The sequence below is a fragment of the Schistocerca piceifrons genome, chromosome 4, assembly GCF_021461385.2.
Source record: "Schistocerca piceifrons isolate TAMUIC-IGC-003096 chromosome 4, iqSchPice1.1, whole genome shotgun sequence".
NCBI classification, from domain to species: domain Eukaryota; kingdom Metazoa; phylum Arthropoda; class Insecta; order Orthoptera; family Acrididae; genus Schistocerca; species Schistocerca piceifrons.
The window spans coordinates 102,518,952-102,591,040 of NC_060141.1; positions in this window are offsets into that span (position 1 = coordinate 102,518,952).

Here is a 72,089-nt window from a genome sequence, read left to right on the forward strand (position 1 = left end):
GGGGAAGCAATATATTCGATACCTCATCCAGAAACGCACCCTCTCGAAACCTGGCGAGCAAGCTACACCGCGATGCAGAGCGCCTCTCTTGCAGAGTCTGCCACTTGAGTTTATTAAACATCTCCGTAACGCTATCACGGTTACCAAATAACCCAGTGACGAAACGCGCCGCTCTTCTTTGGATCTTCTCTATCTCCTCCGTCAACCCGACCTGGTACGGATCCCACACTGATGAGCAACACTCAAGTATAGGTCGAACGAGTGTTTTGTAAGCCACCTCCTTTGTTGATGGACTACATTTTCTAAGCACTCTCCCAATGAATCTCAACCTGGTACCCGCCTTACCAACAATTAGTTTTATATGATCATTCCACTTCAAATCGTTCCGTACGCATACTCCCAGATATTTTACAGAAGTAACTGCTACCAGTGTTTGTTCCGCTATCATATAATCATACAATAAAGGATCCTTCTTTCTATGTATTCGCAATATATTACATTTGTCTATGTTAAGGGTCAGTTGCCACTCCCTGCACCAAGTGCCTATCCGCTGCAGATCTTCCTGTATTTCGCTACAATTTTCTAATGCAGCAACTTCTCTGTATACTACAGCATCATCCGCGAAAAGCCGCATGGAACTTCCGACACTATCTACTAAGTCATTTATATATATTGTGAAAAGCAATGGTCCCATAACACTCCCCTGTGGCACGCCAGAGGTTACTTTAACGTCTGTAGACGTCTCTCCATTGATAACAACATGCTGTGTTCTGTTTGCTAAAAACTCTTCAATCCAGCCACACAGCTGGTCTGATATTCCGTAGGCTCTTACTTTGTTTATCAGGCGACAGTGCGGAACTGTATCGAACGCCTTCCGGAAGTCAAGAAAAATAGCATCTACCTGGGAGCCTGTATCTAATATTTTCTGGGTCTCATGAACAAATAAGGCGAGTTGGGTCTCACACGATCGCTGTTTCCGGAATCCATGTTGATTCCTACATAGTAGATTCTGGGTTTCCAGAAATGACATGATACGCGAGCAAAAAACATGTTCTAAAATTCTACAAGAGATCGACGTAAGAGATATAGGTCTATAGTTTTGCGCATCTGCTCGACGACCCTTCTTGAAGACTGGGACTATCTGTGCTCTTTTCCAATCATTTGGAACCCTCCGTTCCTCTAGAGACTTGCGGTACACGGCTGTTAGAAGGGGGGCAAGTTCTTTCGCGTACTCTGTGTAGAATCGAATTGGTATCCCGTCAGGTCCAGTGGACTTTCCTCTATTGAGTGATTCCAGTTGCTTTTCTATTCCTTGGACACTTATTTCGATGTCAGCCATTTTTTCGTTTGTGCGAGGATTTAGAGAAGGAACTGCAGTGCGGTCTTCCTCTGTGAAACAGCTTTGGAAAAAGGTGTTTAGTATTTCAGCTTTACGCGTGTCATCCTCTGTTTCAATGCCATCATCATCCCGTAGTGTCTGGATATGCTGTTTCGAGCCACTTACTGATTTAACGTAAGACCAGAACTTCCTAGGATTTTCTGTCAAGTCGGTACATAGAATTTTACTTTCGAATTCAAAATTGCGAGTGTTAGGACGCGAACCACCGCACCAATAGAGACTTTCTCCCGACAGAGACGCTACTCATTACACTAATCCAACAGTAGTTTATTTCGGAATCTCTGTCAAAAAATGATCTAATGTAGCTGAAATTTTCCCGTATCTCAAGGCCTTTTTTTAAAGTATATATCCTTCTCTTGTGATTCTTGAATTGAGAATTCGCCAGTACTAGCTAAAATTTATAACAGAACTCAATTAGACTTAATCGTGTCTCATTTCTAGTACCAACCCATTTTCTCCCATAACCTTTTATTCTATTCCTTCCCCTACAAATGCATTTCAGTCCCTATGACTATTTGATTTTCATCTCCCTGTACGTACTGCACTACTCTTTCAAAATCCTCATATACTTTCTCTGTCTCTTCATCTTCAGTTTATGACGTTGGCATGCGTACCTGAACTACCGCTGCCATATTACTTTGCTGTCTATTCTGATGAGAACAATCCTGTCACTGAACTGCTCCCAGTAAATCACTCTCTGCTCTACTTTCCTATTCATAACAAATCCAATTCCCGTTACACCATTCTCTGCTGCTGTTGATAGTACTCTATACGGTGGCCCATTGATCGTGACCAGGTCAAATATCTCACGAAATAAGCGTCAAACGAAAAAACTACGAAGAACGAAACTTGTCTAGCTTGAAGGGGGAAAACAAATGGCGATATAGTTGGCCCGCTAGATGGCGCTGCCATAGGTCAAACGGATATCAAATGCGTTTTTTAAATAGGAACCCCCATTTTTATTACATATTCGTGTAGTACGTAAAGAAATATGAATGTCTTAGTTGGACCACTTTTTTCGCTTTGTGACAGACGGCGCTGTAATAGCCCCAAACATACGGCTCACAATTTTAGACGAACAGTTGGTAACAGGTAGGTTTTTTAAATTAAAATACAGAACATAGATACGTTTGAACATTTTATTTCGGTTGCTCCAATGGAAATGGAAATGCCGTGTGGCTAGGGCCTCCCGTCGGGTAGACCGTTCTCCTAGTGCCAGTCTTTCGAGTTGACGCCACTTCGGCGACTTGCGTGTCGATGGGGATGATATGATGGTTATACATGTACCTTTGTGAACTTATCATTTCTGAGAACGCATGCTGTTACAGCTTGATTACCTGAAAATACTTCATTAATGCAATAAATGCTCAAAATGATGTCTGTCAACCTCAATGCATTTGGCAATACGTGTAACGAATTTCCTCTCAATAGCGAGTAGTTCGCCTTCCGTAATGGCCGGCCGTTGTAGCCGAGCGGTTCTAGGCGCTTCAGTCTGGAACCGCGCAACCGCTACGGTCGCAGGTTCGATTCCTGCCTCGGCCATGGATGTGTGTGATGTCCTTAGGTTAGTTAGGTCTAAGTAGTTCTAAGTTCTAGGGGACTGGTGACCTCAGACGTTATGTCCCATAGTGCTCAGAGCCATTTGAACCATTTTCTTCCGTAATGTTCGCACATGCATTGACAATGTGCTGACGCATGTTTTCGGTGGGTCAAGATAGCAAATATCCTTCAGCTTTCCCCACAGAAAGAAATCCGGGGACGTCAGATCCGGTGAACGTGTGGGCCATGGTATGGTGCTTCGGCGACCAATCCACCTGTCGTGAAGTATGCTATTCAATACCGCTTCAACCGCACGTGAGGTATGTGCCGAACATCCATCATGTTGGAAGTACATCGCCAATCTGTCATGCAATGAAACATCTTGCAGTTATCGCTGTTTGTGAATGACGCTCCGTTGCTAAATAGAACGTATGCAAAAAATCTGTCATCGTCCTGTAATTTCTCTAGTGCCGAGTGGCAGAACTGTACACGACGTTCCAAGTCGTCGCCATGCAATTCCTGGTGCATAGAAATATGGTACGGGTGCAGTCGATGTTGATGTAGAATTCTCAACACCAACGTTTTTGAGATTCCCGATTCTCGTGCAATTTGTCTGCTAGTGATGTGCGGATTAGCCACGACAGCAGCTAAAATACCTACTTGGGTATCATCATTTGTTGCTGGTCGTAATTTACGTTCACATGTGGCTGATCACTTCCTGTTTCCTTAAATAACGTAACTATCCGGCGAACGGTCCGGTCACTTGGATGGTGTCGTCCAGGATCCCGAGCAGCATACATAGCACTCGCCCGTTGGGCATTTTGATTACAATAGTCATACATCAACACGATATCGACCTTTCCCGCAGTTGGTAAACGGTCCATTTTAACACGGGTGATGTATCACGAAGCAAATACCGTCCACACTGGCAGAATGTTGCGTGATACCACGTACTTACACATTTGTGACTATTGCAGCACCATCTAACACAAAGCAAAAAAAAAAAAAAAAAAAAAAAAAAACAACGCAGCTGATATTCGTTTGTCCTATGGCAGCGCCATCTAGCGGGCCAACCGTAGCGCCTTCTGGTGTCCACCTTCAAGCTAGACGAGTTTCGTTCTTTGTAGTTTTTTTCGTTTGATGCTTATTTCGTGAGATATTTGGCCCGGTCACTATAAATGGTCCACCCTGTATAGTCATCTGACCAGAGATTCTTATCTCCTTTCCATTCCGCTTCACTGATCCGAACTATATCTAGACTTAGCCTTTGCATTTTCATTTTCAAATGATCTAGCTTCTCTATCACGTTCAGCCTTCTGACATTACACGCCTCGGCTCGTGGAACGTTATCATAGACTACAGTTCATAGCTCTCTAGCGGCAGAGAGCTGTAAATACGTAGACATGACGAATAATGTGATGAATATTAGTAGCATTTGCTTTATTTAAAAAGCTCTAATGGTTTTCACATTAAGAATTTGGGTGCATTTCTTGTCAGCGCACTTCCGTACTTCGGAGATTAGCTCACATCAGCCCAGAAAATTCGTATCGAAGACGAAACGGCTTCCAGACGATCCGTTGTGCACTTTACAAATATTAGTTTAGGCATAAATGAAAACATCTGAGAAGGAAGACACTGAGTGAATGTTTAGATGGATTTGTTACTCTGCAGAAAGATCCAGGAGTAAACTTTAGTGATGAAATTTGTGGCTTAGATCAGATGAATTTTCCTTTTAATATTTTTGCAAACACTTTTTCAGTGAAACTGCAAAGGTATCTTATGAATGCTGTTGAGGCTCGCTGACTTTCATTGCGTTCGTACGGGGTATAGCACTGCAGACATTTCGAAAATCTGTGAGAACCACAAACGTCTATGGGACAGTTTTTTTCAGTAATAAAGTTAATGAAATCAATGCTTATGTGTGGTCTACGTTTATCTGACTGGAGCAATAGTTTGATATCAAACGCCGAGGTGTTAACAAACGTCAATTTAAAATAATTGCTTAATGATATATAATAGAGTTTCTCTCTTTTTCTCACGCACACAGATCGAATAAAAAACTGCAACATCTTCAAGGACGAGGTCATTTTATTGAAATGTGAGGGGATTCTTATTTCGCCATCTTAGGAGTGTAAGGGAAGAAATTCAGACCAAACGAAACATAAATGTCACAGCAAAGAATGACCTGCCAGTCGCAGCTAAACACACTGTACGTCCCTCTGGCGACAAGGAAGGCGTATTTTCTCGCGTGCAAACGACCATAAAGGTGCCAAATGACATCCTGTAACAGACTGTCCCAAATATAATACTATTTTTGTTGCAATTTGTGATGGCAGTCCATGGAGGTGTTCGCACGTGTTCAATTGGCGGATGATCTGGTGACCTTCCTGGCCAGTGCAGTTGTAGTAAAACACAAACAGTACGTTGCGTCGCAGCAACCGTATGCGAAAATGCATTGTCCTGCTATAAAAGTACATCACCTCCCTGTCGAACGAATGGCAGTAGTAGGAAGACAACTGCCTTTGAAATGTAGCAGGCACTGGTAACTGTACCCTGGAAAAACGGGAAATGTGACCGCTTAATGTAACTGACGACCAGCCACACAGTGAAACCTGGAATGGGACCTTTGTGTCATTGTGGAATGTACTCTGGGCTAGCCATCTCACAAGCTGTACGCCATACACACGTACCTCCATCACTCGCGTATGGACAGAACCAACCGTCATCACTGAAGACAACAGAATTCCATTCCAGTATACATCTGTCTCTTGCACGGCACCAGACCAGCCATGTTTGGCGGTGCCGTCATGTCAATGGAAGCATGGCCAGAGGCACAAGTGGTCTTAATCCTGCTACAAGCAGATGGTGCCCAATGGTCCCTGATGACACAACCAGTGCAACATGTATCCGTATTTCGTCCCTGGATTATATACGCTCAGCCACCGTTGCTCGTAGAATGCGTCGATCTTGACGTGTGTCTGTACTGCCCGAAAGTCTTGAAGGTGGTCTACACATACGAGAATCCTCCACAGACCACTGCTGAAGCAGCGGGACACTACCGAAATATTGTGCAACATGTGCAGCAATCCGTAGATTGGTCCATCCAACATCCCGCAAGCCCACAGTGAGAACCCTTTGTTGGGAAGGAGCGTGTACTCATCATTGGAGCATGGTTGTACCCTAGAACAAATGATGCAGTTTTCACCTCCAATCTCAGCACAGTTACTGCCTGCAGACTCGAAACACAGGATGAACAGGCAAATTTACTGAGTGCTGTCTGATCGCCTATGGCCGTTACAAATGAATCACGAAAAATACAGCCCCTCGCTATGCACAGATAATGCACGGGTGCCACAGAACACAATTCCTTCCTTTTTTTCCTGAAGAGCAGTGGGTCTGTTCAGAACTTCACACTTCCGTCTAAGTTAAAATGGCACATGCTTGTGTAACACTCCGATTACAGTGTTCCTGCGTTTTGCTCATGACCATAGAATAAAAATGTATAAAAAGTTTTAAAACCGAGTAAACAAAATGTAAGGGCCGAAATATACTGCCAAACACAATCACTTTTTCAAAACGCCATAAATTCTCTCATATTGCAACGTAAATGTTTGACATTGGCTCAAAGATGCCTACAGCCCTCCCTTGTAACTGGGCAAAGTTGTGGCGGCATGAGATCAAGAAAACATTTATGACACAATGCCGCTCATGATCTACTTGAAAAAGCATTAGGGGGTGACATTATGGGCGTCAATAAAACCACCCATTTCCTTGAGGCGTTGATCACCACAACAGTTCAGTTCAGTGTGATAAGCAAAAGGGCGACGTTGTTGACAACCTCTGACGCTATTGACACTACTCGGTCGATTCTACCCTCATCAGAGGACATCCTGGGGCAGCAGAACCACTGAAACTGATTGCACCCCTTTGGAATTTCCACCAATTTCAGTCTTTCAGTAGTGTTTTCCCCTTGCTCTCCTTCAACATTTCTAGCCGCTTCTTTGTCACCAGCTGTTTTTAAAGCTACAAATGGTTTAAACGTTCGCCTGCCTTTCTTCACTCTCTCTTCTAAGATAAGTTGTCGTGTCAATACTGTCTCGTTTGTTCCTATATTTCTCCAGAACACAAACCATCCTCAAGGTAAGCATCTATTTGTTTATACTTTCTTCTGCAAATAATTCGTGTCAGTATATTGAGATGATTACTCATTAAATTGATAATTCGTAATAATCTGGACTGTCAACAACTTCCTTTTTCGGAATAGGAACCATTACATTCCAGAAGTCTGAGAGTGTTTAGCCTGCCCTATACAACTTGCAGACCAGGTTTCGTAATTTTATCATGTATTACTCTCCCAATTGTCTCATTAATTCTAAGGCATTGTCTTATAACTCAGGGGTTTTGTATTCGAGTACTTCAATTTCACCTCTCAGTATCGTATTTCCAACTCACCTCCGTCTAGTTCATTTCCCTTTAGACGGCACACGGAGCAGTCAAACTTCTGACATGATTGGGCGAGCATCTCTGCTGGTCTAAGCTCATAACCATTTGTATCCTTGCAAACGAACTAGATATACATCTTTTTAAAGACAACGACCGCTGAACAATTTGACAATTTGATACCACATTTTTAATGGTATCAGCTCAATAAACTGAGTATTATCAGTGTAAATACGACCCAATGCCGTTATTTTATAAACCCGATAACGGTTTAACCACAAGTGACATACGAAGGCGAGAGAGAGATGAAGTAGCTAGTCCATATGTATCTGCCATTGTTCCCATTTACGTCAGCAAAATGAAGCTTCGCCGATAAAAATCTTTTTATGAGTATTTAATGAAAACCCTATTTAATCAATCAAACAAGACAGCTATGAATAAAAACAATGTGATGTATAGTAGGATATTGTCTCACAAACTACTTACTGTTTTTATGATATACGATTTGATAGGTTTCTTAATTCTGACCAAAGTTTCGAAATTGAAATTACTTGTTGACAGCAAATTTTAGATGCTATTAATAATTCTGTACGGTTGTGAAAGAGCTCTGATTTTATTTTTAGTAAGAGCGGGTACACTATTATTCGCACAGCTTACTATATCTCATATTAAGCAGACAGAAGTAATGCATCTTGTCAATTAATTACATTTTCGGATATGACTGACAAAATAGAAACTGTAATTTTGTTCTAGGGCAACCTCTGAGCCTAACAGCAGGTATTTACGTGAAGCCCAACCGAAGGATCCACACGGTGATGATAAAGTGTTTTCCTGATAGCAAACATTTATTTCTCTGAATTAGTTGCACAACTGTTCGGTTTGTTACACATGGTAGCTTAACTCTCATAGTTCTTTTCCGGGCACACTTGCACGTACGCTCCGATTGTTGTCCATCAAACGTCTAGGCGATACTCATCTCCGTGCCTTGTGAGCACTTCTTCCACCACTTCCTCTACAGCACATCTTATTCGTACTGTAAGATTTTGCACATCAGGAACTGATGAACTCAACACAAGACAATAAATTGAGAGGGGTTAGTTGCAGTGAAAGTGGTGGCCTGGATATTGAACCATCTGTACGGATCCACCGGTCCAGAAAGTCTTCATCCAGCAGCTAGGGAACCAATAACCCCGCTGTCGTGAAGCACCATCTCGTTTAAACACTACCCATTGCTGACAGTCCAGTATCTAAAAAGCCAGATGCTCTCACGAGGTAAGCTATCGTTTCCAGCAAACATCATAGTAACTGTATTTAGCGCAGTTACTGAGGAACAAAGTTTTGTGATCTGGAAAATGTTTATGCTCAACCTGTATAAGGGCTGGCAAGAAGCTGGAATGTGGAGTCAGCTGCAGAGCATGACAGATGCCGGAAGTGTGTTGATCTGCGTGACAACTCAATTACTTGTTTGCTTTTGTGCGTACATCAGAAGTGAAAAGTTCGGTGCTTAGTCGTAGTTTAGACTCGGAGTTTTTTGGTGGTAGGTAAGACTGCCAATTTTTTGAGAGCAATTCCGTTTTCTTGCTACATTTAGAATTGTGAATGCTGACTGAGTGAATTAGAATGTAAATGTCGTGTGACTAGGGCCTTCCGTCGGGTAGACCGTTCGCCGGTGCGAGTCTTTCGAGTTGACGCCACTTCGGTGACTTGCGCGTCGATGGGGATGAAATGATGATGATTACGACAACACCAAGTTCCTGAGCGGAGAAAATCTTCGACCCACCCAGGAATCACACCCGGGCCATTAGGATTGACGTTCAGTCGCGCTGATCACTCAGCTACCGGGGGCAGACACTGAGTCAATTTATGATGCGTTAACCACAGTCTCGAGTGGTATTTATCAGTGGCTTGATGAGCGTTATGGAGTGTTATTTATTTACAGCTGTTGGAGCAATCGGAATTTTCAAATATTTACGTTACCTACAGTTGAGGTTTAAATGAATTTTGTGATATTGGTAAGTCCACCATGGATGTACTCTAATTATTCATATGCCAAATTAGACTTCTTGTTATTCAAGAATGTCTAAGAGGCTGAAATTCTATCCACTTGGATCTCATAATTCTCCAGAGACTGCACTGCAATCGATTGTGTGATGTGTTCATCTTCAGTATTATTCTTCCGCGCTTAGCAAAGGCTGAGGGTGCCACTAGTGTCCACCTGACACCTTGACACTGCCAACACCGGGCCGTTGCCTCCCATCTAGGTTTCATAAAACCAGCTTAATTTTCGCTCTCAGACCGACAGACCATTATTCAGTACTCTCAGCTGCCGCCCCCTTCTGAAGTATTCTTCCTTTCGAAACTTCCTGATAGATTAAAACGGTGTGCTTGAACGAGAATCGAATTAGGGACCTATGCTTTTCGTAGATAAGTGCTCTACCGTCCTCACTGTGTAGGTCGGTTGTAGAGATGTGTCGTTCACGAACTAACGGGTCCGAAGGAACGGTTCACCAAGATGAACAGTACGAGAGAGGAACGAATTCTACGGAACGGTCTTTCATAGTTCACTTCGGTCGCGGCTTTCTACTTATAGTTCCAGGGAACAGGATAGGGTGGGTCTCTTTCCGGCAACGGCACGACGGCCGGTCTCGTTCCACCCTCGGTCCCGTTCCCGCCTGTCTCGGTCTCGGTCTCACTCGGCCGGACTCGTCCTTCTTCGCGTGGCCACTCGTCGCAGTTCCGCTGCCGACTGCTCATAGTTAGGTCAGTATCGAGTTGTTGTTCGTTTCGTTCGCTTCGCACGCCCATTCTAGATCTCTTTCAAACCTTTTTTGAACTCTGAACTTCTGGTTCTTTTCGTATTCTATTCAGCGTCCACGACTGGTAATTAAAATGTATTTTATGATTATGTAAATTACATTAAATTACATGGTATGTGAAACATACATCTTTTCACGTAAAAAAACGGCGTATCAGCTTACTTCACTATTTCGATAAACAGCAGAACAAATACTTGTAAAACGGCAAGATTGTTTGTTATTACACGTGCAAAGGACGTTAGCACAAACGAGTGGCCACTTTCCGCCTTTTCTTGATCGTAGGTAAAAGAGCATGTTCATTGATATGGAAGGCAGACCGACTTACAACCGAATGATGCCCGAGCTTCACAATCGAGTGTATGGTGTCACATTTTGTAAAGAGAATACGATAACTCCTACAATATTGTATACAGGGGGTGCACGAAAAATCGACCCCGAGTACTAGACTCCTCATTGTAGCTTACGAATATGTTTGTTTCGAAGCCGGCCGGTGTGACCAAGCGGTTCTAGGCACTAAAGTCTGGAACCGCGCGACAGCTACGGTCGCAGGTTCGAATCCTGCCTCGGGCATGGATGTGTGTGACGTCCTTAGGTTAGTTAGGTATAAGTAGTTCTAAGTTCTAGGGTACTGATGACTTCAGAAGTTAAGTCCCATAGTGATCAGAGCCATTAGAACGATTTATTCTGCTCGTAGCGATCAACAAATCGTGCGTAATTGGCGATCAGTCGGTACTCGGTGCCAGTTTTTCGTGCACCACCTTACATTATTTCACTGTGATCAGCCATATAACGCTACATTTGCCTAAACGAGATGCTTTGCAGGATCACGAAAATCACAAGTGTGTGAGAATTCTGTTATGAATAAAAACTCTGTACTCCACGGGGGAGACAAGTGCCCCTCTTGGAGCCTTCCATCTTCAGTCACCTATGCTACTAATTTTCAAGTTTTCATAAGAACCCGTATACCAAGCACAATGAAAGGTGAACGAGTAAAAAATGAACGGTTCCCAAAAAAGAGCGATCACCAGTGAACTAATTCCCAAGGATTAACGACTTTGCGTATCGCTAATCGGTTGGTACAGCAGCTGTCACCATAAGGCAAAGATCCCGATTTCGAGTGTCAGGTTTAATCTTCCAGGAAGTTCCATATTGGCGCACATACCGTTGCTGAGTGAAAATTTTATTCTCTTTACCTTTCCGTTCTCTGGTTCCAACACTTAACTTGCCGGCATGAGTTTTCGCTTCAAGTCTTTGATTTTCAGCAGTAACTAATCGAACATAAAACCAAGGAACTACGCTGTCACAACAATTTCTCACCTCCTTGCAATCACCTGTTTGTATACAACGCAGGAAGACAACTCGGGGAATTCTGGGTACTCATACATACAGGATGTCCAAGAAATGTCTCGGAAAACCTCGAGGACGGAGTAGGGTACTGTGAGGATCCAATCGAGGGTACGAAACTGTGTTGGGAAACGTCATACAAGTTATAGGCTCAGGCGACTGCAACATGACTTTGTACGTCTTTTTCCCTGTTTGCCGGAAACATTGGAGAGTTTGGAAGGTTCCAGGAGAAAAATAAACTGCAGATGTCCGAAATAGTCATCCACAGAGACAACAGAGGTTCGCATTCATAGGAGGCACGGCCTATCTACGCAGCAGCTGCATCTTTTCCACCGGCGACAGTGTCAGTCAGTTGCAATCACTGGATGAAAACTACATAACCAGACGTTTCGCCTACTGTCCGTCAGTCACATTTGCAGCTGAAGGGTTGGTCTAGTGGCCGGCACCGGCTCCTATACATTCGACGCTGCCTAGCGTCGTTGGATTCCGTTTCCAGACACTTGTTCCTATGCTCAAGAATCCCTCTACAATCCTTAAAATTTTGCCTCAACCTCTCTGGGACACCCTGTGTAGCGAAATTATGGTTTTCATTCGAAAAGTAACTACAAAGCACCTCAGTGTTCAAGAAGTTATAATTATAGAATTTTAGTTGCATTTCAGTATAAATCTAGCATAAGCTACCTGCATTGGGATATCTTTTGACCTGTATTACAGTTTGCAGATCTGGTATGTGGTGTCTTCTTGTGGCTGCACCAACAGTATTGTCCTCTGCTCTGTGTTCTACAAATGCATTTTTCTTTCTGCGACAGCGGAACACTATGGATATTCTTGGACGAGCCGGGATTAAGTTTTGGTGTAAGTAAAGAATAGTTTCAAAGTCTTAAACCAATTATATTACCATTATTGTACAGTTTACCAGCCATAAAGGATCCTTATCGGTCGAACGGAATGGCGAAGCGAGCTGTGATTCGTTTTCTACCAACGTCTTTGCTAAAAGCTTGCTATGTAACCCAGCTACGATACCGCAGCCTGTTCTTTCTGAAATCACTTAAAACCGCTCACGACCATAACTGTATCTACGTTCGCCTCTCCTGATGTGAAGACACTTTACCGATGCACTGTAGGTGACCCCCAATTCATCGTTTTACGTTTAACGCTAGTGTCAGTAAAGCTCTGGCCGACGTTTACGGTACCTACTTATATTTAGAGATGTTAGAAGTACATTAGAATTATAACAATAATGCAGCACGTCAGAATGGGAAAAATTTCCATGGGGGGATTAATATTGACAGAGATAACGCAAAAATTCATAGTTTATCGAGAAACGTCTCATTTTTGTTTCATTTCTTTAGTTCAGTTTTGGTATGTGAAATATCCAATGGCGATTATGAGCAGCGTCAATACTCGCAACGACGAAGCCGTAAATTCCCGTTTTAATAGTTTTTCCACACTGGGTAGCTACTGTTGAACTGCTCTACATCTGCCTGTCTTGGTCAGTTAATGAGCTGAGGAAGAGACAGGCTAGTTTCAATGATTTCAGGCTAGTACCTATGTTTTGTTTTCCGTTTCTAAGAGAAGAGCCGAAAAGGATCAGTGGAACTCATGTACGGCCGGTGACAGCTGTTTGCTTTGTTAAGACCAGTCACCCATCCGTCACGGGTCGCAAACGTTTCCCTGAAAACGATGGAAAGTACAACACGAGGATTCATTGACTCTACCTTAAAATGCCAGTATAATGAGCCGTGACGAGAATTCGGACCTATGCCGTACACTGCTTGTTTTCAAAAGCCAACGCTATTCGGGCAGAGCACCGTTCTACCCCTCCTTCCTTCCTAGAAAGCAGAAGAGTGAGACGCCATTTGCAGATAAATGTCTCTGTGTTCCTCGTGGTAATAGTTTAATTCATTTTAGAATCTCCTTCTCCCTTTGAGGAGGCAACGTTCTGTCTGCAACGTTCCGCGACATTTCTTGGACACCCTGTATGTATGAGTACCCAGAATTCCCCGAGTTGTCTTTCTGCGTTGTATACAAACAGGTGATTGCAAGAAGGTGAGAAATTGTTGTGACAGCGTAGTTCCTTGGTTTTATGTGCGATTAGTTACTGCTGAAAATCAAAGACTTGAAGCGAAAACTCATGCCGGCAAGTTAAGTGTTGGAACCAGAGAACGGAAAGGTAAAGAGAATAAAATATTACGGAAGCGACGCAACGGAATATGTGGACTGATGGAGTTTTAGAGGACGTAAATTGCACATCGCGATTTGACAAATGCTCTATGCTGATGATTGATTAAACAATCTCGGACTTCTTCTCTGAATGACTGCAGGATCTGCTAGTAAGATAATCAAAAATGATATCATGTCAGTGGCGCATCTGTGGCACATCGAAGTTTCATTTTCCCCTCGAGAAAAGCTGAAAAATAAATCTTTCAATATAAAAAATATTGGCGTAAACTTGTGAGCTGGTGGATGAATAAAGGGAAAAACACGTTAGTAAGCCAAAATCAGTACCCTATATTTGAAATCTTTTATAGCTACAGCTCATGGCACTTACATTTCACATTTAGAAGAAGAAACACAAATGCAAATAGCCAGGCTTCTCCTAGTTGCTCTATACAAAAATCTGATGTCCGTGCCTTCCTTTGTTCCGCAAGTATTTATTCATGAAATCCGTAACATTTGGATGGATACATGAAACTTTTACACACGCAGAATTTTTTTTTTTTTTTTTTTTTTTTTTTCAGAAAGGAGTTCTCAGAGGAGCATTGCCATTTGCGAAGGGTAGTTTATGTGGACTTCGAGGATTGCAGGTGGGAGGACGCTCTTCAAGGACACTTTGGTTCGATAGTTCTGAGAGTGAACTCGGGACAACCCTGTAAATACACTGAATTTTTACAAGTCTGCGAGAGTGCACTGCTTTCCAGTTCCTTTTCTGACTCTGATGTAGAAGACGGTACCCAGGGGCAGCCGCCTACACTGATCCATCGTGCAGCTTAAACCATGGTGCGAATCTGCAGAACGTGAGACAGGAAAATCCTCTAGAATCCGTCCGAACAGGCCCCGGAAATCCCAACGTTACCGACAAGACCCCGTGTCATCCTCAGCCGACGGCTTCAGTGGGTGCGGATAGAGATACACCACTCTCGCGGTTGCTGCCAGCCTCCGTCACTGAAGCCGCTACTTATCAGTCAAGTAGCTCCTCTATTGGACTGACAAGTCCTGAGTGCACCCCAATTGCGAACAGCCCTCGTTCGACCTGAACGGTCTGCCGTTCTCTGAGACTGGCAGGCTTGGTAGGCTTGTTGTCTGGACTATTTGGATTCCTTGCTTTCAGTACTTTTGATTAGGCGTTCCAGGGCTCATTAATGTCCCAGTCAGTTGCGGTAACTGCAGGTGACAATCTGAGTTTGGGAAAGTTGGAGAAATCATTGTGTGTGCACTGAAATCATTTCATTTTATCAATGCTTCGTAAGATAACGAGTGTTTCCGACTTCTTTATTCCCCATCATTGTTCTGAAGTGAATCAATCATTAGTCTTAAATGCTCATTATCCAGGAAAGTCGGATGCTCCATTTGCTGTGTGTACGATCAGGGTTGGTATCCTACGTCTGAAAATACGTGTTATGTTGTTGATTTTATAATAAATTTGGCTCACTTTTGACTGATATTGTAAGTAGGCTGTTTATGTTTTCTCTATGTAAGTAGGCTGTTTATGTTTTCTCTATGTAAGTAGGCTGTTTATGTTTTCTTATTGGCAACGTTACGTAGCGCTCAATATGAAAATCACTGGCTGTGCTGTGTGCAGTCTGTGGCTGCTTTGCATTGTTGTAATACTCGCCATTGTAGTGTTAGGCAGCTGGATGTGAACAGCGCGTAGCGTTGCGCAGTTGGAGGTGAGCCGCCAGCAGTGGTGGATGTGGAGAGAGAGATGGCGGAGTTTTGAAATTTGTCATGAACTGCCATATTTATATATGATGATATCAAGGTAAATACATTGTTTGTTCTCTATTAATATCTTTCATTTGCTAACTATCCCTATCAGTAGTTAGTGCCTTCCATAGTTTGAATCTTTTATTTAGCTGGCAGTAGTGGCGCTCGCTGTATTGCAGTAGCTTGAGCAGCGAAGATTTTTGTGAGGTAAGTGATTTGTGAAAGGTATAGTTTAATGTTAGTCAGGGCCATTCTTTTGTAGGGAATTTTGAAAGTCAGATTGCGTTGCGCTAACAAAATATTGTGTGTCAGTTTAAGCACAGTCATGTATAATTGTTCAAAGGGGACGTTTCAATATTTTATTTCAGTGGATTGACGAACCTCGTTTAATTTAGCTTATTAACGCCTTTTGAAAGAAGCAACACACAGAACACGTATTAGGTCCACTTTTTTCGTCCAGTTATTGTATTCCGTGACAGGTTTCATTACTTCAGCAGATTCGAACGATGGAGAGCACTGAGACAGCAAAATTGCATCTGGATGTCTTTCCGTATATCCACACGGTGACGTAAACAGTCTGAAAAGCTTGTAAGTGCATTGCAGGTAGATTGAGCTGAGCAGTAATTGTTAAGAAAAGAAAAGTCGATACGTTGCGCCGTTTCCGACTTAATTAGCACTGAAGTTAGCCCACCAGATCGTAGCGTGCTCATATTCATGCGACCGACTCAGAGAGGGTGTCACGAAGCGTGTTCCTCTGTTTCCCGAAGCAGACACAGAGAACGATACAAAAACAGGACATGGGACCTTATTAAGGATCAAACCAGAGATAAATGGTTCAAATGGCTCTGAGCACTATGGGACTTAACTTATGAGGTCATCAGTCCCCTAGAACTTAGAACTACTAAAACCTAACTAACCTAAGGGCATCACACAAATCCACGCCCGAGGCAGGATTCGAACCTGCGACCGTAGCGGTCACGCGGTTCCAGACTGTAGCGCCTAGAACCGCTCGGCCACCCAGACCGGTCAAACCAGAGATAAAGACTGAGGAGTCTCGTACGCTATCATGTACGCTTTGAGAACAATTGATCTAATAGTATCTGGTGGGCCGCTTACAAATGTGTGCGCAGTAGCCTGATTGGCTAGCTTCAAGGCAAAAAACTCGGAAATGGCCCAACGTATTGAGTTTTTATTTCTGGGCACAACCTACCCTCCAATACCGTTACAAGCTTTTCAGACTGTTTCTGGCCATAGCCATTTTCATTAACGTTTAAAAATATCCGAAGCGACGTAGATGAAGTAATTTAAAATGACATGAAGTGATTTAATATGACGCATATGGTCGCATATGTCGGGAGATACTCGAACAGAGGATGACAAATGTTGAACTTGTGACGTCACCACACAATGTACCTCGCCACACGTGCAACAGTTGTGGTTTTCGATACTACTCACTGGTACTGGGCAGTGCTACACATAGCTACGTTCGCTGATAAAACATACAGCCAGAAAGCAAATGTTAATGCACACAATTCATGCCGACATCCCCTGTTTTGAACTGGAGATATTCAATAATTGACAGAAAAATTAGGTTTCTCTAATTGTAATTCAGCCGCTGCACAAAATCAGTTATCCTTATGGCATCAGAGTATCCGTGGACCTGTGGACTAAGGGGTAAGCTTAATGAATTGCTTATTTGTGTTGAAGAATTAGAGTTGAGCAAAACATTTGATATAATCTGCCTCTCCGAACACCATGTGGCCAAGGGTATATTTATGATAAATGTTACTGCATTCAAATTAGCTTCTTACTTCTTTAGAGCAAATATGCAGAAAGCATTAGTTACTTCATTTGTCAGAAACTGTTTTAATTTCTAGAAAACTGATATTAATAAATATTGCGAAGAGCAGAACTTAGAAGCTTGTGCAGCAGAAGTAGTACTTCATAATAAGTCATTCGTAATAGTAAGCATATACGGAGCACTTCCAGGGAACTTAAATGTCTTCATAAAAAGTCTGGATGCTCTGTTGTCCTATCTCACGGTGAAAAACAAGGAAATAGTGGCAGTGATTTAACGCGCATTTGTTGAAAATCTCTGTTAGTGAACGGTTATGGCAGTTAGTAACACTGTAATTCAGTTTAATTCATACTCAAAACTTTGCAACAACGGCATGACAATGCTCTGAGACTGTTATTGATAATGTCTTTGCAACAAGTCTAGGAAAAAAGCCATATCGCAAAACCAATAGTAAATGGGTTATCTGATCATGACATGCAGCATCTTGCATTAAATAGTGAAACTTGTCACGATACGATCTATTAAATCTGAGTACTGGAGGATAATAAGTCAGTAAAAAACTGAGAATTTTAGGGGATTGCTGAAAGACATGTACTGGATAGACGTTTACAATGATTATGACTGAAATTGAAAATACAAAGCATTCATTAATTATGTTACTTCCTCTTTTGAAAATTGTTTTCTCCTAAAAGCACCTGAAAACAAAGGGAGTCTAAAAATAAACCATGTGTTACACATGGAATAAAGATTTCATGTTGGACAAAACAATGACTGTATGTACTATCTAGGAAGAGCTCTGATGTTAGCACTGTAATTAATTACAAAGAATACTGCAATATATTGAAGCGAATACTCCAGAAATCTAGGCAGTCTTAATATGAGAAAGAGATAATTAGATCGAGGAACAAAATAGAAACTATATAGGATATAATGATCACAGGGACAGGCGGGCTAAAAAAAGGAAGAAGAACAGATAACTCTAAAAATAAATGAGACGTTAGTAACAAGTTCATATAGTGCTGCAAACCTGTTAAACAAGTACTTTGTTTCTGTTGCTGATGGACTGGGGATGTCAGGTACCGTGAACTGCACAGTGGAGTATCTAAGACCAGTCCTTACAAATAACTTCAGTAAACGGAAATGACACGTCTCCCAAAGAAGTAGCAACCATAATAAAATCCTTAAAATCTAAATATTCTGGTGGTTATGATGACAGACCAACAAAGTTAATCAAAGAGTGTGTCCATCCGAGTTGAGAACTATCTTAAGTTTATTGTGTAATCAATGCCTTATCAGTGGAACATATCCAGACTGGCTAAAACATATTGAAGCTAAGCCTCATTACAAGAAGTGGGTGAAAGATATACCGTCGAACTTTAGACAATTTAAATTTTGCCTGCTTTTTCAAAATTGTTTGAAAACGTTGCATTCAAGTATCTCCTTAACCATCTGACTGGAAAATACATATTGTTGAACTCATTGTTCGTGTTCTTTACGCGTTCCGACCTAGAGGAAACTATTTACATATACAGTCAGAATGTACTTAATTCATTAGACTGTTAGAGGCTACTGGCGTTTTCTGTGACTGGTTGAACGGCATTCACTCTGTGTATCACAGCATTCTCTCAAGTAAATTAGCGTTGCGAAATACCTGCACAGTAAGCAGTCAAACTTCATCTGATTGTCGATTAATTACATCTAGTGTACCTCAAGGTTCCATCTTGGATCCGTTGCTTTTTTGTGTAAATTAATGACCTCTCGTCTGTTGCATTGGCAGATGTTAACTATGTTTTGTTTGCAGATGACACAAACATTGCAATAAGTAGCAAGTCAGTTATAGATGTCTGGTAATCAAATTTTTACTGACATTAATATATGGTTTAAAGCAAATTCACTGTCCTTAAACTTTGAAAAGAGCCACTATATGCAGTTCAGAATCTGTAAGAGATTTTCTTCCACCTAAGTGTATAACATATGAAGACATACAGATGGAAGAGTTTGAAAGTGTTAAATTTCTGGGTTACAGCTTGATAATTGCTGAAGCTCTTAATCAAGTTTGTATTTGTAGTTATAATGGTGCCATATGTAAATATAAAAAACTTTCATAGTTTGCTTACTTTTATTACATTATGTCAGATGGGATCATATTCTGGAGTACCGTGAAACCGAGCAAAAGTTTTTAGCGCTCAAAAGCGTATAGTAAGACTTATTTGTCGCCCAAATTCATGAACATCACTTTATAGATTAATATCTTAACAGGGACTGTTAGACCAGCTTAATTAAAAATTTCTGTTAGATTTGACAGCATGGTCACAACAGTTAAGATTAGGCATTTGCTAAATGATAAATTTATTGAAACTGCGTATTGTGTTTCATTCCGGGCGTGTATTAATTCCGTAAATATTAACAGTTCCAGTTTACTGTAATGTATTTGCCTATTTTGACAATATCTAGACAAACGATGAGGATGTTGAGTGTTTTATTCAAAAAGTTTTATGTTTTTATGTTATGCATTTTGACTTGTTGCTCACCTACGAGAATCATCTCAATTTTTGGTCTATGGAACTAAAACTGAATCTAATCTAATCTAGGCTGCTTTGATTTCGTAGATTTGAGTCGATTCATCATAGTCTTGTGTTATCAGTGCCGTGAGCATTAACGTACCACATTGGATAGTGAAAGAACGAAAACAGAGTAACCTAGCAGAGCGATGTCTAGCACCGCCCCATAGAAGCGCGGGTAGGATCGAAACGCCCATCCTTTGCATGTGCGGCGAGGTACATCGTATGATGACGTACGCATATGTCTTCAATTGTATGAATGCATGGTATCTGTTCTTTCTTACATGTCCAAAGGAACAGACACAACGTGAAATCTGCAGCTGTGATAGATATTATGTTAAATGAAGCTGAAGGACAAAGAAAGGAAAGCAAAAGGAAGAAACCTATCATATCACTTGCATTGGAAATTCGTGCGAGATCAGCGGCGACGAATGAAAATGTGTTGCGGGTGGGCCTAAAATAGGGGATCACCTGCTTGCTAGGCGGTTGCGTTCACAACTGTGCCAAGCGGACACAGTGCTTATTGCAGATACGCGAATAACGCGTGGTGTCTGTTTTTTGGGAAGAATAGGCACCGAGCATACGTATCACTGATTCGCCTCCATGGGCAATAAATTCACAATCGCCTCTGCGAATTCACATTTACGTTCGACTTTTCCAGTGAAAATCTAAAATTAGCGGGTATGAAGGACATGGACGGGGACTGTGGATAGGTGGCGCTAGGTAAGAGAGAGTGTCGGCCAAGGAGCGTGCCGAGGTAGTCCGCGAATTCGCCATAAACACTGTGTCCAGGTGGCCCAGTGTTTAACTCAGCTGCGTATCCTGGTTCGGCACACATTTTCATTCGTCGCCGCTGATTCAGTAAAAAGTCACGATGTCGCTGGTATCATTAGTTCCTTCTCATTTCCTTTTCATCGTCACCTTCAGTTTACATATCTGTCATTCACTTTTGCAGCATTTCCCCACATTTCCGGCCCGCGGCCCATGTAATTCACTTTGGGAGTTATTAAACGTTAATAAGAGGAGCAGGTGATTAGTGTTAAGCGGTCTGTCGGCAACGAGGCCATTAGAGACGGAGCACAAGCTCGGATTAGGAAAGCATGGGGAAGGAAATCAGCCGTGCCTTTTCTAAGGAACCATCCTGGCATTTTCCTGAAGCGATTTAGAGAAGACACGATATGCTAAATCAGGATGGCCGGCGCAAGTTTGAACCGTCGTCCTTCCGAATGCGAGTCCAGTGAGCTAACTAGGGTGCTACCTCCCTCGGTCGTTAATAAGAATTTCCCTGTATAATAAACCGGTTGTAACTGATATAAGTGCAGATATTTCTACTGATGACTGAGGGCGATGTACCGAACAACATCACATCATTATTTACGTCATTTACAGACTAATAACTACAGCTATCACAAGTAATACGTTTTAGGTTGTGTAGTAGCCCCACGAACACACAGCACACGCAAGACATTAATGTTTATTTTCCTTTGAGCGGCAGGTCAGATGTCGATGTATGAAGCTATGGACGCAAAACGTTGAGTCTACACCAACAATGGATGCAGAAGATATCAGGTCGTACAGTTTGGGTCATGTTCGACACAGTGAAGAAACAGTCAACACACTGATGTGTGCACATATTAAGATACTACACTATCTGCACTTATACCCATTTTATCCTGTACGTATTAGGGTTATGAATTTTCCGCAAACCCATGTTCTTGTGTTGTAAATCTACGAAAATTTGTTCAAGGGTAGAAGAAAAAAATACTAATTTATTTTAGCTATGAAAAAAGGTCATCCTAACCAGGAAGGACTCAGTTATCGAGGAAGTTGATACTTTGTTATGCCGTACGAATTACAAATAAATACGAAAGTATTACCTTTTTAAGTGCAAATACCATGAATGTAGGCTGATATATGACCCTTTTATCTTTTTGCCTAAAATAAATGTTACATTTCGCACCTCTATCGCCGACCATGAATCCCACAATACCTCCGTCTCTGCCACATATTCCTCGGTGTACCTGTTGAGTTGGAAAGAGTTGACTGCCTCTTCTATTTAAGTACCTATCTAAACATGGAATGTAATGACAGGGTATTTACACACAACTGAGTGCTCTTGTAACCTTTCTCATTGAATAACGATTTCTGCTTGTCTGAGCAAATAGCACTGCAGTCATGAGATAAAGTCGTATTTCGCATACCGTACTACGTACATGTAGCTCTAGTCTGACTCCACTGTGCGAGTACCAGTCGCCTCAGTTCAGGTCGCAATATTACGGTTGTCACTCGTAATTTGGTCTTCCATGTATTTTTAATTACAAAAAAACCAACCTGGCGGTTGATTGCTCAGTTAATTAGCAGTCAGCAGAGTAACAGGAGAGTTGTAAATAAATAAGCAACAGTCACCGAACTTGTCATCATTAACTTTGCGAGCACTGTGTTTGACTGCATAAAAACCAATTCGATCTAACTGCACCATTAATTGAATCTGTGTATACATCGCATCAGTGTCCGATCTCATATGTGTAATGAACAGAGGTCCGAGAAGGCCGTGTCAGACAACTATTGTGCGTGGACACTTGGAAGCTCTAATCGCTCCAAATACGTTTACTCTAAGCACACATTTATTGAGCAAGACATTAACATGGTAGGCAGATAGTCCAGCCATATTTGTCGTATTACAAGTGTTTAAACGTCACTGTATGGGCGACCAACCCGTAGCAAGTAAGACTGGTGATGTACCTGTAGGCTTCAAAGCTCCCTCGTCTTGCAGTGGCATAACAGTTAGTCCGTACCATATATTATGAGTAGATCGGTTGTCACAGCTTCTGGAGCTAGGCTGGGTACGCCCCTCGTGGGGAGCCTGACAATTATGTGGGAAAGAAAAACAAACCCACAGAACGATGTAACGTCAGGTGATCCAAAAGCAGATGAAGAAATATGAGTATGCGCAACTGGGGCAGTGATGCGGAATGTACATACTCATCTTCTGACCGTAAGGGTCTTTTCCAGTATCTGAGCTACGTAGGACGACACGCTACGTTTCCTTCTGGCAAGACCAAGGGTATAAGGGCATTTATTTCATTTAAGAAGACCAGTTGAATATTTAAACACTAGCTTAGCATCCGATGCTTTACTCGTGTTGACTGTGTGGCTATGTGGCTTTTGCTTTAAATTAATGGAATTTATTATGTTTTCCACAAATTGCAATACCTGCTAAGCTTTTCCCGCTAATTAAGGCCATATACTTATGGACTTTTCCGAATGTACTTCTGACCAAAAAGCGATTTGGGTAGTTGGAGTACAAAGTTTTTGTTAATCATGTCTCTTGTGGACAAATTTCGATATCAGTTGTCATCCCCCTCAGAATTATCTCCATATATTTAACTGAGATGTGAAAGACCAATTTTCGTTAATTTAGCTATAAAACTTTTTAATGTAATGAAAAATTTACTAAAAAATTTTCATCCCGTGTTCTACTCGATTAGGGACTGAATTTTCAGAAACACTGACACCCCTTTTTTTCACTTCCAACCCTGAAGTCGAATACCAATTGCCATAGAACTAGCCTTAAAAATCCTTCAGTAGCTCTGTAGTAATTATTTATTTTCAAACAAAGTTTCCCTAGAATGAGATTTTCACTCTGCAGTGGAGTGTGCACTGATATGAAACATCCTGGCAGATTAAAACTGTGTGCTCGACCGAGACTCGAACTCGGGACCTTTGCCTTTCGCGGGCAAGTGCTCTACCATCTGAGCTACCGAAGCACAACTCACGCCCGGTACTCACAGCTTTACTTCTGCCAGTATCTCGTCTCCTACCTTCCAAACTTTACAGAAGCTCTCCTGTGAGTGTGCTGTGAGTACCAGGCATTAGTCGTGCTTCGGTAGCTCAGATGGTAGAGCACTTGCCCGCGAAAGGCAAAGGTCCCGAGTTCGAGTCTCGGTCGGGCACACAGTTTTAATCTGCCAGGAAGTTTCATATCAGCGCACACTCCGCTGCAGAGTGAAAATTTCATTCTGGAAACATCCCCCAGGCTGTGGCTAAGCCATGTCTCCGCTATATCCTTTCCTTCAGGAGTGCTAGTTCGGCAAGGTTCGTAGGAGAGCTTCTGTAAAGTTTGGAAGGTAGGAGACGAGATACTGGCAGAAGTAAAGCTGTGAGTACCGGGCGTGAGTCATTAAAAATCTCATCCGATACTTCAGCTTCTCAGGGGTAACTGGAAAGTGAAGTACCAATGATCACGGTATTAGGTTTAGAAATACTATAGTAGTTCCTTAAGAATGACATTTTCAAAAAAAAAATTTCTCACCCACTATTTCACATATAAGTTTAAATTTCCAAGCATACTGAAACATGTATTTCTTTATTTCTGATTTTTAGAGAACACCATTAACCCCCTTTTTCACACTCTTAGGGTTGGAACTTGGAAAAATCCCTTCCTTAACGACGCCTACAGTGTAAGATCCTCATCTTCTGTAAATTCCCAGTTTCTATCGTTACCGGTTTTGGTCTGGCGATGAAAGGTTGTATACATGGAAGAACCCTGGAGATACTAAAACGTATCAAATAGATTATACTGTATAATGGTAAGACAGAGATTTAGGAACCAGGTTTTAAATTTTAAGACATTTCCAGGGGCGGATGTGGACTCTGACCACAATCTATTGGTTATGAACTGTAGATTAAAACTGAAGAAACTGGAATAAGGTGGGAATTAAAGGAGATGGGACCTGGATAAACTGAAAGAACCAGAGGTTGTACAGAGTTTCAGGGAGAGCATAAGGGAACAATTGACAGGGATGGGGGAAAGAAATACAGTAGAAGACGAATGGGTAGCTTTGAGGGATGAGATACTGAAGGCAGCAGAGGATCAAATAGGTAAAACGACGAGGGCTAGTAGAAACCCTTGGGTAACAGAAGAAATATTGAATTTAATTGATGAAAGGAGAAAATATAAAAATGCAGTAAATGAAGCAGGCAAAAAGGAATACAAACGTCTAAAAAATGATATCGACAGGAAGTGCAAAATGGCTAAGGAGGGATGGCTAGAGGATAAATGTAAGGATGTAGAGGCTTATCTCACTAGGGGTAAGATAGATACTGCCTACAGGAAAATTAAAGAGACCTTTGGAGAAAGGAGAACCACTTGCATGAATATCAAGAGCTTTGATGAAAACCCAATTCTAAGCAAAGAATGGAAAGCAGAAGGGTGGAAGGAGTATACAGGGTGTTACAAAAAGGTACGGCCAAACTTTCAGGAAACATTCCCCACACACAAATAAAGAAAAGATGTTATGTGGACATGTTTCCGGAAACGCATAATTTCCATGTTAGAACTCATTTTAGTTTCGTCAGTATGTACTGTACTTCCTCGATTCACCGCCATGATTTCATACGGGATACTCTACCTGTGCTGCTAGAACATGTGCCTTTACAAGTACGACACAACATGTGGTTCATGCACGATGGTGCTTCTGCACATTTCAGTCGAAGTGCTCGTACGCTTCTCAACAACAGATTCGGTGACCGATGGATTGGTAGAGGCGGACCAATTCCATGGCCTCCACGCTCTCCTGACCTCAACCCTCTTGACTTTCATTTATGGGGGCATTTGAAAGCTCTTGTCTACGCATCCCCGGTACCAAATGTAGAGACTCTTCGTGCTCGTATTGTGGACGGCTGTGATTCAATACACCATTCTCCAGGGCTGCATCAGCGCATCAGGGATTCCATGCGACGGAGGGTGGATGCATGTATCCTCGTTAACGGAGGACATTTTGAACATGCCCTGTAACAAAGTGTTTGAAGTCACGCTGGTACGTTCTGTTGCTGTGTGTTTCCATTCCATGATTAATGTGATTTGAATAGAAGTAATAAAATGACATCTAACATGGAAAGTAAGCGTTTCCGGACACATGTCCACATAACATATTTTCTTTTTTTGTGTGTGAGGAACGTTTCCTGAAAGTTTGGCCGTACCTTTATGTAACACCCTGTATAGAGGGTCTATACAAGGGCGATGTACTTGAGGACAATATTATGGAAATGGAAGAGGATGTAGATAAAGATGAAATGAGAGATATGATATTGCGTGAAGAGTTTGACAGAGCACTGAAAGACCTGAGTCGAAACAAGGCCCCCATAGTAGACAACATTCCATTAGAACTAATGACGGCCATGGGAGAGCCAGTTTTGACAAAACTCCACCATCTGGTGAGCAATATGTATGAGACAGGCGAAATTCCCTCAGACTTCAAGAAGAATATAATAATTCCAATCCCAAAGAAAGCAGGTGTTGACAGATGTGAAAATTACCGAACTATCAGTTTAATAAATCACAGCTGCAAAATACTAACGCGAATTCTTTACAGACGAATGGAAAAACTGATAGAAACCGACCTCGGGGAAGATCAGTTTGGATTACGTAGAAATGTTGGAACACGTGAGGCAATACTGACCCTACGACTTATCTTAGAAGAAAGATTAAGGAAAGGCAAACCTACGTTTCTAGCATTTGTAGACTTAGAGAAAGCTTTTGACAATGTTGATTGGATTACTCTCTTGAAAATTCTGAAGGTAGCAGGGCTAAAATACAGGGAGCGAAAGGCTATTTACAATTTGTACAGAAAGCAGATGGCAGTTACAAGAGTTGAGGGGTATGAAAGGGAATCAGTGGTTGGGAAGGGAGTGAGACAGGGTTGTAGCATATCCCCGATGCTATTCAATCTGTATATTGAGCAAGCAATAAAGGAAACAACAAAAAAGGTTCGGAATAGGTATTAGAATCAATGGAGAAGAAGTAAAAACCTTGAGGTTCGCCGATGACATTGTAATTCTGTCAGAGACAGCGAAGGACTTGCTAGAGCAGATGAACGGAATGGACAGTGTCTTGAAAGAAGGGTATAAGATGCACATCAACAAAAGCTAAACGAGGATAATGGAATGTAGTCGAATTAAGTCGGGTGATGCTAAGGGAATTAGATTAGGAAATGAGACACTTAAAGTAGTAAAGGAGTTGTGCAATTTGGGGAGCAAAATAACTGATGATGGTCGAAGTAGAGAGGATATAAAATGTAGACTGGCAATGGCAAGGAAAGCGTTTCTGAAGAAGAGAAATTTGTTAACATCGAGTATTCATTTAAGTGTCAGGAAGTCGTTTCTGAATGTATTTGTATGGAGTGTAGCCATGTATGGAAGTGAAACGTGGACAATAAATAGTTTAGACAAGAAGAGAATAGAAGCTTTCGAAATGTGGTGCTACAGAAGAATGCTGAAGGTTAGATGGGTAGATCACATAACTAATGAGTTGTTATTGAATATAATTGGGGAGAAGAGGAGCTTGTGGCACAACTTGACTAGAAGAAGGGATCGGTTGGTAGGACATGTTCTGAGACATCGAGGGATCACCAATTTAGTATTGGAGGGCAGCGTGGAGGGTAAAAATCGTAGAGAGAGACCAAGAGATGAATACACTAAGCAGATTCAGAAGGATGTAGGCTGCAGTAGGTACTGGGAGGTAAAGATGCTTGCACAGGATAGAGTAGCATCGAGAGCTGCATCAAACCAGTCTCAGGACTGAAGATCACAACAACAACAACAACAACAAGTTGAACAAGTCAGTAATGTGTAGAAGACTGCATTTAGTATGTTACCCAACTTACGAGGAGTATTACAACTGACCATCAGAAAACCTCGTCACGAAGGCCGTAGAGAATCGTTATGCCAATATTGCCATAATCGCCGTGACCATTGAGGCAATTATCCCACCGACGCACCAGCTTGAAGTTACCCCTTTGGTGAAACACCCGGTCCTGCTTCATGTAGAAGTCCGAAACTACCTGTTCACAGCCTCGTCATACAGGAATCATCGATCCTTCGAGGCTTTCTTCAAAGGACCTAAAGTATGAGAATTGCATAGGGAGAGATCAGACCTGTAGGATGGGTGCTCGAGTATCTCACACTTGCGTTGGCGTAACTTCTCCATTACGACATTTGCAATATAGAACATGCGTTATCATGAAGCAGAAGCACTCCTTAGCACACCATTGTAAAAGGTGGTTTTCAACACACATTTTATCCCAAACACCTACTTCGTTTTCCGATGGGTGTCTAACGGCGTTTGCCTTTCGGCGGCCATATGCAGAATAACAACACGTGGGTCCACTATGCATGCTTTGGTACTAACGTAGTCGTAGTTCACGTTTTTACAGTTACTGCATGCACGTCGAAAAAGACAAGGATGACACACAGACTCGTTGCCTACATATGGGTGTTTATGTACTCGCATAACAGTCGCGGTCTATTGCACAGATGCTGATGTAATGTTAAAGGTTTTTTAAATTTACTACACCAGACACAAACTTTGTTGACTATTGTATTTATTATTTATTTAGCGACGTGTTTGGAGGGAATACCTCATCTTCAGACTAAATGACATTACAAAAACAATTTTAAAATAAGGTCATACTGATGTTATATAGTCTTTTCGTATATGCTGTGGTTATCCATTGGAAGAAGAGAAAACTTAGTAAGAGCCGATGTCACTTTGGAAGCTGGACTGATGTTCACTTGAAAATGTTTTGTAAAGGTCACTCACTTTTTTCTTTTGGCGTGGCAGACTCGTTGTGACGCGCTGAGGTGTTTCCATTTCCGTGGCTCTCTTGGCTTTCTTGGCCACAGTTCACAAATTTTCACTAACGTATCAGTAACATGGAAACACGATCATAAAAACAAATCTGTAGTGCGGTGGACAAGATCTGCACTGTCGCTCAGTAAAGGGAAAGCTCCCGATGCCAAGTGACATTGCATCCTTAACTTTGTTTTGCGTTGCTTTCTTTCTGATCAGGTGGAGAGCTAATTCCCAGAGGGAACCAAGGGTAGTCCAAGTCCCAGTGGATTGGATACCGAGGGTGTGAGACGAGTAGGTAAGGGGTTGACCGAGCGCTGGTCAAGTGTGTGTTCAAGTGTGTGTGAAATCTTGTGGGACTTAACTGCTAGGGTCATCAGCCCCTAACCTTACACACTACTTAACCTAAATTATCCTAAGGACAAACACACACACCCATGCCCGAGGGAGGATCGAACCTCTGCCGGGACCAGCCGCACAGTCCATGGCTGCAACGCCTAAGACCGCTCGGTTAATCCCGCGTGGCGAGCGGTGGTTATATAGGAAGGAATTTCTATGTTTTGTCTCATGTCATGTGCTTAGGAGTACTAGACCACGTCTAAGTTTTCTAATAGTAAGTAAGCATGTCATAAGTGCCAATCCAAACAAGTTTAAGCGTTAGTTAAAGGACGACCTGGGGAACAGTTGGAGCACGAGTTACAGCCAGGTGTGGGCCGGATTGCAATAAGTTACGCATAACAGCAGTTGCGAAGGCAAATAGAGGCCACAGGGGGCTTAGAACTGCCGGAGAGCGTGCAAACAGCGGTTTCCATGGCGCAAGTCACAGGCAGAAGAGGGCCATGGGCAAACCTAAGTGTTACGTATACGTGACGCGAACCGGCTCCCCTGGCAAAACAGAGGCGCACAGCCGAGTAAAAATAGGTGCTGTTTTCTAACGAGATTCATTCAAGTGTGACAGCTCTCTTGGACGGCGGGGTGTGTCACACCATCGGGCTACACACAGCAACAGATGAGGCGACAGCGTCCTAGTCCACGGTGGGTCGTTGGTTCCACCCTCTGAGACAGACGCGGGGTCCACAGCCAGCCAGCGGTGGGCCACTCTTCGGCTCGCTACCACGGGCAGTCATCTTAGCTCCCGACACACGCCGGTCGGAGACTTTCCGAGGCGAGAGTGCACACAGCTGTATGAATTCAGTGACCCTACACATTATCTGGCTCGATTGCAGGTGAACGTTGAAGTGCCTGCAGAATCACTCTTTGGCACACGGAAAAAATTGAAAATAAATACATAAATAAAATTAAAAAATTTAAAAGTGGAAAAAGTAAAAGAGAGAATATTATAGGCAAAAACTGTTACCACATTAGTTACTTGTACAATAACGGAATCACAACTGCAAAACCAAAGTGATTATTACATTCTTGTAAGGAAATGCTTATAAGCGTTAGAGCACTAGCTGGTGGCCTCTGTTGATGTATACAAGCGTCAGATGCAGCGAATGTGGTAGGTGGTCTCCAGCAGCGCCAACAAAATATAAAACTTGGTTAGTACGATAGTTCCAATCACATGTCCTAAGATGTACGAGTAAGTGTCAACAATAACGTAATTTTGTGACATCTGCGTATGTCAAGTAGGTATTCCTTATGCAAGGTCCGCGTGCTTAGCTGAGTGGAGACGTATTTGCCTACCGTGCAGCGAACCCCCCCGTCGGCTAACGACCGGGTTGGAGATTTTTTTCGCCACTCGTGGACTGGGTATTTGCTGTCCTAATTAACATTTCATCATCATCGACGCCCTAGTCGCCCAATGTGGCATCACCTGAAAAAAGACTTGCAACACGGAGGCCGAACTTTAAGCATGTATTCGCATTGAAGGCGGTAGATTCATAGCCCACCGAGGCGTATGAATTGCTTGAAAGCGTGATGTCTGTTCTCTCGGCCATCAATGCCACACGATCATTTCATTTCCTTTTGAAGGTAATTCATCACAGGTTGATCATCGATCTGATGCAACAGGAACGTCGTTGCACGCCAAATCAACAACATTTGAGTCTCCAAGTCTATACTTTTACTTTTATCCAGAGGTTTCCTCCATTTTGTTGACTGCAATTTTGGAGAGAGATATAGATTCTCTTGAAAGTCAAACCACAACACACTGCGAGATTGAATGAGACCTGGTTGCGTTGCAGGCACTGACACGGTGAGGAAAATTCATGAGCGAATTAGAACGAAGCGGAATCATTCCCATATTACACACATCAAAAAATTAGATTTGGATGGAGAATCAGCATTGGCCGTATTTTTTTTTTGTTTTGTTTTATTAACCGCAAAATCGATTTTCGGTCACTTAGTGACCATCCTCAGTGCTGTAATATACAATTAAAATTGGAAGACACTGGTATCAACACGCTTAGAGCGATCAAAAATACGGCCAATGCTGATTCTTCTTCCAATTCTATCCACTATTTGGTCGTGGTGCACAGAACACTCCGTGGAGTCGCCAATCAATAACATCAAAAAATGTTTTCCATCACCTCGGTTCCGAGAGTTCCGCAACCTGTACAGAAAATTGGAATAGAGATCAACATAAACATCATTTCAGCCCTTTTTATTGCTAAAACCACACATTGCACGTTGTACCACCATGCAGCGAGACTTTCAGAGGTGATGGTCCAGATTTCGATACACACCGGTACCTCTAATACCCAGTAGTACGTCTTCTTCCAATGAAGCTTGCCCGTATTCGTCGTAGCATACTATCCATAAGTTCATCAAGGCACTGTTGGTCCAGATTGCACCACTCCTCAACAGCGATTCGGCGTAGATCTCTCAGAGTGGCTGGTGGGTCACGTCGTCCGTAAACAGTCCTTTTCAATCTATCACAGGCATGTGCGGTAGGGTTCATGTCTGGAGAACATGCTGGCCATTCCAGTCGATCGATGTCGATATCCTGAAGGAAGTCTTTCACAAGATGTGCACGATGGGGCGCGAATTGTCCATGAAGACGAATGCCTCGCCAATATGCTGCCGATATGGTTACACTGTCAGTCGGAGGATGGCATCTACGTACCGTACAGCCATTACGGCGCCTTCCATGAACACCAGCGGCGTACGTCGGCCCCACACAATGCCACCCCAAAACAGCAGGGAACCTCCATCTTGCTGCACTCGCTGGACAGTGTGTCTAAGATTTTCGTCGCTGAAGAGAACACGATGCCAATACTGAGTGGTCCATTCGGCATGTTGTTGGGCCCATCTGTACCGCACTCCAAGGTGTCGTGATTGCAAAAATGGACCTCGCCATGGACGTCGGGAGTGAAGTTGCGCATCATGCAGCCAATTCCGCGTAGTTTGAGTCGTAACACAAGATCCTGTGGGTGCACGAAAACCATTATTCAACATGGAGGCGCTGCTGTCAGCGTTCCTCCCAGCCATAATCCGTAGTTAGCGGCCATCCACTGCAGTAGTAGCCCTTGGGCGGCCTGAGCGAGGCATGTTATATATATATAGTTCCCGTCTCTCTGAATCTCCTCCTTGTCCGAAAAACATCGCTTTGGTTCACTCAGAGACGCCTGGACACTTCCCTTGTTGAGAGCCCTTCTTGGCACAAAGTAACAATGCTGACCCGACCGAACCGCGGTTCAAATGGTTCAAATGGCTCTGAGCACTATGGGACTTAACAGCTGTGGTCATCAGTTCCCTAGAACTTAGAACTACTTAAACCTAACTAACCTAAGGACATCACACACATCCATGCCCGAGGCAGGATTCGAACCTGCGACCGTAGCAGTCACACGGTTCCGGACTGCGCGCCTAGAGCCGCGAGACCACCGCGGCCGGCCGAACCGCGGTATTCACGGTCTAGGCATGGTTGAACTACAGACAACACGAGCCGTGTACCTCCTTCCCGGTGCAATGATCGGTTGTCGGACCCACTCCGTCTAATAGGCGGTACTCATGCTTGGTTGTTTCCATTTTTGGCCTGGTTTAGTGACATCTCTGAATAGTGAAAGGGACTGTGTCTGTGATATAATATCCACAGTCAACGTCTACCTTCAGGTGCTCTGGGAACCAGGGGGTTGTAAAACGTTTCTTGATATGTATACAAGTGCAGACACCAGGATTTCGGAGCACATCGTTCAGCATTATTTTTGAACATTACCTCGGCAGTGATCGGCAACTTCGTACTGCAATGTTTATCCAGCGACATATATCAGGGAGAATGGGGTCTTTAGGTCGTGGATTAATGGAAACAGGTAACCTGATGGAATTAATCTCGTTTTTGGCTATATCGCGAGGAAGATTGTGTACGGGAACGCCAACATCAAGGCGAATGGTAGTTTGTGACGAGGGTTACACCACTCCACGGACGCAGGCCGGAGAGGGCAGTTTGGTGGTAAAGGAGACATTCATTTGGGATTCCCCGAGACCTGTGATATAATCGGAGGCGAAATGACAACTGCGGACAATACTGACATTGCTGTGAACCACCTGCATCACTCTGCGGCTGATGTGTTTCCTGTTGGTGATGGCATTTTCCAGCAGGATAACTGTCCATGTCACACGGCCAGATTAGTGCTACCGCGATTCGAGAAGAATGAGAGTGAAATGCTGAAGTCTTTGTCAATAAATTGGTCGCATTCGAACCAGGTGAACCCGTCTGGGGTGCTCTTAGTCACCACCTCAACACCCGAGAACCATCGATCCGTAATTTACGAAAATTGCGTGAGTTGTGCGTAGATATCAGTTGATATACACATCGAGAAATTAATAAAGGAGTGTTAGAATCTTTCCTACGCCAAATCACTGTTGTACTGATTTGCAAAGGTGGACCAACAAGTTACTGAGCGTGAGGTAATTATGTTTCGGCTCATCAGTGTAAGCAGCGACAAGCTGTAACTCCCTCTGAAACATGTTGTTGTTGTGGTCTTCAGTCCTGAGACTGGTCTGATGCACCTCTCCATGCTACTCTATCCTGTGCAAGCCTCTTCATCTCCCAGTACCTACTGCTACCTACACCCTTCTGAATCTGCTTAGTATATTCATCTCTTAGACTCCCTCTACGATTTTTCCCCTTCACGCTGCCCTCCAATGCTAAATTTGTGATCCCTTGATGCCTCAGAACATGTCCTACCAACCGGTCCCTTCTTCTTGTCAAGTTGTGCCACAAACTCCTCTTCTCCCCAATTCTGTTCAATACCTCCTCATTAGTTATGTGATCTACCCATCTAATCTTCAGCATTCCTCTGCAGCACCACATTTCGAAAGCTTCTATTCTCTTCTTGTCCAAACTATTTATCGTCCATGTGTCACTTCCATACATGGCTACACTCCATACAAATACTTTCAGAAACGACTTCCTGACACTTAAATCTATACCCGATGTTAACAAATTTTTCTTCTTCAGAAACGCTTTCCTTGCCATTGCCAGTCTGCATTTTATATCTTCTCAACTTCGACCATCGTCGTTTATTTTGCTCCCCAAATAGAAGAACTCCTTTACTACTTTAAGCGTTCATCTCCTAATCTAATTCCCTCAGCATCACCCGACTTAATTCGACTACATTCCATTATCCTCGTTTTGCTTTCGTTGATGTTCATCTTATATCCTCCTTTCAAGACACTATCCATTCCGTTCAACTGCTCTTCCAAGTCGTTTTCTGTCTCCGACAGAATGTCATCGGCGAACCTCAAAGTTTTTATTTCTTCTCCATTGATCTTAATACTTACTCCGAACTTTTCTTTTGTTTCCTTTACTGCTTGCTCAATATACAGATTGAATAACATCGGGGACAGGCTACAGCCCTGTCTCACTCCCTTCCCAACCACAGCTTCCCCTTCATGTCCCTCGACTCTTATAACTGCCATCTGGTTTCTGTACAAATTGTAAATAGCCTTTCGCTCCCAGTATTTTACCCCTGCCACCTTTAGAATTTGAAAGAGAGTATTCCTGTCAACATTGTCAAAAGCTTTCTCTAAGTCTACAAATGCTAGAAACGTAGGTTTGCCTTTCCTTCATCTTTCTTCTAAGATAAGTCGTAAGGTCAGTATATTCAGCAAAATTATCATCTTCAGCAAGTCAACTCATAAAATACACTGTCCAGTCAAATTTAAGGGGACCACCTGTCCAGTGCAGATCATTACGAGATGTGCGGGAAGCGATTCATTGATGTTTTTGAGGGTACTCAGATAAATCTTGAGCCATGCTGTCTGAAGCGCCATGACCAGCTGTGCTAGGTTTCCCGGTTGAGGACCTATGGTGCGAAGAACCCTATCCGGCTGATCCCACAGATTCTCGATTGGGGGTATATTATGGGCGTGTGGTGACCCGAGGAGGACGTAAACTCATCCCGAGGCACTTCGTTTCATACACGTACACTGAACAGGAAATGTCCTCTGGCTTGGACCCATCCGGCAGGGTGTTTGCTTTCTGATGCGTCATGCCAATATCCATCTGTCCGTTGGTGCATAAAAAGTGATTCATCTGATAAGGACACCTGTCGCTACTGATTGGACGTCCAGTTGCGGTACTGGCGTGCAAATTCGAGCTATGGCCGCCGATGAACACCAGTAAGCATGGGTGCATGAGGCAGTCACCCGCTGCGGAGGCCCATACCCAGAAAGTTCGCTGAACGGTCGTTGAGGAGATTGTGTTGGTAGCCCCTTGGCTCATTTGAGCGATCGGTAGCTCAACAGTCTCTTCGGCCGTACACGTCTCCACTCCGGTCGTTCACCCTGTCATATAAGGCCTATGGGGCGCCACATTTGCTTCGGCGCCAATTTAGGACAGCGCCATTTCTCCATGCACGGTATACTTCAACCACGGTGGTATACGAACAGTTTATACATTTAGCATTTTCAACCTTTTTCCGAAAGCCAATGATCATGCCCTCTTGGACGTCAGATAAATCACTGTGCTTCCACCTGACGTCTGTCAGTGGAATTTCACATCAACAGCGGACATTAGCGGTGGTCATATTAATGTGACTCGACCGTTTTAAGTTGTTTCGTTCTGCTGCATCTATATGAAGGCTTTCCACAATGGTTATTTGCCTCTTAGAATGCAAAACATTTCACTCCAGTTACAATTATCAAACAAAAAATCCTGTTGGAGGAACATTCGCAACTGAGCATTATAGCAGAGGTTGAAAATACAGCTTCAGTTGCAAATTACTTTATTTTCACACCACCGGTTCAAAAATGGTTCAAATGGCTCTGAGCACTATGCGACTTAACTTCTGAGGTCATCAGTCGCCTAGAACTTGTAACTAATTAAACCTAACTAACCTAAGGACATCACACACATCCATGCCCGAGGCAGGATTCGAACCTGCGACCGTAGCGGTCACGCGGTTCCAGACTGAAGCGCCTTTAACCGCACGGCTACACCGGCCGGCTCACACCACCGGTTTCGGACTGTTATAAGCCCCTCCTCATGTGTCGCTGAGAGTGTTCTGCGCTCATAGGCAGCACACCGTGACTGGCACACGTGGTGCACGCGGTCCACAGCACAGCTACGACACCTGATGACGGGCTTATAAAATTCCGAAACCGGTCGTGTGAAAATAAAGTGATTTACAACTGAAGCGGTATTTTCAACCGCTGCTACAATTATCAAAGTTGTTCTCTAGGCATGAACTATCATCTTTTTGTCAAATCTTTCCCTTTTAGGGAGGACTGACAGGGGTTAATGACACGATAGAAATAAGAGCTTTAGAAAGATTTCACAATTTCCTGACTTGAGAGAGAATATCAACGAGATTGTAAAAAACTTGAACTGGAAGGGATTCTTTTGCAAATTTCAAGAACCAAAATTAAGCGTCGAATCTGGGAATATACTTCAGCCCCATACATATCGTTCCCATAGAACCCGTGAAGATAAAATTATGTTAACAACAGTGCGCACCGAGTATCTTAAGCAGTCACTGTTACCCCGCTACATAAATGCAACGGAAAGAAGGCGTAATATGTGGCACAGTGAAGAATCTACTTTTCTGTCACAGCGATATGCAGTGTATAGTTATAAATGTAGGCAAAATTGTGATAGCATCATCTCTCATAGCTTTTTATTTGTCACCGAGCTGATCTGACAGTATTTGTTTCTGCACTCCGTTTTAACCTGTTAGTACACTTTTACAATGTATATAACGTTGCATAGTAAAAAATTCATTCTGAAAGTTTTTCTTAATGCTGAGAGTTCATATTGGTAAGAATTTCAACTGGTGCTAGCATGTTATTCTCGTGAAATTCAGCACATTTCATTCAATAAGAGTACTGTCGAAGAAAACAGTGTCGTGCTAATTTACTTCCTTTGTTGTCGTACAGCCAAATATTATGGAACAACCTTTGCTTCCGGAACCTTGTAATAATAATAAAACAATGAGACCTCTCCTTGACGTAATGTGTGCTGCTGTTTACATAGCATGGCATAAAGAGCCTTCGTGGTACTGGCATCTTGTAAATCATATAAGCAACAATGAACGAGTTTGAAAAAGTTGTACCCTTTACAAATGTAACTGCAGAGGAACGATGGTATAAAAAATCCGTTACTTACACTAAACATGGCAGAGAGGGAACTAAATGTTCAGCTACATAAATATTCGACAATTTACACAGTGACGTAAGCGCCTTCCATACAGCAAAATTAATATAACAAGGGATCTCACGGCCGGTGTTTACTTCTGTGAAAATTTCCGGGCTTAGAGACCATACAAGATGCATGGAAGTATTGACTGACGGTTCTTTCCTTTCCGCCGTGCCATAAGGCTCTGGAGATGAGCCCAGCAGATGGGAACGAAACGGCAGTGGACCACAACGGCCTCTCAACCAAGAAGTTTTATCATAAAACTGTAAAAGTGTTTTCAGACCCTGTCTGTGTCACAATTTCAATATGAAATGTCCTTGTAATTTCTAATAGGAATTAATAAGGCAATTTTGGGGTAGCGTCTTTAATTCATAATAAAAACGTCTTCGGTCCCGAGTTCGGGTCTCGCCACTCCTTAAATTTTGATTAATAATCAGCAATGACGGCAAAAGGCATCCGGAATAAGAAGTCACCCTCAGTCTGCCAACGGCAATGTCAAAGAGGGCGGAGGAGCGGACACAGGTTCAGGGCACTTTCTTGTCCTAGAGGTGGGGAAACTGCCCCTGAAGGCGGAAGAATCAACTTAGATCAAAGGCTTGAGGATGTAGAAGGCAATGGAAACCACTGCAGTAAAAACATGTGACGTGTATCCATAGGACAAGTGGCCTGTAGTTGAAGAAGTGTCATGATGATCTTTCCTTTGGCAAAAGATTCCGGCATAGTCCCACATTCGGATCTCCGGGAGGGGACTGCCAAGGGAGAGGTTAACACGAGAAAAACATTGAGTACTCAACAGAAGGATAACGTTCTACGAGTGGATGCTAGGAATGTCAGAAACTTGAACGTGGTAGGGAAACTAGAAAGTCTGAAAAGGGAAATGTAAAGGCTCAATCTAGATATAGTAGGGGTTAGTGAAGTGAAGCGGAAAGAAGACAACGATTTCTGTTCATATGAGTATAGGGTAATATCAACAGCAACAGAAAATGGTATGACTGGAGCAAGATTCGTTATGAATGGTATAAGGTAGGGCAGAGAGTGTTACTGTAAACAGTTCATTGACTGGGTTGTTCTTACCATAACCGACAACAAACCAACACCGACAACGATAGCTGAGGTATACATGCCGACGTCGCAAGCTGAAGATGAAGAGATAGAGAAGTTTATGAGGATGCTGAAAGGGTAATACAGGGAGATGAAAATCTAATACTCAAGGTGGACAGGAATGCGGTTGTAGAGAATGAGTAGAAGAAAGGGTTACAGTAGAATATGGACTTGGGACAAGGAAGGAGTGAGAGAAGAGAAAGAATAATTGGAAATGGAAATGAAGTCCCATGCTTCTTTACAGAGCTTAGGGGAACGATGCGGGAGACCCGCACCGCCTTACTAGGCAAGGTCCTAATGGAGGTGGTTTGTCGTTGCCTTCCTCCGACCGTAATGGGGATGAATGATGATGATGGAGACGACATAACAACACCCAGTCATCTCGAGGCAGGAAAAATCCCTGACCCCGCCGGGAATCGAATCTAGGACCCCGTGCTCGGGAAGCGTGAACGCTACGGCGAGACCACGAGGGGCGGACGAAAGATGAATTACATTCTGTAATAAGCATCAGTTAGTAACAGCAAATACTCTGCAAATCACAAGAGGAGGAGGTATACTTGGAAACGGTGTGGTGATACGGAAGATTTGTTAGATTACATCATGGTCAGACAGATTCCGAAATCAGGTACTGGATTATAAGAGCGTACCCAGGAGCAGATATAGACTCAGATCACACCATAGTAGTGGTGAAGAGTAGGCTGAAGTTTAAGACATTAGTCGGGAAGAATCAATACGTAAAGAAGTGGGATACGGAAGTACATAGGAATGACGAGATACGCTTGATGTTCTCTAAGGTTATAGATACAGCAACAGTGAATAGCTCATTAGGCAGTACAGTTGAAGAGGAATGGACATCCCTAAAAGGGGCTATAAAAGAAGTTGGGAAGGACAACATAGGTACAAAGAAGGTAACTGCGAAGAAACCATGGGTAACATAAGAAATACTTCCATTGACCAATGAAAGGAGGAAGTACAAAAATGTTTCGGGAGACTCACGAATACAGAAATACAAGTTGCTGGGGAATGAAATAAATAGGGAGCGCAGGGAAGGTAAGACGAAATGGATGCATGAAAAATGCTCATTGATGTTCTGAAAACAGCGTCACAAGTAAAGCACAGCAGTACTTGGACACTTTGGAAAAATGTAAGCGTATCATCAAGTCCAAGCCCCCAGGAATGTTCACGGACGACGTAACTCTACGGATAATGGCCGTCCACATGTAGCGAAAGAATATCATTGATAAGATTTGCTGATGACACTGCTATCCTGAGTGAAAGTGAAGAAGATGTATATGATTTGCTGTATAGAATGAACAGAAAGAGTACAGTGTGTGGGCTGAGAGTGAATCGCAGGAAGACGAAGGAAATGAGAAGTAATAGAAATGAGAACAGTGAGAAACGTAACATCAGGATTGATGGTTACGAAGTAGATGAAGTTAAGGAATTCTGCTACCTAGGCAGTAAAATAGCCAACGACAGACTGAGCAAGGAGGACATCAAAAGAAGACTAGCTATGGCTAAAAGGGCATTCCTGGCCAAGGGAAGTCTACTAATATAAATTATGGGCCTTAATTTGAGGAAGAAATTTCTGAGAATGTACATCTGGAGTACAGCATTCTATGGTAGTAAAACGTGGACTGTGTGAAAACCAGAACAGACGAGAATCGAAGCATTTGAGATGTGATGCTACAGACGAACGTTGAAAATTAGGTGGACTGATAGGGTAAGGAATGAGGAAGTTCTATGTAGAACTGGAGAGGAAAGGAATATGTGGAAACACTGATAAGGAGAAGGGACAGGATGATAGGACATTTGTTAAGACATGAGGAAATGACTTCCATGGTACTAGAGGGAGCTGTATAAGGCAAAAACTGTGGTGGAAGACATTGATGGAATATATCCAGCAAATAATTGAGGACGTAGCTTACAAGTGCTACTCTGATATGCAGAGATTAGCACAGGAGAGGAATTCGTGGCGCGCCTCATCACACCAGTCAGAAGAGTGACGACACACACAAAAAAAAGACGGGTAAAATACGCTGTCAAAAAGGGCGCTGTCGAAAAGAACATACAAAGCAGCTTTATGCGGTAACAGGGGCTCTTCGACGTATATTAATACGTTACGGTATATATTATGTAATTACACATAATGCCATGTCCATCATCATACGAAAATGCAGACGAATCTTGGAAGATTGTAAGAGCTAAACCAGAGTGACAAATTGTATCAAACTGACTGAATGGGCACCAGGGCTCACAATACCGACCGCAACAAATTTGTCGTTTGTGCAAATAATGATAAAAAAAGAAACCAAAAGAAATGATGTAAACGTCAAGAAATATGAAATAGCAATCTGAATTCCACCGATACTTAAAACGATATCGTGTTTCCAATGGAGCTTTAATCGAGAAAGGAGCTGATGGTGACCCCAGCTTAGAAAATTAGTAATAATGTACATAGAAGTGCGTCTGTCATAGCGAGATAAATGTGGGTAAAACGAGAAATTCGTGACGGTAATTTAGGCAAGAAAATATAAACATAAACATATCCGAAACATTGTTCACTATTTAGCAAACGATAGATGCTGAAAAGAGGGATGGCAGATAACTTCAGCAACCTCAACGACCGCATCTCGGCTCGCCTGCCTGAATTTAACATGTTTGCACGCAATTTACATAAGAAATGACCCCCGAAAGGGCAAGGAAACAATCATTTCCTTGCCTCAGTACACATCGTTAAGGGGCAGTCAGATTAAATCGAGAGAGACAGAAAGAAGTGAGTACTGATTATTATTTCAAAAGTAATTGCCTTAACTCTTAATACATTTCTCCCACTGGGGAAGAAAAACCTCACAGCATCTTCATGGAAATAATGCTGCCTACGGAACCATAAATGTACCCAGATGTGCACGTTTTCGTCCGAATTATATCGACGGTCATGAATATCTTTCTTCAGGACTTCAAAATAACTGAATTCGCATGAGGAGAGATCAGAAACATATAGAGAATGCGCCTGGTCTCCCCAGCAAATCTTCTGCAACGTGCTCGAAATAACTTTTGCTACATATGGAAGGGCATTGTCCGTAGAGTTATGTCGTCCATGAGCAATACTGGGCGCTTGGACTTACATTTTTCCTAAGTGTCCAAATACTGCTGTGCTTTATTTGTGACGCTGTTTCAGAACGTCAATGAGCAACGGGCTCTTGCAGTCTAAGAGAAAGGTTACCACAACTTTCTTGGAGCTAGCGTGCCTGTTGTTCCGACTACGCTGCACATGTTGCACCGTGAGGACCGTACATATCGTCCAAACAGTGTCAATATCTCCCCATTCAATTTCCACATTTTTGGAGCATGAAAAGGACTTGTGTCGCCGTTGATTTGCTTCGGATGAAGAGGTGAACTCCTGGGTAAATTTATGGTTCCATACACAACCACAAAAGCTTTCCATTGCCTCACAGCGGGAATATGTATTAACAGTTATCACTATTATTTCAGAAATAAATGACAGTTTAATTACCTTTTTCCATTTGTCTCGTTTTCACTTGATTCCCCACCCCCTCCCCTTCCCCCCTCACCACATTGCACCCTTATTCACTACTGGCCATTAAAACTGCTACACCACGAAGATGACGTGATACAGACGCGAAATTTAACCGACAGAAAGAAGATGCTGTGATATGAAAATGATTAGTTTTTCAGAGCATTCATACAAGATTGGCGCCGGTGACGACACCTACAACGTGCTGACATGAGGAAAGTTTCCAACCGATATCCCATACACAAACAGCACTTGACCGGCGTTGCCTGGTGAAACGTTGTTGTGATGCCTCGTGTAAGGAGGAGCAATGCGTACCATCACGTTTTCGACCATGATAAAGGTCGGATTGTAGCCTATCGCTATTGCAGTTTATCGTATCGCGACAGTGCTGCTCACGTTTGTCGAGATCCAATGACTGTTAGTAGAATATGGAATCAGTGGGTTCAGGAGGATAATACGGAACTCCGTGCTGGATCCCAATGACCTCGTATCACTAGCTGTCGAGATGACTGGCATCTTATCCGCATGGCTGTAACGGATCGTGCAGCCACGTCTCGATCCCTGAGTCAACAGGTGGGGACGTTTGCAAGACATCAACCATCTGCACGAACAGTTCGACGACGTTTGCAGCAGCATGGACTATCAGCTCGGAGACCGTGGCTTGACGCTGCATCACAGGCAGGAGCGCCTGCGATGGTGTACTCAACGACGAACCTGGGTGCACAAAGGGAAAAACGTAATTTTTTTCCGATGAATTCATGTTCTGTTTACTGCATCATGATGATCGCATCCGTGTTTGGCGACATCGCGGTGAACGCACATTGGAAGCGTGTATTCGTCATCGCCATACTGGCGTATCACCCGGCGTGATGGTATTGGGTGCCATTGGTTACACGCCTCGGTCGCCTCTTGTTCGCATTGACGCCACTTTGGACAGTGGACGTTACATTTCAGAAGTGTTACGACCCGTGGCTCTACCCTTCATTCGATCCCTGCGAAACCATGCATTTCAGCAGGTTAATGCACGACCGCATGTTGCAGGTCCTGTATGGGCCTTTCAGGATACAGAAATGTTGGACTGCTGCCCTGGCCAGCACATTATCCAGATCTCGCAACAACTGAAATCGTCTGGTCAATGATGGCCGAGCAACTGGCTCGTCACAATACGCCAGTCACTTCTCTTGATGAACTGTGGTACCGTGTTGAAGCTTCATGGGCAGCTGTACCTGTACACGCCATTCAAGCTCTGTTTGACTCAATGCCCTGGCGTATCAAGGCCGCTATTACGGCCAGAGGTGGTTGTTCTGGATACTGATTTCTCAGGATCTATGCACCCAAATCTCGTGAAAATGTAATCACATGTCATTTCTAGTATAATATATTCTTGGTGTAGCAATTTTAATGGCCAGTAGTGTACTTAAAGAAAGGCTGAGATAGGTCTTTGCTGCCCCAAGTTAGCTCCTCATCAGGAACACGTCTGAGGCAGTCGCCGTAAAAGTGATTCTTTTTTCTTGGTAGTCAAGTCCAATAGTTCCTTCTTCAGCCGATACCTAATCTGTAATACTTTTTTATGGTAGACGACGAACTAGAGTGGGATAAGCTTCTGAAGCTACTGGGCCAGTGCAAACACCGAAAAGAAAGTATAATAAGGCAGCGAGTGGCTGAGACGGAAAGAAAGAGAGAGGAGGAGCCGTTAACGCCCGAGCCCTCCCGGCTTCTCCGGCGACCAGACACACGCAGGCGAACAAACGAACGACTGAGCGGACGGAAGGAACCAGTCTCATTAGGAATGAGTTCCGGCGCTGCCGGTGTTTGCTGAAGGATTACTTCCGGAGACTTATCTCCGTCCTCGAAGACCCCTGCGGAGTGTGGAGCTTCCAGCTCCAGCCAGCGGAGCAATGCTTGCCGCAGGGGCGGTGGGACCTCGTGATAAATTATAGTGACGCAAAACCTGGCGCACGCGTCCTCTGCCGTATTTGCACGATGCGAAACGACTCTTGCCGGCCTTTAGAGACGCAGCTTCATGTTTCTGCACTGGAGGCAAACTTGGTACCTGAGTCTGCTAGTGTTTGTCAGCTCTCACACGTGGTGGAAGTGGACTCTGGAAGCTGAGATAAGGCCGGTAACTGTGAGAGGCCTTCCCAGCATCTGAAAACTTCTGTGGCAGCCGGAAAATATTCTTGTGAAAATGCTGATTAAGTACAGTACTAGTACGCATATTCTTACAAGGTAAAAATTGCGATGTCATTCTCAACGGGATGTATGAAGGAGAAAAATGTAGCGCTGTGGGAGAAGTTGGACAGAAACATACCAGCAACAACTTATCAGTAGAGGCACAAAGAAAAATCTTAGCACAGTTGCTACTGGAACGACTAGAAGACATTGTAAGTAGGCTGTTTAGGTTTTTCTGTTGGTAACGCCACGTAGAGCTCTGTATGAAAATCACTGACTGTGCTGTGTGCAGTCTGTGGCTGGTTTGCATTGTAGGAATATTTGCTATTGTAGTGTTGGGCAGTTGGATGGGAACAGCGCGTAGCGTTGTGCAGTTGGAGGTGAGCCGCCAGCAGTGGTGGATGTGGGGAGAGAGATGGCAGAGTTTTGAGAGCGGACGATCTGGACGTGTGTCCGTCAGAAATAGGAAATTTGTAAGACTGGATGTCATGAACTGATACATGTATTATGACTTTGGAACACTATTAATGTAAATAAATTGTCTGTTCTCCATTAAAATCTTTCATTTGCTAACTAAGCCTATCAGTAATTAGTGCCTTCAGTAGTTAGAATCCTTTATTTAGCTGGCAGTATTGGCTCACGCTGTATTGTAGTAGTTTGAGTAACGACGATTTTTGTGAAGTAAGTGATTCATGAAAGGCATAGGTTATTGTAATTCAGGGGCATTATTTTGTAGGGATTATGGAAAGTCAGATTGCGTTACAACTACTACTACTACTACTACTACGTGATCAGGCCCAGTGGACCGCACGCATGTACAAGGTTCCTCCTCCACTGTATTCTGTCCATTGCTGCTATCCGTTATTCGTCCACATCTATTGACACTTGATTTAAATCTTCATGGAGTCCATCCCTCCAACGCTTCTTGGGTCTCCCTTGCGGTCTCTTTCCTGTAGGTCTGATATCCAGGAGCTTCCGAGGCCATCTGTGATCCTCCATCCGGCCCACATGGCCGGCCCACTGCATTCGTTTGGCTTTGACAGTTCCTGCTATGTTGGGATGCTTTTATAGTTCCTCAAGCTCTTGGTTGTATCTGATCCTCCATTCCCCTGTATCTGCATCCAGAACCGGACCGAAGTTCTTCCGAAGCACTTTTCTCTCAAAAACAAGGAGCTTATGGAAGTCCTGTTTCCGGATACTCCATGTCTCACAGCCATATAGAACAACAGGCTGGATCAGGGTTTTGTACAGTCGAATCTTGAACTGTCTGGAGAGATATTTGGGCCGAAGCAGTTGTGCTAGGCTATGGTAAGATCGGTTTCCTGCTTGTATTCTAGCATTGATATCTGCTTCACATGACCAGTTCTCAGTGAAAAGTGCCCCTAGGTATTTGAATTCTTGCACTCTCTTGTAGGAATGGCCCCCAACCTGCAGTGATTGTAGATGATCAGCAGTCTGACAATGACCACGCGTCATAACGAGGTACTCTGTCTTGGCTTCGTTTATGTTTAGCCAAAATTTGCTGGCAGTCTCCTTTAGTGGTTTGGTCATTTGCTCCAACTCCTCTTCCGACCTAGAGAGTAAACAGATGTCGTCTGCACACTCTAAGTATGCCAGTCTCTTTCCTTCGATTTCAATCCCTTCGTTCTCTTGGAAGGTCTCGCGTACGATCTTCTCGAGGGCAAAGTTCAAAAGGATAGGGGACAACCAATCTCCTTGCCTGAGTCCTGTCACAATTTCAAACTCCTCAGTTACGGCATTTCCCGTCTTCACCTTTGCACGTGTTTCGTTCAGACAGATCTTTATCAGTTTCTCAGTGAGCTGCCGGAGACTGAAGATGTGATCTACTGTTGACCGTCATGTAGTACCGTTCAAGTGTTGTGCTCAGTTTTTTGCATTGAAGAGTTGCCTGAAGTCATTGTCCCGGAAATGGGCCTCAGTTCACGTCCCAAGTTTTTGAACAGTTTTGTGACCGAAATTATATATGTCATCCAAATAGTGCTCCGTTTCACCTCCCTGTACAACGGAGAAGCCACCCACCTATCATACCATCCTTTGGTCATCCAGACAGGAACCACATAACATTACAAGAGTGCACACCCACAACAGGAAGAGAGGCACATCTAGTGTTACAACTCGCTTCCCTCGGCTTACAGTAATAAACTGCACCCACTGAAGGCGATGCAATACCGTGCGGACTTAGAAGAATTTTATACGGTCCTTCTTACAGGTGTGGATCAAGCAGCCATTTTGAACAGTCAAACCACATGTTAAAGGAACGGTGCTGTATTTACCTTTGGGAACTGACTGCTACTTTCTGTGGGTGAAGATACAGGGCATCACGGGTTTAAAATGTGTCTGCTTGCTGTGTGATTATTTTTCCAAAACTACTCGTGAGTTAGCCGCGATACCTGCCTAACAGGGTTATTGGCCACCTACAGCAGTCTTGGTCATCACGTACGCTGCTGAGTTGTCGTTTGAGCTCGATCCTTGCTCTTCTGGACTTCTCATTGAGTGTTTTCGCGTTTTTCATGAACCGTTCCAGTACCTCCGGCTCATCTGCAGCTTCATGCAGCTAGACTGCCGGGAAAACTGAACGGCCGGTCGAAGATCCAATTATTCTGAGTAGTCTGTGTAGAGATGAGTCTGTGCTGCGTTGTCTCGGACTGCAGAAGTACAGCCTATCAAAGGAAACATGAGGAGTCTGTAAAGGTTGAGACCACTTTCAGTCGACCACACCGAATTTGCTATACTAGAACTGACATGTGATTACATTTTCACGCAATTTCGGTGCATAGATCCTGAGAACTCGGTACCCAGAACAACCACCTCAGGCCGTAATAACGGCCTTGATACGCCTAGGCATTGAGTCAGACAGAGCTTGGATGACGTGTACAGGTACAGCTGCCCATCCAGCTTCAACATGATACCACAGATCATCAAGAGTAGTGATTAGCGTATTGTGACGAGCCAGTTGCTCGCCCTCCATTGACCAGACGTTTTCAATTGGTGAGAGATCTGGAGAATGTGCTGGCCACGGCAGCAGTCGAACATTTTCTGTATCCAGAAAGGCCCGTACAGGACCTGCAACACGCGGTCCACGCGGTCGTGCATTATCCTGCTGAAATGTAGGATCGAATGAAAGGTAGAGCCACGGGTGGTAACACATCTGAAATGTGACGTACACTGTTCAAAGTGCCGTCAATGCGAACAAGGGGTGACCGAAACGTGTAAGCAATAGCACCCGATACCATCACGCCGGGTGATACGCCAGTATGGCGATGACGAATACACGCTTCCAATGTGCGTTCACCTCGATGTCGCCAAACACGGATGCGACCATCATGATTCATCCGAAAAAATGACGTTATGCCATTCGTGCATCCAGGTTCGTCGTTGAGTACAACATCGCAGGCGCTCCTGTCTGTGATGCAGCGTCAAGGGTAACCGCAGCCATGGGCTCCGAGCTGATAGTCCATGCCGCTGCAAACGTCGTCGAACTGTTAGTGCAGATGGTTGTTGTCTTGAAAACGTTCCCATCTGTTGACTCAGGGATCGAGACGTGGCTGCACGATCCGTTACAGCCATGCGGAAAAGATGTCTGTCATCTCGACTGCTAGTGATACGAGGCCGTTGGGATCCATCACGGCGTTCCATATTACCCTCCTGAACCCACGGATTCATATTCTGCAAACAGTCATCGGATCTCGACCCACGCGAGCAGAAATGTCGCGATACGATAAACCGCAATCGCGATAGGCTACAATCCGACCTTTATCAAAGTCGGAAACGTGATGGTACGCATTTCTCCTCCTTACACGAGGCATCACAACAACGTTTCACCAGGAAATTCCGGTCAACTGCCGTTTGTGTATGAGAAATCGTTTGCAAACTTTCCTCATATCAGTACGTTGTAGGTTTCGCCACCGGCGCCAACCTTATGTGAATGCCCTGAAAAGCTAATCATTTGCATATCACAGCATCTTATTCCTGTCGGTTAAATTTCGCGTCTGTAGCACGTCATCTCAGTGGTGTAGCAATTTTAATGGTCAGTAGTGTATTTCTAGTAGTATGCTTAAATTTGTGAGCTCTGATATTAGTGACTCCTGTGCTTTCCAGAGCAACGATGATGGGAAAATTCTTAATGAATAGCACTTGGAAACGCTGTAATCTTATGGAGTTACGTCGCTTTCGTCTAGTTCAACTCCACGTAATGTCCGGAATAAAAGTTTTGATTTCTACAGCGTTTATATTTATAAATTTATAAATAAGTCGGGTTTACTTTGGCAGATCCAGATTTCGGTTAGTGCGTAGCCATTATCAATGCACTGTTTTCTAGTCTCGATGCATATCAATTCCCTGTTGTTCGGGCGACAGTCACTATTCTTTATATACTACTCAAGGAACTGTGACTGACGCCCCAACAACAGGGAACTGACTTGCATCGAGACTGGAAAACAGTGCATTGATAATGGCTAAGCACCAGCCGAAATCTGGATTTGCGACACAGAACATACAAAAAAGGAGCGCGACTGATTGCTGCGCTATATAATTTATAAATCATATCACAGTCGCTGAGTGCACCCACTTTCCTAATGGAAGGTATCCTGCTGTTAGTATTTGATTTATATTCAACAGCATTCGTCCTCGGCTATTCTAAGTAGAATATCTCCTATACGCTATTTACGGATTACTGGACTGTCTATGAGTGGAGCAATGGCGAATCCCTTTATGTCTGTCATACAGTGCGTGACAACTATTTTGATCTGAACAGCAATGTGACGAAAACAGTATTCTTTTCAGTTTCCGCCAATGTCATCGACGCTGGTGTCTGTTTTCGATTCGGGCAGCTCATTTTTTTTTTTATTTCACCTTACTACTGCGCAGAGAGAATGTCATCTCACTCACTGTTGTGCGACACAAAAAAAAAAAAAATTAGGGAAGGAACGTTACGATCGCCGCCCGTATGGAGCGGTGCGGAGGACGTGAATGGCGTAATTGCAGCTGTGCGCTTGTCAGGACGGAGCAGAAGTCATTTGTCACGCGTATCAGCGGGCCGCATCAGGAGCGGGTATTCAGCGCCGATGTTATCTCGCTGGAAATTTTTGGGCCGCGGGAAATAGGCTATTATACAGGTCGTAACATTCGTGACACATTAATTGGATGACGCGCGCGGTGCCGCCGCGGACACTACACCAAGAATAAAACGCGGCTGTCGAACGCATCACCATAAACAGTTGCACATTCGGCAGGCGGTTTTCGACGCCCTCCATTCTGTCTAAATAGTTTCCATCCCTATTCGGCTTTTCACTTACGTCCTATTTATCTTCATGCTAGCCTACTGGTCTCTACAGGGTGAAAGGAAAAACTTTTGGACTGTTTCAGTAATTAGTTAGTCTCACGTTCCGAAGACATTTTTACGGTTTCTATGGAAATGTGATAAGAGTGTATAGCTCCACGCAGGCTATTTAAGGAATACTAAATAGTGCCGCTTACTGTATTAAAAACTTAGAATAACGCTCTTTTCCTTCACTCATCTACTAATAACACATAATATCAAAGACAGAGGGGTGTCCAAAAGAAAATGTATGAAACAACACTGTGGGTAAATTTGAAGTCTCTATTCAAAAGTATTCATCAGAGGGCTTGAGAACAACTATCACACTGTTCCACGAGCCGAAGGATTCCCAGCTCCAAGCATTCCTTTGGCTGCGAAAGCAGCCAGTCCTCCTCTACGTCCTTCAGTACATCGTCCGAAGTGAAGCGCTTTGTGTGTCAGCGCACCAAACAAATGAAAAATCGCAGGGCGACAAGTCTTGGTTGTAGGGAAGATGCTCAAGCTGTTCCCAACTGAACTTTGAGTTACCTAGGAAACTGTGAACGAGTGTTATCGTGGAGCAGAATTCATCTGCTCCTTGGGAGCCCAGACCGTCTGCTCTTGGTGGACTTGCGTGTGCTACTGACCGCCTCATAGTACGCGTCACTGTTAATGGTTTTTCGGTGCTCAAGGAATTCGACAAGTGTCGAAGTGTCGGACCTCGGACGTGGAAAAATACGGTGAGCATCACCTAGCCCGGTGAAGCCACAGCTTGAAATTTTTAGGGGGACATGACGACACTTCCTTGCGTACCTGGATGTCTCACTACGTTACCCCAAGACGGGAAATGCTAATTTGGACAAGTTCTGTTGTTACGGCGTCTCGTACGTTTCCGTTTGAACACTCGTTATAAATATGTTTCCACTATACTGAACATGTTATCAGTATAAAGTACTCGTGTATATAATAGAAGCTTGTAACGGTTTCTTTACGGTAGGATCTTAAATTTCTTTTTAAAGCTATCCTTGAGATATTGTACAAGGTCATTAAGACGGACAAGGCTGCAAGTATTAGAGTCTTTTGAACGACACACACACACACACACACACACACACACACACACACACACACACACGCAGAGAGAGAGAGAGAGAGAGAGAGAGAGAGAGAGAGAGAGAGGGGTGGGGGGAGAGAGAGAGAGAAATAGTGAGACGAACTTCAATCAAACCAAAAAACAACCTCTCATTGCTGGAAATCCTGAGAACCGAATTTCAAACGTGAACGCCCATTTCATGTTAAATCATTTCACAGTTGACAATTATGAATACAGATTGAGTTGTAATGCTGTATACAAATGGAGAAAGCGATGACGAGCCTCTTTTGTGGTTTCAGAAAGCTGAACCAATAGAAAAGGAATGCCACTAACGATGGAAGGACGGACTGACCTTAATCTGTTGTTGGGAGTGGTACTACGGGCCACTCAACTTCCAGCGCAGCTCACACAACGCTGATAACCCGTAACAGTACGGGGAAACTTATTAAGAAATTCAAAACGACGGTTTCAGTTGCCTATGCAAGCACATCTCTAGCACCAACGATTACGTGATTATGTGAATTATTTACCAAAACAAATCATTACGATGTTACCTAGGCGAAAGTGGTGACACATTATTCATACAAATGGCCACACCGAATGTTATAGTTATGGGATATGTTGCATACATGCCTCGTTAGTCGACATACGAAGGAACTTCTAACAGTAAGCTACATATTATGATGGATATATACAGCCTGAAGCGACGAATGAAAACAAGTACATAGATCGGGATTCCCAAGCCAGGTCTCCTGCTCATTTGACAGATGTGCTGACCACTACGTCCCAGTGGGCTGGCGCGGACTAACCCAGCACGCCTCCTTCCTCAATCTAAATTCACATTAAAGTCTCAGCCCATTTATAATTCTTCCTAAACTCGAATAGCAGTGAAGAGGTTCTCCAGCTGCAGTAGAATAGCATCTTAGCGTCGAGCGAAACGGGGTATCCTCCCTGAAACCCAGGCGTAGGTGTTTTAATAAAGTGAAACTATATGGTGCTAGAGACCTCGAGTTTCAAACATCTACGATATTTTAGGGCTGCATAGTGGTTAGCACATCTGCGAAGTGAGCAGAAGACCAAGGTTCGAATCCCGGCCTTGGTACAAATTTTCATTTGTCGCTTCAGTCTGCATATACATATCGCAGGTATCTGAGACCTGAAAAGGTCTCTGCAGCCATATAGTTACACTTCATTATAGTGCCTATGCATGGGTTTCAGGCACGATACCTCCTTTCGTACGATGCTGAGCCGGTATTCCAGTAGAGTGAGATAACCTTTGCAATGCTCTTCGACTTTATGGGGAATACCAAGTGGGCTGAGGCGTGAATGGAGAACTGGTAGGAAGAGGGAGGTTAGCTAAGGTAGTCGGTGCATTTGCCAAGGTGGCATAGTGATTAGCACGTAGGTACAAATTTTCATTCGTCACTTCAGTCTTCATATATACATCATAGATGTTTGAGAGTTGAAAAAGGCTGTGGAACCATATAATTTCACTTGGTACACGTCCTTACACTGGCTAAGTGATTTTTGTTGAATGCTGCTTTCGGCTGACATAAGTGACTAGCCACGAAGTATCTGTAAACAACGGTCAAAGCATTCTGCCAGTAGTCCAGTTCCTCGACGATATAGATCAGCTCCTTGGTCACCGTGTCAATCGAGGACCGCTGTGAGAACATCCTCGTCATTGGAAAATCTCTTTCTTCCAGATATCCCTTGGCTTCCCAGTGCAAATCACCCACGTCTGCGTGGCCTTAGTCCAATTGTTGGTACCATTTCCTCAGTCCAATTCTTGGCACCAATTCACTACGACTGGACGCTACACTGCATTTGGTCCATATATCTCCAGACTTCCATCATGAATTTGGGTACCCATAGGCGAGTTCCATTTGCCAGCCTCGTGGCCGTCGCTGGCAGACTATGGCGATAGTGGAGAAACTAGAAACTGGACTGTGGAAGTAATCTTTGGGAAGCTAACTCCAGTGGAGCAGTTGGGAGAAACCGCAAACAAGAGTTGATGGGGTTACACGCATCTAGTCAGGCTGTCTTAGTAGAGACTCGAACAAAAACTACGATTTAGTCTAGCTCGTTACGCGTGGGGCCACAATAATTACACGGACATTACAAGTCTCGGTGAGACAGGCAGCTGTCGTTTGCTACACTGTGGAGATGTGGTTTCCCGACACCGTCTTGTAAAACTGTCTAATAATATCAAACAGCGCGGAACCTGAACATCATTTGGAATTTGACCTGTGTCCAAGAAACAAAACGCATTTAGAAAAAGTTATGCCACCGCATCCATATGAAGTACAAGCAGCAATTAACTCAATTCGGAATTATAAAGCAGCAGGTGAGAACCGACTAGTGGCAGAACTTAGGAAATATGCAAATGTCCAAATTATTCTGAACTTACACAAACATCTTACTGACATTTGGAATACTGAGAAGTTAGCATAGGAATGGAATGTTGCAATAATCCATCCACAACACAAAAAAGGAGATAGATTGAAGCCAAATAATTATAGCGGTATAACCCTGCTGGATATTACCTACAAATTTTTTTCCAAGGTTCTGTATTTCATAATTCATGAACAGCTTGATGGTGAACTAGGCGAATATCAAGGAGGCTTTCGTCCAGGATGAAGCTGTCCTGATCAAATTATTAGTCTCAAATGGATAATGACACATGAAAGGTCAGGGACAACAAACTAGTGACCACGTTTGTCGATTTAAAAAAAAAACCTACGATAGTATCCATCGTGAATCTCTACTTTCAACTCTTAAAGAATTTAAATTACATCAGAAACTTGTCAACCTCCTTGGAGTCACCATTCGAAATACTAAAGCTAGAGTAAGGTTCAGAAATGAATTCTGTGAACCCTTTGAGATTCACTCTGGCTTTCGACAAGCCGATGGATTGTCTCCATTATTGTCCTATTGTGTGCAGGAGAAAATCATGCGTGAATAGAACAAGATATGCCCACCATCTCTTAAGATTGGAAAAAAAATTCGACTTAACTGCCTTGCATTTGCAGACAATTTGGCGCTTTTATCAAACAATACTGATGAAGCAAAGGTTCAAATAGAACAACTAGAACGATTATCGGCAAAGGTCGGATTGCTAATTTTGTTTGAGAAAACAGAAATGATGCCCAGCTTCCCAGTTGACACATCCCATATCATACTCCATAATGATAAAAAAATTAAAGTAGTCAAAAAATTTAAGTATATTGTAGAGATTATTTCCTGGAATGTTCATGAAAGAGCATAAATAGATAGTAGAACATTAAAACTTCAGCGAGCGCAGAGAACCAAATGGCCAACGTACAAAAAACGATCTCTCTCAATAAATGCTTAATTTCGACATTACTCCTTCGTTGTTAAACCGGAAGCAACATATGCAAGTGAAACGCTATTCAGACTAAATCTCAAGCAACAACTGACAAATTGCAGAAAACTGATAGAAGAATACTCCGAACAATTATCAGTAAGAAACACCAAGTTAATTGGCAGTGGAGACTTTTGCCGAATTTGCCCAATTCAGTAGTGTATATAGAAAGTGAATGCATTATTGATACAATACGGAAAAGAAGGATCGAATTTTTCGGCCACATATCTCGCCTACCAAATACTAGAACCCTACTTCTGCATCAGTAAAACCAAAAACATCTGGTTTAAAGAAGTACAAAATGATCCGGATGAACTGAAAATCACCACACGCCAAATTCAACACAGAGAAGAGAAACTGCTTCTGAACAAAAAATACACACGCTGACATTCAAACCATCAGAACGGAAGATGTATGTCATATCTGCAGAAGAACGAGCAGCCAGATCACAGCGAATGAAGAAATTTTGCGAAACGAATAAATTGCTGACTGCTAAGACCTAAACTTAATGATTGTAGACTCTGTTGTATTATGTTTGATTTTAGTGATCCAATGTGGGCGAAAACTATGTAAATAAATAATACCAAAGACATCGTGGGAGCGTGTTTCTAATTCCTCACTTCTTTGTACGTTCTTCTTCGGTACTGTACGATGAATAATAAAAGTAAGCAATATTACGCAAATGCTAGAGACGGTTTAATCCCCATTGCCATTCGGATTAAGCCTCAATGCCATTGCTCACATCACAGATTCCAGTCCCATCCAAAGTTTCTTCCAAAAAGTATAGCAGGAAACCATTACACAGAAGTTAAGGGCTATTGGTGACGACTCGCTAAGGTTAGCACCAAGAAGACGTGGAATGATAAGTGGACGCCACTTCTCTGTGAACTTCTAAAGTTGTAAAAGCCTGAATTCGTAGCACTGAGTGCCATCGCCGTTAGATTAATGAGAGTCTTGATTTGCCTACTACGCTCCAAGTTATGGTTTCGTGAGCACGCCAATAATGAGCTCTGTTTTAGCTGCATCATCGCAGAGAATCTTGGTTAAGTGCGTCGCTACTTGAATGGTAAGTTTTCGATACAGTAACTGTTGTCAGAAGGTGACATTATTATTAATATTATTTACCTAGCTTCTTAGAACCAACTGTTCGGGCACATACTTAACCAATCATGTTCACCGCTGTGTGAACATTCAAATATCATCTGTACCTTGTTTCATTATACAGCCTATAACACCCTTTCAGGCACTCTCGACACGTACCCCAAATGTTATCAATTCTTCACACGCACTTCCACGACATCCATATCCAACTATGTCATCTCACTGCTACTGCACGACTCACATCATCCACTTGAACACATTACAGGACGCAGATCCTGGCAGCAACAAAATATGCGCCTTTCATATGATCGTCAGAGCTGCGGAAGTGCTCTTCTGAACATTTGCTTTTCCTCTACTTTATTTTTATAATCCAACCTTACATCAAAGGGACAAAATCAAATATTTATTTACGTATAAGGAAATTATCATCTGTGTTTTAGCAGCAACGTGAGGTGACATATGAAATGCCCCAGGACATGGCCATGTTACCTCGGTAATGAATCCCTGTAGTGATCCAGAAGTCAATCGCCATGAATTTTTCTGTAAATGAAAAACTGGTATCACCCGATGCTACCACATAATTTTGCTGGTAGACTACTGGTCATTAAAATTGCTACACCAAAAAGAAATGTAGATGATAAAAGGGTATTAATTGGACAGATATTAGGAAATGAGGCACTTAAAGTAGTAAAGGGGTTTTGCTATTTGGGGAGCAAAGTAACTGATGATGGTCGAAGTAGAGAGGATATAAAATGTATACTGGCAATGGGAAGGAAACCGTTTCTGAAGAACATCGAGTATAGATTTAAGTGTCAGGAAGTCGTTTCTGAATGTATTTGTATGGAGTGTAGCCATGTATGGAAGTGAAACATGGACGATAAATAGTTTGGACAAGAAGAGAATAGAGGCTTTCGAAATGTGGTGCTAAGAAGAATGCTGAAGATTAGATGGATGGATCACATAACTAATGAGGCGGTATTGAATAGAATTGGGGAGAAGAGGAGTTTGTGGCACAACTTGACAAGAAGAAGGGACCGGTTGGTAGGACATGTTCTGAGGCATCAAGGGTTCACAAATTTAGCACTGGAGGGCAGCGTGGAGGGTAAAAATCGTAGAGGGAGACCAAGAGATGAATATACTGACCAGATTCAGAAGGATGTAGGTTGCAGTAAGTACTGGGAGATGAAGAAGCTTGCACAGGATAGAATAGCATGGAGAGCTGCATCAAACCAGTCTCACAGCCTCAGGACTGAAGACCACAACAACAACAGAACTTACATGTGATTACATTTTCACGCAATTCGGGTGCATAGATCCTGAGAAATCAGTGCCCAGAACAACCACCTCTGGCCGTAGTAACGGCCTTGATACGCCTGAGCATTCAGCCAAACAGAGCTTGGATGGCGTGTACAGGTACAGCTGCCCATGCATCTTCAACACGATACCACAGTTCATCAAGAGTAGTGACTGGCGTATTGTGACGAGTCAGTTGCTCGGCCACCATTGAACAGAGGTGTTCGGTTGGTGAGAGATCTGAAGAATGTGCTGTCCAGGGCAGCGGTCGAACATTTTCTGTATCCAGAAAGGACAGTACAAGACATGCAACATGCGGTCGTGCATTATCCTGCTGAGATGTGGGGTTTCTCAGGGATCGAATGAAGGGTAGAGCCACGGGTCGTAACACATCTGAAATGTAACGTCCACTGTTCAAGGTGCCGTTAATGCGAACAAGAGGTGACCGAGACTTGTAACCAATGGCACTCCATACCGTCACGCCAGTTGATACGCCTGTATGGCGATGACGAATACATCCTTCCAATGTGCGTTCACTGCGATGTCGCCAAGCACGGATGCGAGCATCATGATGCTGTAAACAGAACCTGGATTGATCCGAAAAAATGACGTTTTGCCATTCATGCACCCAGGTTCGTCGTTGAGTACAGAATCGCAGGCGCTCCTGTCTGTGATGCAGGGTCAAGGGTAACCGCAGCCATGATCTCCGAGCTGATAGTCCATACTGCTGATAACGTCGTCGAACTGTTGGTGCAGATGGTTGTTTTCTTGCAAACGTCTCCATCTGTTGACTCAGGGATCGAGACGTGGCTGCACCATCCTTTACAGCCATGTGAATAAGATGCCTATCATCTCGAGTGCCAGTGATACGAGCCCGTTGGGATCCAGCACGGCGTTCCGTATTACCCTCCTGAACCCAAAGATTCCATATTCTGCTAACAGTCATTAAATCTCGACCAGCGCGAGCAGCAATGTGGCGATACGATAAACCGCAATCGCGATAAGCTACAATCCGACATTTATCAAAGTCGGAAACATGATGGTACGCATTTCTCCTCCTTACACGAGGCATCACAACAACGTTTCAGAAGGCAACGCCGGTGAACTGCTGTTTGTGTATGTGAAATCGGTAGGAAACTTTCCTCATGTCAGCTCTTGTAGGTGTCGCCACCGGCGCCAACCTTGTGTGAATGCTCTGAAAAGCTAATCATTTGCATATCACAGCATCTTCTTCCTGTCGGCTAAATTTCGCGTCTGTAGCACGTCGTCTTCGTGGTGTAGCAATTTTAATGGCCAGTAGTGTATTTCGTTTATCACAATAACGAGCCACCGCTCTAAAACTATTGTGACACATCTTTAGCGCTTTCTAATTATCATGGTACCTGAGCTCCTACCAATAAACGTAACATCAGTTTCGCACAAAGCTTTCTAACATTTAGTTGCTTATGTAAAATTTTCATTGCTCAGAGACCTAATTTACGTAACTTGTCCGTTGTTTCTTATTGTGATCGTACATACAGCAGTGCACACATCATTGAATTCTGCATGTATAGTTGCAATGTTGCGAGTTCCTTCATGTGGATCATAATAGATGATCATAAGTGCAGCTTTAATTTGAGATCAGCTGGCCATTACCATTATGCTCAGAACGTACGATTCCATATAAGTCTTCAGCTATAGGAAAACTTCATGTTCTGAGAAATCGTAAACAGAAGGAAGTTTATATTTTAGAATGTCAAAGTATTCTAGTTTATTCAACGAGGCACATACCATGAGAATGTAATAGAAGAGGCTTCTGATCTATATTAAGTCGCAGACGTAATTGAAGTACTACTTAAACTAATGACACGAATCCAAACAACAAAAGTAAAATTTCATTGACACAAACTTCATCTTTGTGACAGAAATGAATGTTTCACCTTCGTTTTTAATTCATTTCGTTGACCTTTACAACATACTATTGTAATTCATATGTGATTGCTCCTGCCAGCCACCTGTTGTCAGTTGGTCTTAATTCGTTTCGGATAATGCGAAACGGAATTGATCTGCCATTCTGTTCTGCCTTAGACGTATTGGTTCTGGCAGTGAACTTAACTGTACCTCTCTGTAATGTTTACAAACTACCGTTACCCTCAGGTGCTCCACTGAGTAATATACTAATTATTTCTGTACTTTCCCTCACAGGATAATGTGTGTAAAAAACGTCTCTCTTTAGTCAATTCATTACCTCCTAGCCAAAGGAAGGTGTTAACTGATATGAACTTCATTTGTACCCCAATCACAGTTATTTTTGAATCACACTGATAGCTAACTAGCATCTTCAAACGTTTTAATAATTCGGTCTCTTTAATCATGTGAATTAAAGCTCATTTCACTAGAGCGAAAAAGAATCGCAGACACTTAATCATTAACGTGGAAAACATGACATTTTTAAGATGGCAGGAACATTAAAATCTGATTCCAGCTGAAGACCAAGCTTTGGAATATAAGAGCAAAAAGTATTCAAAACGCCCATCGGTGAGAGCATTCTAAATTATTTTCATACTTGCAGCAGTAGAAGCTCTCTGATTGGTTGGCCACCAGAAAGGAAATATGATACCTAGTCAGAACAATGTAACTTGTACAGTCTACTGACAGCACGTCAACACTCACAATTTCCTACAGTTTTGCGCGTCTTGCTAGGTGTACCATCTGCAGATGTTATTAAGCATCCACGGAAGAGGTAATTCTATAACCAATTACCGTCGAGATCGCAGGAATTGTGTATTGCGACGGAAGAAGATTTGAAAGAAACTCCGTTATGAAAACCGATCCACGCAATTCGTATCGTGTTTGGACAGTTATTGTTACTTACTCGTATGTCTAGATGAACAGACATTAGTGATGGTTGACTTCTTGTTCAATATTTTTTTACACAGCAGGAAAATGTTCAATGGAATTTTTAAAATTCAGGACTAAATGTCAAGTATTTTTCAAATTATGAAGATGGGAACGAGCGAGAGGCTGACGAAAACAGATGAGATGGGAGAGGAGAACTATTAAAAAAGCGGAAGTGTGGGCAGAAGTAGTTTGATCCTAGCTTACGCCCCTGGTTGTCATTTATTACTCCTGAGTATCGCGTAGTTCAACTGAAACATGCAAGAAATCGTACGCTGATGAAGCTGAGAAACACACATCAAGAGCCAACTAACAATAATCATCGGCTCTGACGGTCAGTTTGCGGTCACTGAAGTCTGCTGCAGCTTCTGTCCGAAGTGTTCGTTTGAGGGAGACGGGTCATGCACCAGATAAAGACGACTGGCAGTTTATACCACACACTCTAGAATCGCCGATCCTGATTGCCGATGCGCATAGTCAAAACAAGTACAACGAACATGCCCCTCCGCTGCCATGATGGCGTCACCAGACGACGTCATCCGCGTCCAGCTTTCATCACATGAGCAGCTGCGTTACACGGACCCGTGGTCAATCAAGTTGATTACCTCCCGTTAGTATACCGAGACATCTACCACAACACTTCACCGCCCACATAGAGCCCCAGGTCACGTCTCTAGTACAGTAACATCTCCAGCATACGCTTCAGTTAAGTGGATTAGTAGCAGTGATGTGTTTCGTATCGTCTGAGACCCGTACTGTCATCTCGATAGAAGGCTATTAACTTGTGCTATCCATATTGATATTTACCTTATCCTCACGCTTCACAACATTATATTTTACACAACCAAGGTTGTGTGTTACATGCTTCTTATCTATTATTACTGTTAATAACGTGTTTCCAGAATGAGATTTTCACACTGCAGCGAAGTGTGCGCTAAATTGAAACTTCCTGGCAGATTAAAACTGAGTGCCGGACCGAGACTCGAACTCGGGACCTTTGCCTTTCGCGGGAAAGTGCTCTACCATCAGAGCTATGCAAGCACGACTCACGCCCCGTCCTCATGGTAGAGCACTTGCCCGTGAAAGGCAAAGGTCCCGAGTTCGAGTCTCGGTCCGGCACACAATCTGCCAGGAAGTACTAACATGTAGTTTTCTCCCTTCTCGGGGAAAAAGATCTTAGAAAAGCAAAAGAAATGAAATGGAAACAAAATATCCATCTAGCTCTTATAATACATTTAAAATAAATTCAGTGATTGAAGCGCATTTGGTTTTCATCTCAACTCTTTCAGTCGATTGTATAATACGAAGCTACAATGTCTTATCGAAAGAGGCAGACGTGTATCGATAGTACATTGTCTTGCATGTCTGTTTCCATAGCTGGACGTGTGACATCTCTCGTGGGAGGCACTTTGGTTTGCAACAGCCAATCAGTCGCTTGTAATGAGGAATCACTTTGAATTGGTCATAGCCCGTCTCGATTCTGCTCAGCAAATGTGGTTTGTCGGTTGGTGTTCCACTGCATGTTGTTGCTACGTTCGTGAGTCCGCTACATGCTATTGGCTTTTCCAGTGGACTGAAAATATCATCGGCTACATTCATCTAGGAAGAACGTATTTTTCCGATGTGGCTACGCACAGTAAATTTTTAACTGTCGCTTGGTATTCTGACTTAAAACTGAATTTAGTTCCTTTTTGACGTGTCTGAGTGGTATGCCCACGTTGACTGGAATAGTCTCGCATTCTGTTGCCATCCATGCTCATGCTAAACAGGGAACCCTTCTGTCCTTCACTAACAAGTCCGTTGTATTCTTTAAGATTAATATTTCTAATATCATGTAAAGTGATGTATTTCTTAGCCTTAATTTAGAAGTTGATTAATGCAGTTCTCTGCACATCTGCTTATTCCGTTAAAGGGATGATTTATTAATACAGCAAGTTACTCTCTCTGTGCCCTTTTTCATGACACTTCCTTTGTTTTTTTCGAAACTAGGTGCTTATTTAAGCACACAGTCTGCAATAGACGATGCCTCATTTAACTACACCAACACTCGCAAATATCTAGCATATTTACAACACCACGAGTATTATTGAATGAGTTTTCGCAATTTTTAGGTAAGTAATCGTACAGTAGAGTGGCAAAAAATACAGCAGCGCAAACAGCATACATCAGAATTCAACTCTCACTGACTACTAAGACAAGGCATGATGTCAGAAAGAACTTCGGTAACAGCTGATAAAATGGTTGTTTCTTAAAATATAACCGGTTTGGCTGCCTAAAGCCGCATCACCTGGTAAGATCACAGGCATACCCATCGCTCCTAAGCAAAATTTACTATTCAGTGAATGTTGTCAATACTATGGCAAGCGGAAAGCGATGAAGACGTGTCCCATTCATTTAGGACAAAATGCGCCATAGGGTTGACAGTATTCACTGAACAGTAAATTGTGACTAGGTGCGATGGATATGATCTTTTAACATTGTTGCAACAGATGATACGGCTTTAGGCCACGAAACGGACTGTATTTTAGTGAACCAGAAATTTACCAACTGTCAGCGTAATTCTTCCTAGCATCACGCCTTTCAATAGCAGCGGTTGCCCAGAATATATAAAAGTTCGTGCTAAGGTAAAAGCTTTCTAGTTTTGTGCTAAAATAATGTTTACAGCAGTATAACGTTACACAAACTGCGCAAATGCACGGACGATCACCTATGTGGCAACCTTCATTACAGTAAGAGTGTAATCTGTGCACCCACTAGCCCTCCTATCTTTATATGGTAGTAACTAATAACTTCCTTCTGGTGTTCAAGAGTCATTTTTTCATTACATTCTCGAAAGTTAGCTGTCGTCGGCACGTAAATTATATTTAGATGTGTCTTTGCTAGGGCTTTCAGTAGAAACGACTGTAAGTAGCTGTAACTAGCCCACATTTTTGTTTGGTTGGTTAAGTAATAGAAGAAGACAGTTTAGCTTTCATGGTGATATAAGACAGGTTTCTGATCGTAGATAAATTTAAAGTGAAATACTGCAGATTTACCCACAGACCATTAATCATACATATTATAACTTCACAGTACACAATGTTTACTATCTACTGCACACAAAATGAGTCGAAGTGCAGAGAACAAAGCATTTCTGTTAAAACTTTCGTAGCCACTGATGGTGTCGGTATTACCTGGCACCCTCTCCGTATTTCTCATCTAAAGAAGGCTAATGAGGTAGAAATTGGCCATTACAACAAAAAAGTCGTGATTTTAATGGTGCTTTGTCCACAAGAAATAAAAACACGGTCTTCTCCATAATATCGTCTTTCAGAAGTGAAGTCTTTCAGAAGTAAAACATATTGTCTTGCCCGACACAGCGTGGTAGAAGTGCCCTTCTTTGACGATCTCCCGCAACTCTTGAATCCATGTTTGTTGAAAACAAAGGCTCCACTTAGCCAAGAATGTTGTAGTTTCGTTCACAGGAATGATCTACTAAGTACGTTTAGAGTTTACGTCGAGGACGTTACAGCAGAAAATGAAGGAAGGAAGGTTAGAATTTAATTTCCCGTCGACATCTCAGTCATTACAGAAGGAGAACTTGCTGGAATTAAGAAAGGATGGGAAAGGGTATCGTCTATGGCATTTTCAGTGGAACTATCCCGGATTTTGCATGGATCGATTTAGGAGAATGACGGATAACTTAAATCTAAATGGCCAGACGCTTATTTCAATCGCCGTACTCCAGAATGCGAGTGTACTGTGCTAACAACTGCGCCATCTCGCTCGACTGCCAAACATGAAACATTTCGTGCTGATTTTTAGTTTCCTTTCTGTTCTGTGGACCTGTCTAAAGAAAAAAACATCTAACATTCTTGATAATGACTAATTATTGTGTGGAAATTGGTTGTGTGAATAACACTACAACACTTTGGAAACTAGACCATTTGAGTATAATTTTCCAAACTATCTCGTTTTTAAATACGAGAACACAAGAAAGATAGAAGACTAACTATTTTACATATCAGCAGTAGCAACGGTTGTCTCTAAAATGTCCAAGCAGAAAGAAGGATAGATGGATGATATGTCAACTATGAAGTCCCCAAGAATAGTGAAATTACAATCAAAGTAGCGAGGGACAACGCATGACGCTTCTGGTACTTAGAAACCTGTGCTAGATCTGACGCTTTCCTACAGGTACTCGCACCTTCCGCCCACTCTGAAAGAACTCCCAGTTTTTAGATGTCAAGGCTTATTACGAAAGGTAAAATTCCCATTCGTTTGGCATATTTAAAACAGCAAAATTTATATAACAGCACCAACACACTCCACTCTAAGGCAGTACTGAAAGATGCGTAGTGGGTGGTCAACCAATAGTTCCGTGTCCTCTTCAGAATAACCATACCAGAAAAGTTGAAGGATCGATAGTAAAACTGTACATACGCCATAATTTTGTGAATTCAATCATTCTTGGCAGTGGTTCATGGAAAGACGGTAACTAACTCAGCTGACTGTATCAGCAAAGTAGCTGGCAAGCTAAGGCTCTGCAGTCGCGCTAGAGCCGTAACGTGAAAAGCGTAGTGGTAAACCGAACTAGCCCACCAGAACCTTAAAGTTAGCTTTATCCATGTGCTTTGCTTAGTATGGCATCGGCCATTGAACTCCTCCGAGTTTAAAACTGACTTATGGAGCTAGTGAAAAGAACAGTTAAATGCTATCAACGAAGCTTATATGATTAAGTTTCTAGTAGACAGTCCAGTCACATTAAAGTGACCACCTGTCGAAAGCCTGAATAACCACCTCTACCAGCGGATGCATACAGGAAGAGAGTCAGAGGGTTCTGAAAAGTACCGACAGGGCCGTGGAGCCATGCTGACTCCAGTGCTACTAAGTTACACGGTTGAGGTTCCATGGTGCTAACAACCCGATCGGGGTTGTCTCACACATTCTCGATTGGATTTAAAATCTGGAGATTTTCGTGGCCAGCATAGTACGGTAAACGCATCGCATTGTTCTTCAAATCTCGTACCTAAGTTGTTAGCTGTGTGATACGCTACATCGTCCTGTTAGTAGGCTACACCATGCTGAGGAAAAGCAAACAGCATTTACGGATGGACATTGTCCCCATCGACAGATGCATACTTACAATGATCCATAGAGCCTTCCAGAATGACGAGATCACCGAGGTACATCTACATATACATTTATAATCCGCAAACCACCCATCGGTGTGTGTGGCGGAAGGCACTTTACGTGCCACTGTCATTACCTCCCTTTACTGTTCCGCTCGCGTATGGTTCGCGGGAAGAACGACTGCCGGAAAGCCTCCGTGCGCGCTCGAATCTCTCTAATTTTACGTTCATGATCTCCTCGGGAGGTATAAGTAGACAGAAGCAATATGTTCAATACCTCATCCAGAAACGCTTCCTCTCGAAACCTGGACAGCAAGCTTCACCACGATGCAGAGCACCTCTCTTGCAAAGTCTGCCACTTTAGTTTGCTAAACATCTCCGTAACGCTATCACGCTTACCAAATAACCCTATGACGAAACGCGCAACTCTTCTTTGGATCTTCTCTATCTCCTCTGTCAACCCGACCTAGTACGGATCCCACACTAGTGAGCAATACTCAAGTATAGGTCGAACGAGTGTTTTGTAAGCCGCCTCCTTTGTTGATGGACTACATTTTCTAAGGACTCTCTCAATGAATCTCAACCTGGCATCCGCCTTACCAACAATTAATTTTATATGATCATTCCACTTCAAATCGTTCCGCACGCATACTCGATGATATTTTACAGAAGTAACTGCTACCAGTGTTTGTTCCGCTATCATATAATCATAGAATAAAGGATCCTTCTTTCTATGTATTCGCAATACATTACATTTTCCTATGTTAAGGGACAGTTGCCACTCCCTGCACCAAGTGCCTATCCGCTGCAGATCTTCCTGCATTTAGCTGCAATTTTCTAATGCTGCAACTTCTCTATATACAACAGCATCATCCGCGAAAAGCCGCATGGAACTTCCGACACTATCTACTAGGTCATTTATATATATTGTGAAAAGGAATGGTCCCAGAACACTCCCCTGTGGCACGCCAGACGTCTCTCCATTTATAACAAGATGCTGTGTTCTGTTTGCTAAAATCTCTTCAATCCAGCCACACAGCTGGTCTGATATTCCCTATGCTCTTACTTTGTTTATCAGGCGATAGTGCGGAACCGTATCGAACGCCTTCCGGAAGTCAAGGAAAATGGCATCTACTTGGGAGCCTTTATCTAATATTTTCTGGGTCTCATGAACAAATTAAGCGAGTTGGGTCTCACACGATCGCTGTTTCCGGAATCCATGTTGATTCCTACAGAGTAGATTCCGGGTTTCTAGAAATTACATGATACGCGAGCTAAAAACATGTTCTAAAATTCTACAACAGATCGATGTCAGAGATATAGGTCTGTAGTTTTGCGCATCTGCTCGACGACCCTTCTTGAAGAAGGCCGACGCCTGTGGCCGAGCGGGTCTAGGCGCTTCAGTCCGGAACCGCGCTACTGCGTGGTCTAGCGGTTCTAGGCGCGCAGTCCGGAACCGAGCGACTGCTACGGTCGCAGGTTCGCATCCTGCCTCGGGCATGGATGTGTGTGATGTCCTTAGGTTAGTTAGGTTTAAATAGTTCTTAGTTCTAGGGGACTGATGACCACAGATGTTAAGTCCCATAGTGCTCAGAGCCATTTTGAACCGCGCTGCTGCTACGGTCGCAGGTTCGAATCCTGCCTCCGGCATGGATATGTGTGATGTCCTTAGGTTAGTTAGGTTTAAGCAATTCTAAATCTAGGGGACTGATGACCTCAGATGTTAAGTCCCCTAGTGCATAGAGACATTTGAACATTTTCCACGAAAGCATACCACAGATGATAACGCAGCTTCCTCTGGCCGGGAGCATTCCGACGATTGTGGCATGGCTGAACACGTCAAAGAGAATCCGTGCAATGGAGCATAAAACGTGATTCATGTGAAAGGAAATCTGTCGCCATTCCGTAGACGTCCAGTTGCGGTATTGGCGTGTAAATTCCAGCCTAAACAGCAGTCAGGGTGGGTGCAAGAACCAGGCGCTTGCTGCATAGACCCATAAGCTGTAACGTTCGTAGAATGGTGGTTAAGGAGACAATTTTAGTAGGCATTTGGCTCACCTAGGCGATCAGTTGCGCAACAGCTGCACGTGCCCACACACATAATCGCAGCCGTATTTGTTCACCCCTGCCTGCCATCTAAGGCACATGGTGCACCACAGTTGCCCCGCCGCCGGTTTTGGACACCACCATTTTGCCATGAAATTTAGTTTTACCACAGCGACACGTGAACAGTTCAGGAAAATATTTCACCCCTGGCCGGAAACCTAATGATCATGCCCTTCTGGACGTCTTATAAATTCCGAATTACACCTGCTACATAGTTTCAGCTCCCCTCCCCCACTCGCCCAGTCGACACGCTCTTTATACTTTCCACTGCTAGTGCTGCCACTTGCCGTCCATGAGTGGTTATTACACGTTGACTTCGGACTAACGGGTGGTCACATTAATGTGACTGGCTCTTTTGTTTTTATGCTACACGAGTCTGAAAAAAAATTTCAAAGTGCTTGTACCGCTATCGACCATTAAGTGGTCGTAATCAGACTGTTGTTGTTGTGGTCTTCAGTCCTGAGACTGGTTTGATGCAGTTCTCCATGCTACTCTATCCTGTGCAAGCTTTTTCATCCCCCAGTACCTACTGCAGCCTACATCCTTCTGAATCTGCTTAGTGCATTCATCTCTTGGTCTCCCTCTACGATTTTTACCCTCCACGCTCCCCTCCAATACTAAATTGGTGATCCCTTGATGCCTCAGAACATGTCCTACCAACCAATCCATTCTGATAGTAGAGTTGTGCCACAAACTTCTCTTCTCCGCAATCCTATTCAATACCTCCTCATTAGTTATGTGATATACCCATCTAATCTTCAGCGTCCTTCTGTAGCACCACATTTCAAAGGGTTCTGTTCTCTTCTTGTTCAAACTATTTATCGTCCATGTTTCACTTCCATACATGGATACACTCCATACAAATACTTTCAGAAACGACTTGACACATAAATCTATACTCGATGTTAACAAATTTCTCTTCTTCAGAAGCGCTTTCCCTAACATTGCCAGTCAACATTTGATATCCTCTCTACTTCCACCATCATCCGTTATTTTGCTCCCCAAATAGCAAAACACCTTTACTACTTTAAGGGGAGCCGGAGGTGCCTATCCTGCCCATGTTAAAATCACTAAATTTGAGGAACATTTATGAATAAACTACCAATTAGAAAAATTTGAATTTTTTTACATATATAGTGGTTTAGTATTGCAGTTATGACAGAGGGATTTTGGAGTATCTTTTCTAGTTTCCTTCCAATTATTTGTTTTATTAATGACCCAAATTTTTTTACAAATAATTGCTTTATAATTAAACTGAAATGAAACTACTGGACATATTGCCAAATGGCTGTGTTACAATGTAAGTTTGACCACTAGGAGTGCTGCATTAAAAATTTCATCTCTCTAGCTTGGGTGGATTTTGAGAAAATATTCCTTATATTCGAAAAATTCTAATTTACGGGAAATGGCTATCAAAGTTTCTCAGTACATTCCTGCACTATAGGATGGATTATCAGGGTCTTCTTCTTCATCCTCCAAAAGCTTCCTCTCTGTCTTCTTTTCTGGCCTGTTGTTCCATCATACGTCATATGCCTTTCTCTTCTTTCTGCTCCTCTTATCCTTTCTCTGTCAATATTTCTTAGTGCTCGTACAGTGTTCACCCCAGCTGTAAATCCTAATGCCTTCCGAACTTCACACTTCACACTGTTCCCTTCGTTGTAGGTTGCTATTGCATCATAAATTCCAAAGTGCAGTGTTTTTATGCTTACAAACACCCTTTTAGGAATCACTTTCCAAATCAAATTGCTTACGCTCTCATTAGGATTCTGCGTCTTTCCGTGTAGACATTTGTGTAACAATTCTGGCTGTGCTAAGTCATGAAAAATTGATTTAATTGCATTTATCACAGCTACTGGCAAACCATGTTTGTGATCATAGTCCTTTTTTTGCATTATATTTGCACCAGGAATCTTTTGGGCACAGGCTGTGTTGAGGGCATTCGTTGGAAGAGGCAGTATGAAGGAACAATGCCCACACTGCTTTTTGCATGTCACTAACATTACTAGTATTTTGCCTTATAGTATACCCATAGTATCTCTGTAGACGTTCAATCACCTCATCAGTAAGCCTGCCTCCCCCTCCTATTGTCTTTCCATCACTGAGCTTACTTGAACCCAAAGTTTGTTTGAGCCTTCGAAGCTGTTCACCCATACGCTTTTGCACATGCCCAATGCATTCCAACTTTTCAACTACAAATTCGTTTCCATATTGTTTCAGTTCCTCTATAGTCTTGAAACCCTGGGAGTCACCATCCCCAGGTAGTATTTGTACCTAACGTTGTATCTGGGAACTGAACGTCCAAAAATTTGTTTCACTCCATCCACTTCCATTGCTCCACTCGATCCACTAAAATTTGCCTCACAGGTTCCACTGTGCTCTCCTTTGATTTTATTTTTGCACCTACAATGTTTTGATAATATTGCAACATCTATCACTTTTGCACTATCACCACAAGTAGCAGTTACAACCCCATTCAGGAATTTATGACGCCTCTTTTGCGAGGAACCATCTAACGCAACTACCAAATCCCTAGAACCACCGTTCATTTCTACAGATTCCTCCACTGCTTCTTTCATGGTTTTCAAAGCCACATCTTCAACAGTGGATCCTACCAGTTCACAGTAGCACCCAAATTTGCTTGGAGGCGATGGCCAGTTCATAATACCACAAAACAGTTTACCAGCAGCAGACCCATTTCCAGTGGATCGAAGACCATACACAAGTCGAACATTCACATCAAAAACTCTAGATCGTCCATTTTCACCGAAGAGACTGGCATGTGAATCGTAGAAAGTCACTTGATACTTGCACCATGCACAGATTATCTTCATCTCACAAGCTAAACCAAAGTGCTTTGTTATCTCTAGTCCCACTCCTACACTTGAACATATTTTGCACAGAACACTTTCTTTCAGCACAGAAGATAATAATCCAATATTCAGTACTTCGTTAATATCGTCATTGTCACTAACATATTCACGAAATCTGTCACTTCCACCAGTCAGCTTCTTGCTAGAAGATGTCACAGGGCTATGGCCGGCCATCTGTTGCTTAGCAGAAGAACGCACTGTTTCAGTAATTGTAGTATCGCAACTTGGTATTAGTGTTAAGTTTCTTTTCCTTACGTTTCTCCTGTTCCTATATACACGGTTACTAAAACGTGCCATCGTAACCAGAACAACGCTTTACACAAGAAGTATAATACTACCAACAACACTGAACTAATTTGAAACGGTAAACAGCAAAGAGACGATGTTCCGCGCTCTTAGCGCATCATTTGTCACAGAAAACAATGTAGCCAATCCTTTCACACTCGCTGTATGCGTAACATAAGGCGCTGTATGCGTAACAGGCCGAGAAAATCCCACGCAGTTCGCCACGAGAAGGTGTTAGATGCATTCAGCGGCCGCCCATTTCATCTGCAGGCGTGGGGGAAAATGGTAATAACTCCACTTCTAGAGCGAGTGGAACAATAATTCAAAGTTACATTAAAGAGGAATGTTCCAATTAATTTTCGGTAGCAAAAAAAAAAATCGGAATTTTTTGGATTTGACCACCTCCGGCTCCCCTTAAGTGTATCATTTCCTAATCTAGTTTCCCTCAGCATCACCCGACTTAATTCGACTGCATTCCATTATCTTTGATTTGCTTGTGTTGATGTACATTTTATACCCTCCTTTCAAGACACTGTCCATTCCATTCAACTACTCTTCCAAGTCTTTTGCTTTCTCTGACAGAACTACAATGTCATCGCCGAATCTCAAAGATTTTATTTATTCTCCATGGATTTTAATACCTACTCCACATTTTTCCTTTGTTTCCTTCACTTCTTGCTCAATATACAGAACGAATAACATCGGGGAGAGGCTACAAACCTGTCTCACTCCCTTCCCAACCACTGCTTCCCTTTCGTGTCACTCGACTCTTATAACTGCCATATGGTTTCTGTACAAATTGCAAATAGCCTTTCGCTCCCTGTATTTTATCCCTGCTACCTTCAAAATTTGGAAGAGAGTATTCCAATAAACATTGTCAAAAGTTTTCTCTAAGTCTACAAATGCTAGAAACATAGGTTTGCCTTTCCTTAATCTCTCTTGTAAGGTAAGTCGTGTGGTCAGTATTGCCTCACGTGTTCCAATATTTCTACGGAATCCAAACTGATCTTCCCAGAGGTCGGCTTCTACTAGTTTTTCCATTCGTCTGTAAAGAATTCGCGTTAGTATTTTTCAGCCGTGACTTATTAAACTGATAGTTCGGTAATATTCGCATCTGACAACACCTGCTTTCTTTGGGATTGAAATTATTATATTCTTCTTGAAGTCTGAGGGTATGTCGTCTGTCTCATATATCTTGCTCACGAAATGGTAGAGTTTTCTTAGGCCCGGCTCTCCCAAGGCTGTCTGTAGTTCTAATGGAATGTTGTCTACTCCCGGGGCCTTGTTTCGACTCAGGTCTTTCAGTGCCCAGTCAAACTCTTCACGCAGTATCATATCTCCCCTTTCGTCTACATCCTCTTGCATTTCCATAATATTGTCCCGAAGTATATTGCCCTTGTATAGACCCTCTATATACTCCTTCCATCTTTCTGCTTTCCCTTCTTTGCTTAGAACTGGGTTTCCATGTGAGCTCTTGATATTCGTACAAGTGGTTCTTTTTCTCCAAAGGTCTCTTTAATTTTCCTGTAGGCAGTATCTATCTTTCCCTAGTGAGATAAGTACATCCTTACATTTGTCCTCTAGCCATCCGTGATTAGCCATTTTGCACTTCCTGTCGATCTCATTTTTGAGACGTTTGTATTCCTTTTTGCCTGCTTCATTTACCACATTTTTATATTTTCTCCTTTCATCAATTAAGTTCAATATTTCTAGTAGCCCTCGTCTTTTTACCTACTTTATCCTCTGCTGCCTTCACTATTTCATCCCTCAAAGTTACCCATTCTTCTTCTACTGTATTTCTTCCACCCATTCGTGTCAGTTGTTCCCTCATGCTCTCCCTGAAACTCTGTACAACTTCTGGTTTAGTCAGTTTATCCACGTACCATCTCCTTAAATTCCAACCTTTTTTCAGTTTCTTCAGTTTTAATCTACAGATCATAACCAATAGATTGTGGTCAGAGTCCCATCTGCCCTTAGAAATGTCTTACAATTTTAAACCTGGTTCCTAAATCTCTGTCTTACCATTATATAATCTATCTGAAACCTGTCAGTATCTCCAGGCTTCTTCCATGTATAAAGCCTTCTTTTATGATTCTTGAATCAAGTGTTAGCTACGATTAAGTTGTGCTCTCTGCAAAATTCTACCAGGCGTCTTCCTCTTTCATTTCTTCCCCCCCAATCCATATTCGCCTACTACGTTTCCTTCTCTTCCTTTTCCTACTACCGAATTCCAGTACCCATGACTATTAAATTTTCGTCTCCCTTCACTATCTGAATAATTTCTTTGATTTCATCATACATTTCTTCAATTTCTTTGTCATCTGCAGAGCTAGTTGGCATTTAAACTTGAACTACTGTAGTAGGCGTGGGCTTCGTGTCTTTGTTGGCCATAATAATGCGGTCACTACGCTGTTTGTAGTAGCTTACCCGCACTCCTATTTTGTTATTCATTATTAAACTTACTCCTGCATTACCCCTATTTGATTTTATATTTATAACCCTGTATTCGCCTGACCAAAAGTCTTGTTCCTCCTTCCACCGATCTTCACTAATTCCACTATATCTAACTTTAACCTAACCATTTCCCTTTTAAAATTTTCTTACCTACCTGCCCGATTAAGGGATCTGACATTCCACGCTCCGATCCGTAGAACGCCAGTTTTCTCTCTCCTGATAACGACGTCCTCCTGATTAGTCCCCGCCCAGAGATCCGAATGGGGGACTATTTTACCTCCGGAATATTTTACCCAGGAAGACGCCATCATCATTTAACCATACAGTAAAGCTTCATGCCCTCTGGAAAAAT